This window comes from Phyllobates terribilis, unplaced genomic scaffold (assembly GCF_046119375.1).
Source record: "Phyllobates terribilis strain yellow unplaced genomic scaffold, ASM4611937v1 Scaffold_13__5_contigs__length_258822181, whole genome shotgun sequence".
NCBI lineage: Eukaryota > Metazoa > Chordata > Amphibia > Anura > Dendrobatidae > Phyllobates > Phyllobates terribilis.
In genome coordinates, this window is record NW_027362773.1 from 218,373,756 (window position 1) to 218,445,844 (window position 72,089).

At 44.7% G+C, this 72,089-nt stretch overlaps 5 non-coding genes across 5 annotated transcripts; all 5 read right to left on the reverse strand.

Annotated features, from left to right (window-relative positions):
- Positions 1 to 17,453: 17,453 nt before the first annotated feature.
- TRNAQ-CUG (transfer RNA glutamine (anticodon CUG)) lies at positions 17,454 to 17,525 on the reverse strand. Its single transcript has one exon. It is a non-coding gene; the product is annotated as a tRNA-Gln (tRNA).
- Positions 17,526 to 27,061: 9,536 nt separating this feature from the next.
- On the reverse strand, positions 27,062 to 27,143 carry TRNAS-AGA (transfer RNA serine (anticodon AGA)). Its single transcript has one exon. It is a non-coding gene; the product is annotated as a tRNA-Ser (tRNA).
- A 912-nt stretch (positions 27,144 to 28,055) lies between these two features.
- Positions 28,056 to 28,127, reverse strand: TRNAQ-CUG (transfer RNA glutamine (anticodon CUG)). The gene has a single exon. It is a non-coding gene; the product is annotated as a tRNA-Gln (tRNA).
- A 9,985-nt stretch (positions 28,128 to 38,112) lies between these two features.
- TRNAQ-CUG (transfer RNA glutamine (anticodon CUG)) lies at positions 38,113 to 38,184 on the reverse strand. Its single transcript has one exon. It is a non-coding gene; the product is annotated as a tRNA-Gln (tRNA).
- Positions 38,185 to 39,892: 1,708 nt separating this feature from the next.
- Positions 39,893 to 39,964, reverse strand: TRNAQ-UUG (transfer RNA glutamine (anticodon UUG)). Its single transcript has one exon. It is a non-coding gene; the product is annotated as a tRNA-Gln (tRNA).
- Positions 39,965 to 72,089: the final 32,125 nt, after the last annotated feature.

The window sequence follows — 72,089 nt, forward strand, 5'->3', positions numbered from 1 at the left end:
ATTGCACCAACAGTTGTTTCCTTCTCACCCAGCGTCTTCCTTATGGTTTTGTAGCCCATTCCAGCTTTGTGCATGTCTATGATCTTGTCCCTCACATCCTTAGAAAGCTCTTTGGTCTTGCCCATGTTGCAGAGGTTAGACTCTGACTGATTAACTGAGACTGTGGACAGGAGTCTTTTATACAGGTGACTATGTAAGACAGCTGTCTTTAGTGCAGGTAACTAGTTGATTATGAGCGTCTAACTGGTCTGTAGGAGCCAGAACTCATAATGGTTTGTAAGGGATCAAATACTTATTTCTCACTGCAAAATGCAAAAAAAAGATCTAATTTATACAATGTGATTTTCTTGATTTTTTTTTTGGGATATTCTCTTATTGTCAAAATTAACCTACCCTTAAAATTATAGACTGTTCATGTCTATTGTCAGTGGGCAAACCTACAAAAACAGCAAGGGATCAAATAATTATTTCCTTCTCTGTACCTCCAATTAGAAATTTAGTATAGTTTTTCTGATTCGCTTATGTCTCTTTCCTCATGTGCAGGCATTGCAAGACATTAGGTATCCATGGTTACGACCATTAGCAACTAGCCAACTGTCACTATATCAGTGGTCGTAACCATGGATACGTAACAACGTCCTGCAATGCCTGCACATGAGGAAAGAGACATAGACATTAGAAAAACTGTACTACATTTCTAATTGGAGGTATTTGCTAATATTATTATTACAACTAATACATATTAAGATAGGATCTTGGAGATGGGAATACCCCTTTTAAGGCAAAGTTGAATGAGAAAGTAAAAATTACTAGCGTTAATAAGACAAAATGGACCACACAATTTTATGCAATTCTCAATGTGGCAATATCAAATTTGTGGTCAAAAACTGCTGTTTAAGTAAATGACAACCTACAAGAACTTGGAAGTCACATCGCCATCAGAGAAAACATAGCTGTCATGCCATAAATGGCAAAACCGGGAAATGGCTGAGTGTTGGGACCCGCACCTGTCCCTGCCACAATAGGATGGCCCTGACTTTCCCTTATCTCAGGAGTACCTCTGATGGTGAAGAGGCCTGAGCCACTAGCATTTTCTTATCTCCTGCGCAAGCCCTGACAGTGACCCCCTTTTCCTTCCCAGGGAGGAAGACAGTACAAAAAGAATGATATTGATACAAGACAGGGAAATACATACAGGGTAAACAGAAATAGCAGTCACACGAAATGCTGACTCAGCCACAGAGGAAACACAAGGGAGTTAAGGAGGGGAGAATCTCAGGAAAACCTAGCAACCTAGATTAACTCCTACACTGCTGGCAAAAAAACAGTAAGTTAATAACCTTCGTCCCAGTGTGTGTGAACTATGCCCAGAATGCTGCAGTTCTCTGGAACCTCTGTCGTGGTAACCCGTGACACTATTAATCTTTTTTATCAAAGCATTTATAAAAACAAAAAATGGGAAATGGCTATCAGAATATAATTCACAAACCAGTCATAACAGGCTACTCCACTAGAGGGAGCTCAAGCTTCATCCTATAGTAGTACACATAGTCTCACCAAAAAAATGAAAATTATTCTATATATATGGCGAATATGTACAGTACAGACCAAAAGTTTGGACACATCTTCTCATTTAAAGATTTTTCTGTATTTTCATGACTATGAAAATTGTACATTCAAACTGGAGGCATCAAAACTATGAATTAACACATGTGGAATTATATACTTAACAAAAAAGTGTGAAACTACTGAAAATATGTCTTATATTCTAGGTACTTCAAAGTTGCCACCTTTTGCTTTGATGACTGCTTTGCACACTCTTGACATTCTCTTGATGAGCTTCAAGTGGTAGTCACCGGAAATGGTCTTCCAACAATCTTGAAGGAGTTCCCAGAGATACTTAGCACTTGTTGGCCCTTTTGCCTTCACTCTGCTGTCCAGCTCACCCCAAATCATCTCGATTGGGTTCAGGTCTGGTGACTGTGGAGGCCAGGTCATCTGGCGTAGCACCCCATCACTCTCCCTCTTGGTCAAATAGCCCTTACACAGCCTGGAGGTGTGTTTGGGGTCATTGTCCTGTTGAAAAATAAATGATGGTCCAACTAAACGCAAACCGGATGGAATAGCATGCCGCTGCAAGATGCTGTGGTAGCCATGCTGGTTCAGTATGTCTATAATTTTAAATAAATCCCCAACAGTGTCACCAGCAAAGCACGCCCACACCATCACACCTCCTCCTCCATGCTTCACGGTGGGAACCAGGCATGTAGAGTCCATCCGTTCCCCTTTTCTGCATCGCACAAAGACACGGTGGTTGGAACCAAAGATCTCAAATTTGGACTCATCAGACTAAAGCACAGATTTCCACTGGTCTAATGTCCATTCCTTGTGTTATTTAGCCCAAACAAGTCTCTTCTGCTTGTTGCCTGTCCTTAGCAGTGGTTTCCTAGCAGCTATTTTACCATGAAGGCCTGCTGCACAAAGTCTCCTCTTAACAGTTGTTGAAGAGATGTGTCTGCTGCTAGAACTCTGTGTGGCATTGACCTGGTCTCTAATCTCAGCTGCTGTTAACCTGCGATTTCTGAGGCTGGTGACTCGGATAAACTTATCCTCAGAAGCAGAGGTAACTCTTGGTCTTCCTTTCCTGGGGCGGTCCTCATGTGAGCCAGTTTCTTTGTAGCGCTTGATGGCACTTTCAAAGTTTTCCCAATTTTTCGGACTGACTGACCTTCATTTCTTAAAGTAATGATGGCCACTCTTTTTTCTTTACTTAGCTGCTTTTTTCTTGCCATAATACAAATTCTAACAGTCTATTCAGTAGGACTATCAGCTGTGTATCCACCTGACTTCTGCACAACACAACTGATGGTCCCAACCCCATTTATAAGGCAGGAAATCCCGCTTATTAAACCTGGCAGGGCACACCTGTGAAGTGAAAATCATTTCCGGTGACTACTTCTTGAAGCTCATCAAGAGAATGCCAAGAGTGTGCAAAGCAGTCATCAAAGCAAAAGGTGGCTACTTTGAAGAACCTAGAATATAAGACATATTTTCAGTTGTTTCACACTTTTTGTTAAGTATATAATTCCTCATGTGTTAATTCATAGTTTTGATGCCTTCAGTGTGAATGTACAATTTTCATAGTCATAAAAATACAGAAAAATCTTTAAATGAGAAGGTGTGTCCAAACTTTTGGTCTGTACTGTATCTAAATTGGCACAATTAATGGGCCCTCAATGGCACAATCTGTCCACAACTGTTCACCTCACACAATAATCCAAATCAGAAAATGGCAAAACAGCCCAATACAGTGTAGCAGAAAAATAGGGACAAAAGTACATAATCAAATAAAGTGCCTAATATAGTGCAAAGTGCACATAAATGCAAATCCCATAGGTAGGTATTAAGTAATAAAATAGATAAGACTAAGGTGCTCTACTCAACATGCAGAAAGGCATGTCAAATAAAGTGCCTGGTCTAGTGCAGGGTGCATGATAAATGCAAAATCTCAAATAGATATGAAAAATAAGAGGTCGATGAAAAAACAGTGCTAGTGGTAGCGAGTATGAGTAGCAAGTACGAACTGGTTATATGAACTGGTATGGGACTGACGATCCAGCAATATACCAATCCATCCTCCTAATAAATGGAGTTGCACGACAGACATGATTATATCGGATCTGGTAAAAATATTTCAAGACCCGTGTATCCTCCCAGTTAAAAGTGGGAAAATGGACTAATTGGAAATTAAGTCAGTGGAGCCATTATACCCAATAAGTATTTAGATTCAACTAAGTGGTGAGTTGGTTAAATATCCAGTCTGTGCGCTCCTGGAGTGATAAGACGCCAACTCTGTAATAAACCTATAAAGGAAGGCATCGATGGATTGGTTAAAATGTCCCCGTACCCATGAGACACCTGTGGTGAAGGAGAAGCATCTTTGCTAGTTAAGACTAATGCCTTCACACTGAGGTAAGACCGTTCTGATTATTACTCAAGCACTGGATGATACGTCCTTAAGGTACATGTTTAACGGGACAGAATGCTAATACCTTAGCTTAAGACCATCTGAGATTTGACCAATACTACAGTATATGAGGTCTATATCTATTTCTGATTAAATCACTTCCTCAGGGAAGGGGGGGGGCAGGAAGTGTATCAAAGGTGATGGTTATCACTCGGTTTTCTGAGATTCATTTTCAAGCAAAGAAGCTATTTTGCATTTGAACTAAATTTCAACTAACAATCTTCATGGATGGATTACATTAACATCCATTTAAGTTGCAAAATTGATACCATTATAGAAGATAGCATAAATACTATGATCCCTGTATGAATGGTGGATTGAGGCTTTTCTTTATTTGCAATATCTCAGATCTGGGTTTTGACCGTTCTAGTTGTATCAGCTCTTAGTACTTGGCTAGGAAGTGGTAACCAGAAACTCCCCAGGATGGAAATCTCGAACTATAAGTGTCCGTTTGGCTTAAATACATTTCTTGGGGGGACTTAATGTTGCACCCTAAGGGTTATAAAGTACTAAATATTTCTGCTGGTTTCTGGAACCCCATTTTGACAATCGTGGGATGCTCTATCTACACTAGAGAGCATAGAGTTGGGTAGATTTTGAACAATTAATTATCATTGACCCTAGAAGAGTTTCTTACAGTCCAGATCTTGGCCAATAAGGGGGGCCTTCAATGGAAAATGTCAACAATATTAGGGTAGAAACCCTAGTCAACGCTTGGTTAAGGTTAACAGGGTCTTTCAATCGATTAGCTTCTGCTTCCATTAACATGCTGTGTCTTAGTACCATTTCTTATATACTTTAGTTGTTGGTTAGGTGATTTAATGAGAGCAGAATATCTAATCAAAACTGAGGAAGATATTCAACCATACATATAAGTGAAGTCTCTAAATATAGACCGTGGGAGGAAAAGAGGAAAAAGTTGTAAACAGTACAAAATTCCCTTTTTACTCTTGTTGGCACTTTCTGTTAAAGCTCCAAATCCATAGAGACATTATCTTGATTGAATGATATCTAAGACTTTCACAATCTTCCATCCTGAAGCACTTCTGTTGAACTAGGATATTCTGGGGATATTTCTTCAGGTGTAAGATCCTACAGGGGGGCTCCTTCCCCATTAGAGCATTCCTTTATCATCGTCTCTCGTGTGCTGTCATGGGTGAGGGGAAAAATGATAATTACTTACCGGTAATTTGATTTCCTGAAACCCGTGACAGCCCCCTAATTTTCCCTCCCTCTGGCTTTTGGTGGATGGTTCTCAAACTTCTCTTCTCACAATGAAGAATGGACTTGAGTGAATATATGAATAATAAGAATGATGATAAATTGAGTGACTCTTACTTGACTCCTTGGAACCCACATTGAAGGAGGAAGTGGGAGTTGTCTTTTTATTTTGTGCTCAGGGCTTCCTGTCCAGTCATAGGGGCAGATCCTACTCTTGTGTGCTGTCATTGGATTCAGGAAAATCAAATTACCGGTAAGTAATTATAATTTTTCTGCTAAAACTTCATTTTAGCCCCAAATTTTAAATTTTCACAAAGTTTGAAACGAGATAATGGTATCCATATTTTGTTACGCAATTCTTCCCGAATGTGATGATACTTTGTGTGGTCAAAAGCTTAAGCACACTGCAGGACTTAGATTGGAAAGAGCACTATTTGATTTTTAAAACACAAATTTGGATGCCGTGTTGCATTTCCAAAACACCTGAGGTGGCAATAACGCAGAAACCTCTCACAAGTGACCCCATTTGGGAAACTAAACCCCACAAGTGAACATTTTTAACCCATAACTGCATCACACAATTTTATAAGATTGGGACTTAATTTTTTGTTTTCAAGGTTTTTCCACAAAAAAATTTATTTTAGCATCATATTTTCAATTCACACAAGGGGTAATAGGAAAGAATGGACAGGACAATTTGTTATGCAATTTTTACTGAATGTGGTAGTACCCCATATGATTTGTACACTACCGTTTGAGCACATGACAGGGACTGGATGGGAGTTCTAAGCTGAGTGCTTATTTTGGGGGTTTATTAGTAAATCCCCCCCAAAAGGTGATTCAGATGCAACTCCCATCAGAACTATGCACTGACTGGCCTCTGTTCCGGCGATGTCCTACATTTTAGCTCGCAAAAGGGTGGTTGACCATAGTTGCGTGCACGTCTAAAATGATAGAACACCACCAGAACTGAGGCCAGACAGTCTGCAAAGTGACTCAATCTGCTTCATTAGAGTGAATGTTTCTGTTGGATCTTTTGAATAATTTTCGTTTTTTGAGGAATTGAATAGAAACCCCTCAAAGTAAACGCTCAGCTTAAAGCATAGTGTCACGCCAGTGACTGACACTGGTGCTAAGCGCTGCCCTACTCACTGCATTCACTACTCTGCTCTCCCCAGTCTCAGGCTGCCTAAACTGCCTTTTGCAGCTTTTCCGCTGCATCCTCCTGCTGCTGGTGAGTCTCCACCTAGCTATAGAGAGGCACGTCCAGATTCTGCAGGAACTTAACCCCACTGTCTCCTGCAGAGATTAGCTTCCCTGGCCTTTCCCCAAGCAGTAGAGGGTTTATTAGGCAGCTCTTCTCACCATCCACCACTCTTTGCGTAATCTAAGGTTCTAGTTTAGTTCCTGTCTAGTTCCCTGAAAGGTGCTCTATGTATTGTCTCTTCTGTTTTCAGATACTGATTGACTAGCCGTTTATTCTGATTTCTCCGCTTCTGGCCTCAGCTACATATATTGAACCTGTGCTGCCTGCCCTGACCTCAGATTGTCTGACCCTCTTGTCAGCTGCTGCAGACCCGGGGTCTGCCCTGGAGTGGTACCTGGTGACCACCTGTGGCCAATCCTATCCTCACCATCAGAGGCTCTAGTCAACTCCAGGTAGTTACTTAGTTATGGCCCTCCAGGGTAAGCCTGGCATGTGGCGCAGTGGGTTCACACCCACTAGCATTACAGTTAGATTAGGCCATGGACCCCGCTGACAAATCGGGACCCAGAGATCCCAAGTCAAAAATACAAGTACTATATGAGGAGGTGAGCTCGAAAAGTGAGCGTCAGGACCAGATGATGCAGGCTATCAATATGGTGGCAGCCCAGTTGCAAGGTCGGTCCACCGCAATGTCCTCCCTGTCTTACGCCTGTACAATGTCTGGCCAACCCTCCCGATGACTGTCAGCCTCCCCGAAGGAACTGCCTGGGGCCCCAGTTTTGGTTTAAACTGCTAAGTTCCACTTTAATCCCGCTACTATGGAGACCCCAAGGTGAGCCATGGCTTCATTAATCAGTCACAAATCCACTTCACACTCCACACTCATCGGACCAGACCAAGGTAGCGTTTATGGTCTCTCTATTTTCTGGACATGCCCTGGCCTTGGCAAATCCCATTTGGGAGCTTGGTGGTCTGGAGACACGCAATACAGGGAAGTTCCTGGAGATGTTTTGAGCGGTATTTGAGGTTCCAGACCCCACCTCCTCAGCTGCTTCATCCCTTTTGTCCCTAAGGCAGAGCATAGACACCGTGGCCCAGTATGCCTTACACTTACGTACCTTGGCAGCTAAGTTGGCTTGGAATGTAGAAGCCCTGGTGGCAGCCTTCTTGCAGGATCTGCTTGTCGCATAAAAGATGAGTTGGCAGGCGGAGATCTACCATCCTCACTGGATGACTTTATACACCTGGCCACTAGAATAGATCTCCGCTTCCATGAGCAAGTCCAGCAACAAGCTTCGGTGTCTCCTCGTGCCAGAAAACCACCCAGACTAGTGTAACACGGGTACTTTAGATGTAGTGACACAGAAACACAGAGCAGCCAATGCAGGGTTAATAAACAGGGGAAGTTTATAATAACAGGGTAAATCTCCACGCAGGGAGTATCAGGGGAAAATATGGGGGAAAACAAGGGAAGTAGCAAGTAAAAGTCTTTAACTGACAGTTCACAGTTTAACCAGATATAGCAGAGTTGAACCGGTTGTAAACGACAGTTTTTACACTTAGTTGACTCTTTTCCTCCACAAGGCAGTTGCCAGCTGATGCCGGTGCTGATTTCTTCAGGCGTCCCCGCCCAAACAATGCTTCGTCTTCTGGCGGCAGCGGGCGGTCTCCAGTTTTACCCGCTGAGCCCCTAGTCCATAACACGGCACCTCACGTGCTCGGCTCCACAGACCCTGCGTCTCTTCTCCCTCTAGTCGGCTTGACACCTCCGGTCCACTGCACTCGGCTCTTGCTCCCAGTCCTGGAGCCAGGAGCCTGGACCCTCTCTCACTGCTCTGCTCAGCAGGACCCAGCTCCGCTTTCCTGAGCAAATGTCCTCGTCTCTTCCTCTCTCTACCCACGTCACAAGTCTCTCGGTCACCTGACCTCCCAGCTCTCACTCTGGACACGCCCCCAGCTTCCCAGTCACCTGACTCCTGTGCTCGCAGTCTGTCTTCCCCCTGCAACCAGAGGCATGGCCCCGGCAGTTCCGGATCCCTTGCTCTGAAAGTACTTACACCCCGGTCTTCCCCCTTACACTAGCTCCAAACTTCCATTTCCCCTTGCTACCGCAAGTCGTACCACCAGCCACTGAGCCAATGCAGGGTTAGCGGGCCAAACTTTCTGTACAGGAACAATAGTGGAGGTACAGAGAAGAATGTATGTTTTGTTGCCAGTGCCCTGTGAGACTGGGAAACTCCAGCGCCTAGGGTTGGCTGGAGGGATGACCCTAGGTGAGAGTAATTGCTCTCCAGAGCTACTGATGAAAGTTACCCTGGCTTGACAGGAGAGATCCCTCTCCTCGGCTGCCTATGTGGATTCCAGCTCCGCTGGAAACTTCATTCATCAGGATCTGGTCTGTTGACTTCAGCTCCCTACACAACAGCTGGATCATCCCCTGACTATTGCCTCCATTGACGGACAACTCATGGCAGAGCCTATTTGATTCCTCACGCTCCCAGTCATGCTGTGGCTTGGAGTCCTGGATTTTGAAAAAATTTCCTTCTACGTGCTACCCAGATCAATGAATTCTGTTCTGCTGGGTCTTCCATGGCTGCGTCTACACGCGCCGGTTGTTGACTGGTCCACAAGTCAAGTGCTTTCACCGGGGACCGTATTGTGCTTAGAAGTGCCTTGCCAAGACTCCTCCTTACGTGCCTTAGAACCTTGCTTCTCTGCCCGTCCATTATCATGCCCTTGCAAAAGTCTTCTGTGAAAAGAAGGCAGAGGTCCTGCCACCCCACAGACCTTTTGACTGTCTCATCAGCCTTCTACCTGGTACTTCACCATCCCGGGTCGTGTGTATCTCTGCCTAAGACTTGAGCCATGTCTGAATACGTTCAAGAAAGCTTGGACAAGTGGTTCATCTGTAAATCCTCTTCTCTGGCTGGTGCCGGCTTTTTCTTTGTGTCTAAGAAGAATTGTAACCTAAGTCACTGTATTAACTATCAAGGGATAAACAAAATCACCATTAAAAACAAGTATCCCCTGCCTTTGATTTCCAAACTGTTTGACAGAATACATGGAGCAAAGATCTTCTCAAAATTGGATCTGCGAGGGGCTTACAACTTGATTCTTATCTGCAAGGGTGACAAATGGAAAACGGCCTTTAATACCCGTGACGGTCACTACGAGTATCCGTTATGCCTTTTGGTCTGTGAAACGTTCCCTCCGTATTTCAGGGATTCGTTAAAGACATCTTCCAGGATCTCCTCTATGTTTCCGTGGTCATGTATTTGGATGACATTCTGATTTTCTCTCCTAAACGATCTACCCATAGAAGGCACGTTTGTCGGGTTCTGCTGCGTCTATGAGAGAACAATTTGTTTGCCAAGTTATCCAAATGTATCTTTGAGAAACCCTCCTTGCCTTTCCTTGGCTATATTGTTTCCAGTCTGGACCTCAAAATGGATCCTGAAAAGGTTTCTGCTGTTCTCTCTTGGCCTTGTCTCCAAGGCTTGCGGGCCATCCAGAGGTACATGGGCTTCGCCAACTTCTACAGACAGTTTATTCCACATTTCACATCCCTCATGGCACCCAATTCCATCTTAACCAAGAAGGGGGCTAATGCTAGAGTTGGCTGAGTCCGGCATTTGAAAGAGGACTTCGCATTAGTCCCGGTTACGCATCACCCCAATCTCAACAAGCAGTTTCTCTTGGAGATAGATGACTCTTCTATTGGTGCTCGTTGCTGCAAAAAACTTCTTTGGGAAAGTCTGTCTCTTGTGTTTTTTTCTCGAAACTGTTTTTGCTGGCCGAGCAAAACTATTTCATTGGGGATTGTGAGCTTCTGGCCATTCAGATGGCGATCGAGGAATGGGGATATCTACTGGAAGGCACCAGCTCTCGGGTAATAATATACACAGACCCGAAAAATATAACCTTCCTGCAGTCCACCCAGCTGTTTAATCCTAGTCAAGCCAGATTGGGCACTCTTCTTCGCTCGTTTTAACTTTGAATTGTATTTCCATCCTGCGGAGAAGAATGTCAAAGCAGACGCTTTCTTGATCTTTTGATATGACTGATTCCGTGGAAGTCTCAGCACATCATTGACACAGCCAGGATTATTGAAGCAGCCCCTGTCCTTTTTAAAAGACTTTTTAAAAGGACTTTAAAAGACTCCGGGCAAAATCTTTGCCCGTACTGCTAGGAGGAGGTGAATTTTGTCCTGGGGACACGAATCCAAGTTGGCTGGTCATATGGGCATATGTAAGTCCACTGAGCTGATTGCTCGCTGCTTCTGGTTGCCCTAAATTCTGGAGAGCGTTTTGCAAGCTGCTGAATATGCAGCTGGATTTTTCCTCTGTGTACCATCCGCAGACCAATACCGCAGATTCTCGAAAACTACCTTTGCCACTTTATCTCTGTCCGTCTTGATCACTGGATACAAGTACTCCCCTGGGCAGAGTTTTCCTACAACAACCACGATGGTGAGTTTTCCAGAGCATCTCCGTTCTTCATTGTCTACTAACGCAGGAAAAGGAATATGATGTCATTGGAATCACTGAAACTTGGTGGGACGATACGCATGATTGGAATAAAAGGCTAAAAGGATACAACTTATTTGCAAGAAACAGAATTGATAAACGAGGAGGAGGTGTCGCATTGTATGTTAGAAAAGCGTATATCTGCACAGAGATTGAAGCTTCAGAGACTGGGAGTTCTGTGGAAACTGTTTGGGTAAGAATACAAGGAGAGAACAACGGAAAGGACACCATTGTAGGCATTTACTACAGGCCACCTGGGCAAGCTGAAGATATGGATGAACTCTTTATGTATCAAATGACCAAGTTCTCCAAAAAATATGACGTAGTGGTCATGGGAGATTTCAACTATCCAGACATTTGTTGGGAATCTCTCTCAAGTAAAACTAACAGGTCAAGCAAATTCTTATCCTCTCTTGCTGACAACTTTATCTTCCAAAAGGTAGGGGAGAAAACAAGGGGATCTGCTACTTTGGATCTAATCCTTATAAACAGGGAGGAAATGGTTGAGGAGGTAAAGGTGGCTGGGACCCTAGGAGGCAGCGATCATGCTATTATAGAATTTTGGATAACTAGAGGAGGAAGACATGTGAAGACTCAAACTTCAAGGTTAGATTTTAGAAAGGCAGATTTTAAGAGACTCAGAAAGAGAATAGGAGGGATCCAATGGCTGGATGTCCTTAAGGACAAAAATGTCCAGGAAGGATGGGAAATTTTTAAAAATGAGATTCTCAAAGCACAATCGTTAACAATCCCGAAAAGTAGGAAGAATGGGAAGCATTTAAGGAAACCAGGATGGATGAACACAGAACTTAAACACATGCTAAAAAGAAAGAAAGAAATGTTTATTAAATGGAAAGAGGGAGGCATATCTAAAGAAGATTATAATGCAGTCTGCAGATCCTGCAGGGCACGTATCAGGTTAGCTAAAGCTGACAATGAATTAAGGCTTGCAAGAGATGTCAAAAGCAATAAAAAAGGATTTTGGGGGTATGTCAAAAGTAAAAGAAAAGTCAAAGATGCTATAGGATTTTTACAGGATGAAAATGGAGAAATGGTAAGAGAGGATGTTGAGAAGGCCGAACTTTTTAATTCCTATTTTGCATCTGTTTTCTCTCAGAAAGAAAATGTAACATCAACTGATTTTCACTGTCCTTTTAAAGGAATAGAAGAATCCAAGTTATCTGTAAACAGAAAGATTGTGAGGGAATATTTAGCTAACATAAATGAGTTCAAGTCTCCAGGTCCAGATGAATTACACCCCAGAGTACTGAAGGAGATCGTAGAAGAAATTTTAGAACCACTCTCCATAATCTTTGAAAATTCTTGGAGAACAGGAGAAGTCCCAGACGACTGGAGAAGAGCAAATGTTGTTCCTATCTTCAAAAAGGGGAAGAAGGTGGACCCAGGGAACTATAGGCCGGTGAGTCTGACTTCTATACCAGGAAAGATCTTTGAACAAATTATTAAACATCATGTATGTAAGTACCTGGATAAGAATGAAGTGATTAACCAGAGTCAGCATGGGTTTGTAACTAACAAGTCATGTCAGACTAACTTAATTTCCTTCTATGACAGAATCACTGACTGGGTGGATCAGGGAAATGCTGTAGATATAGTATATCTTGACTTCAGCAAAGCATTTGACAAAGTATCTCACACCATCCTTATTGAAAAAATGACCAAGTATGCAATGGACCAGGCAACTGTTAGGTGGATTCATAACTGGCTTAGTGATCGGACTCAAAGGGTGGTTGTAAATGGCTTCACATCCAGCTGGATGAATGTCTCAAGTGGGATACCACAGGGCTCTGTCCTGGGACCTGTATTGTTCAACATCTTCATCAATGATTTAGATGAAGGAATTGAGGGTAAACTGATTAAATTTGCTGATGACACAAAGCTAGGAGGGATAGCTAATACTAGAGAAGAGAGAGAGAGGATTCAAAAAGACCTAAATAAACTGGAGCAGTGGGCAGTAACCAACAGAATGGTTTTTAACAGGGAAAAATGCAAAGTACTACATCTGGGCAATAAAAATGAAAAAAGCATATACAGAATGGGAGGAATAGAGCTAAGCAACAGTACATGTGAAAAAGACTTAGGTATACTAATAGATCATAGACTGAACATGAGTCAACAGTGTGATGCAGCAGCAAAAAAGGCAAATACAATTCTGGGATGTATTAACAGAAGCATACAGTCTAGATCACGTGAAGTCATTATCGGTCTTTACTCCTCTTTGGTCAGACCTCATCTGGAATACTGTGTACAGTTTTGGGCACCACATTTTAAAAAAGACATAGACAAACTGGAACAAGTTCAGAGAAGAGCGACCAGAATGGTGACTGGTCTGCAAACCATGTCCTATGAGGAACGGTTGCAGGATTTGGGAATGTTTAGCTTGCAAAAAAGAAGACTGAGAGGAGACTTAATAGCTGTCTACAAATATGTCAAGGGCTGTCACATTGTAGAAGGATCATCTTTATTCTCATTTGCACAAGGAAAGACTAGAAGCAATGGGATGAAACTAAATGGGAGGAGACACAGATTAGATATTAGAAAAAACTTTTTGACAGTTAGGGTGATTAATGAGTGGAACAGGCTGCCACGAGAGGTGGTGAGTTCCCTTTCAATGGACGTCTTCAAACAGAGGCTGGACAGACATCTGTCTGAGATGATTTAGTGAATCCTGCTTTGAGCAGGGGGTTGGACCAGATGACCCAGGAGGTCCCTTCCAACTCTACCATTCTATGATTCTATGATTCTATTCCCAGCATTTTCAAGTGCCCTTACCAATGTCTGCTTCTTCCATGGCACAAGCGGCTGACTCCTCTTATTGCAACTTCCTTCTGATCTGATGGCATACTCAGTCCACCATCCTTAAGTCTGTGTCTCGAATGATGATCCAAACAGACAAGTTGAGAAGTTCGCCACCTCAGTATCATCCTGGGGATAATGTCTGGTTATCTTCCCGGAACTTGGCTTGAAGGTGCCTTTGTACAAGTTTGCCCCTCGGTACCCTGGGCCATTCAAGACTCTCAGGCAGGTCAACCCGTTGACCTATAAGCTTCAGCTGCAGCCCAATTTTTGGATCCAGAATTCTTTTCACTCCTCTTGAAGCCGGTAGTCCTAAATCGTTTCTCCAAGGCTCATACTCCTACCCCTACTTCCGTTCCTGAGGGTCCTTTGGTTGTGTTCATGGTTAAGGACATCTTGGACTCTAAGAAGGTCCAGGGGAAATTCTTCTATTTGGTTCATTGGAGGGGTTTTGGTCTCGAGGAAAAGTCTTGGAAGCCCGCTGGGAGCATCTGCGCCCCTGCCATTCTCAAAAGGTTTCTCTGACTGTCTGGCCAAAAAAGGAGGGAGCATAAAGGGGGGGTACTGTAATGTTGGTGACTCACACTGGTGGTAAGCGCCAACCTACTCACTGTGGTCACCGCTCTGCTCTCCTCAGTCTTGGGCTGTCTCGCTAAGCTGCCTCTTGCAGCATTTCCAACATTACTGCATCCTCCTGCTGCTAGTTAGTCTCCACCTGGTTATAGGAAGGCAAGGCCAGATTCTGCAGGAACTTAATCACCTTGTATCCTGCAGAGATTAGCTTCCCTGTCCTTTCCCCAAGCAGTAGAGCGTTTATTAGGCTACTCCTCCCACCACTCCTTGCCTGATTTAAGGTTCTAGTTTAGTTTCTGTCTAGTTCCCTTTAAGGTGCCATCTTGTATTGTCTCTCCTGTTTTCGGACCCGGCTTGCCTACCCGTTTATTCCTATTTCTCTGCTCCTGACCTCGGCTATGTATATTAATCCTGTGCGGCCTGCGCTGACCTCTGATTGTTTGACCATTGTCTGACTGTATGGATAAGACAGATTTATTTTTCATATCATTATGATTACAGCAATATAATTTTTTACGCGCTAAAAGTAATTTTTTCTAATTGCTTCCTGCTCCGGAGCTGCTGACGTCAGTTGGGAAGGCCTGGCGTTTGGAGGGCCTGGGAGCGGTGCCGGAGACCGAGGATTACCTGGTGGAGCTCGTGACGCCGTCACATCAATCCTGGTCCTGGCCTTAGAGTACATAGAGGTACCCAAGGCGGAACAGCTCTGTGGTGTCAGGGGAAGGCTGGGAGACGCATAGCCTCTGTGGGGTCCTGTTTGCCCTCTGGGGTCAGAACTGTCCCCTGCCCCCTATATTATAGGGAGATTAACTGATTATTGATGGCAGAAGTGTAAAAGGGGAAAAAAAAGTGAGCATTTATATTTTTAGTGGCTGCTACTTGCTTCTAATCCTTGAGCTCCATCTAGTGGACCCTTGAGAAACAGCAGTTACAAATTATTGCCAGCTCCAATCGCCATCTTGTGGACCACAAGGGAGTTGCAGCCCGAACTCATAAAAGATGTCGTTCCATCTTCACTATCCCTGGGGTCTCAACCAGGGTCTCTGCTGCCATCTAGTATCCAGCCCTGGCATTGCATCCAAAATTTATAACTGGACAATAGGCAGTTTGCTTTTGTGACTTTCCTTTCTCAAAGCATGAAATAAGAACAGTTTTCAAACTATGAATCTGTGAGACTTCTGGTTCAGGCGCCGACCATGTGAATTCTGATTAACCGCTTATGTTCACCCCCAGTACATTTCATCCAGCCACCTAACTCTCGATCTTTGCATCATCATGGTTTTTGAAGCTGATGCCAAGCTGAAGGCTATCTTTAAACAATAACACTTGCTTATATGGACCGCTACCTCCTTCGTAGTGGGCAAAAACAGCCTACTTCTTCCCGCCATATTGACATCTCTAATCTCCCCAAGATGGCTCCCACTCTTGACCAAGAGGAACAGCTTTCCCAAACTGAGGGTGGAGAAGAGTCGGGCCATCCCCTCAAACTACCCCTCACGTCTACTTCAAGGAAAGGGGAAACACAAATGGACCCTACAGAACTGGCAGCTGAAGTCACGGCTAAACTACTACCTGAAATTAAAACCATAATTCAATCCACGCTTAACACTGCCCTGATGGACTTACAGGTCAGGCAGGATGAGCAATCCAAACAGCTGACTGAATTAGAATCACGAGTATGAACTATTGAGAATGATGCAAAGGAGGACCACGCCAAGATGTCAGGTATCGATCGTGAAAACATGTTCTTGAGAGACCGCATTGATGACTTGAAAAATCACTCCCGTAGAAGCAATTTGCGTTTGGTGGGGTTACCGGAGTCATATCTACAGTACAAAATACCTTGAAGCTATTATGTGAAAATGAGGTTCCAAGGGCTCTAAAACTACCCGAGGGCAAAAAGGTGGAGAGAGTCCACAGGTTTGGCCCCCTGCCTTCTACCTCCATGAACCGGAATGCATCCAGGCCAAGACAGGTCATCATGAAATTTCTCAATTTTAACGATAAAGCGGACATTATACAGGCATACAAACAGCTGAACCACCCACTGATCATTCAAGGCCATAAAATCTTGCTTTTTGAAGATTACTCCAACGAGGTAACCAGAAAACACAAGGCCTTCAGCTCTATTTGCACCAGGCTTCATAAGGAAAAAATCCGCTTTCAACTCCGCTAACCAGCTACTCTACGGTTGAAAGACCCAGGTGGTTCCTTTCGCAAATTTGTATCACCCGGCAAGGCGGAGACTTTTGTCAACAACCTTCTGTGTCCAAGGCTCGGTCCTGATCGGACCCCCAGGCTGACAAGGAGTCTTCCTGTTCGCCATCCCCAGAGGGGTCTGCGAGTCGGGGAAGCAAAGGAGAACACAGAAAGACTTGCTGTTCATATGATCAGGTATTGAGCATCTTTTAACCTCATCAAGTTTCCCAAAACGCCAAGCGGTTAACAGAAGTGAGCATATCATTCTTCAGGTATTTTTTTGCTTGGTTGATACTTGCAATACAAGTCAATGAGAAGGTTAGAAAGACCCCTGGAAGTTTCCTGAGTTACGTTTGCAGCATCTTGTGAGCAAAAAAAAAAAAGCCACAAAAACACACTCAAACGATGCCCAAAACAATTCTTAGAAAAACATCACCAAACTATGTTTACAAAAATGCTGGAAAACACTAAAAAGGGTGATTCAGGAAAAGAATCGCTGTCGTTTCTTGAAGCCGTTTCGGCTTGAAATCCTTGTCGGTTTCAACCACCTGGAAATAGTGTCATGTGAACATTGGCACAAGTCATAGCGTACGGTTGCTTGGTGTGACATAGATGGTATGAGTTTTGCTTCATGAAGTCAAGTTTAACTTTCGCGTTAAACCTTCTTGATAGATAGATAAAATGTTGATGAAATCTAGCTAATAATTAGGGTGCTGGATCTATTAGCTGGAAAAGGGTGAGAAAAAAAGAAATTGCAAAACTTCTGCTCATCCAGAAGTCACTAAAAATTTTTCATGGTGTGCTAAAAGGTTCCATCGGAAAGATAATTCAAGTAGAGTTGGTGAGCAGAAAAGATAAACCCGCGGTGCTCAAAGAATTTCTCAGGGTCCACTGAGATTTGAACTCAGATCGCTGGATTCAGAGTCCAGAGTGCTAACCATTACACCATAGAACCATATGGATGATGGAGCTGGCTGGATTTTCTTTTAAAACGGTGAAAAGAGCATGTGTAAATTGTGGAAATGTGAGAAATTCACTCTGAATCCAGTGATCTGAGTTCAAATCTCAGTGGAACCTGGGAAATTCATGCATTATGGTGAAAACAGGTTCTAAAGCTGTTCTGCAAATGTATATCTAATACACAGTGGTAAATTAATATCTCCTCCCTTTTTATTCCACAAGTGTGGTTAAAGTTCCATGATATCACAACAAGGACAGTTTTAAAATGTTGATGAAATCTGGCTAATAATTAGCGTGCTGGATCTATTCGCTGGAAAAAGGGTGAGAAAAAAAGAAATTGCAAAACTTCTGCTCATCCAGAAGTCACTAAAGATTTTTCATGGTGTGCTTAAAGGTACCATCGGAAAGATAGTTCAAGTAGAGTTGGTGCAAATCAAAGTTCATATCCCAGTCCATCAGTCACGGCAGTGTCTGTGTTCGCTGGAAAAAAGCAGGAGTTGCACCACATACCTGATGGCACCCTCTGAGCTTTTTTTGATTAGTGGTGTGACGCACAAGTGACATCGCACCAGGCTGAATAATCAAAAGAAGATCTACAGATGCTGTTAAGCTGGTTCTACAAATCCCATCCAAAGATTACAGACCATTTCTGTGGGGGATAGACTTGGGAACGTGCAAATTGATCTACTCAGATAATCAGTCAAAATGTTATAGGAAGATAGACGTAGTCGGCAGGATTTGAACCTGCGTAGGGAGACCCCAAGGGATTTCTAGTCCATCGCCTAGACTCAGCCACAACTACTCAGATACTGTTTCTTCCTTGTGCATTTCACCACCTTTTCTTATACCACCATGATCAATATCAGTGATTATCCTTCTGGAAGACATCTCAGAAAATGGAAGATTTCAATTGGAAACAAAATTCCAGGCGTCACTAAAATTAAAAAATCTGATTTAAAGGTATCATCAATTGGAACCTTGTACAGTTCAAGGTTTTTTAAAATTCATAAGGCGGATTTCGAGTGACTTTGTTCCAAACACCTCCTGAAAAAGGCTTTGAAAATGCTCAAAAGACTGAACAGATTCATTTCCATGCAAAAAGACTTGCTGTTCATTTGATCAGTAGTTATGAGCGAGCATGTTCGCTACTTGTCGGTCAAGTGAGCATCTCACTGCTCGACATGCTCAGCGCTCGCCGAGTATTTCTGGGGTTGCTCAACGGGAGCTCGGATCTCCTCCCTGCATGTTTGGCGCTCTTTAGAGTGCCAATGAACATGCAGGGATTGCCTGCCACTTACTATAATGCCGTAGCCATGTTGGTTGTGGCATTACAGTGATTGGCTGGCCGCACAGCGTCATCAGGTCTATATCAGCCACCATGCTCGTCACAGTCACTCCAGAATCAGACAGTGTAGGGAGAGCTGCTGCTGAGCTAGGGAGAGATTTGGTTGTTTCTAGTTAGCGTAGGTATACCCAACTATATTAGAGGCACATATCCATCTCAACAAACAGTCCTTCTGAGGACTAATCTATCTGTAGAGATAGCAGGCAGGCAGTGTATATAGCACAAGAGGCTTCATTCCAGTTTTGTCTGCTGCTGCTGTTACATATCTCTATACAAAGGCCCAGGTCTCAGGGGCCAGGAATAATTTTTTTTTGGATCTTAATCCTCATTATTTGCTTAAAAGCAATCCAGAGAACACAGTTTTTCTGCGCCATTTGCTTGTTGTCACTGCAGAATACAGCCAGGTCCTTTCCATATTACAGCGCTAAAAATCCAGCTATTTAAAACTGTGTTTTCTCCGTCACATGGATCATATATACGTTTTCAGAAAATACTACCATTTCTGGCCTCCATTAAAAAAAAATTTCAGTGTGTCAGTGAAGCAATTGACACCAGATTGCTGTTCAAAATAGTTACCTACAGACCAGCTTTTTAAAACTGTGTTTTCTCCGTCACACGGATCACATATACATTTTCAGAAAATACTGCCATTTCTGGCCTTCATTAAAAATTTGTTGCAGTGTGTCAGTGAAGCAATTGACACCAGATTGCTGTTCAAAATAGTTACCTACAGGCCAGGTATTTAAAACTGTGTTTTCTCCGTCACATGGATCGCATATACGTTTTCAGAAAATACTGCCATTTCTGGCCTCCATTAAAAAAAAATTTCAGTGTGTCAGCAAAGTTTTTGACACCGGTTTGCTGTTCAAAATAGTTACCTACAGGCCAGGTATTTAAAACTGTGTTTTCTCCGTCACACGGATCACATAAACGTTTTCAGAAAATACTGCATTTCTGGCCTCCATGAAAAATTTGTTTCAGTGTGTCAGTGAAGCAATTAACACCATATTGCTGTTCAAAATAGTTACCTACAGGCCAGGTATTTAAAACTGTGGTTTGTCCGTCACACGGTTTCACATATAAGTTCGCTCCAAATTGAGTCATTTGTTGTGAGTGTGGAACATATTGTCCTCCAAAATGGGCAAGGCACTTGGCAAGGGACGTGATGGTGATGATGGCGCATGCAGAGGGCAAGCTGAAATTGTGCCACAGCAAACACCCACATCTTCTCTCTCGACCTTCCTGTCACAATTAATAGGGGACCGCAGAACACCACTATTGAACACAGAGCAGTGTGAAAAGGTTATTGGTTGGATAGCAGATAATGCTTCCAGTCACTTAGCCGCCACCACCACCACCACCTTGTCTTCCACATGGTCAAGTCTCAGTAGCTGTGAGTCTGGACGGCATATTCCTCACCCTGAACCTCCTTCCTCCCACCATGCCGAGTGTCCAGAGACAACTGATCCCACACTTGGACACTCCGAAGAGCTGTTCACTTTCCCACTTATAGATTCGGGCCTCTTGCTCGATCCACTTGAAGCGTGGCAAGAAGAAATCGCATGTAGCAGTACCCAAATATTTGAGCAGCCACGGTCACACGAAGGCGATGGTGGGAAAGTGTCACAAGAGGTGGACGATGATGAGACACAATTGCCAGAAAGTCAGGAGGAGGACCAGAGTGCGGAAGTGGAAGACGAGGTGGTGGATGATATAGTAACTGATCCAATCTGGCAGGAGAACATGCAGAGCAAGGACAGCAGCACACAGGGGGAGGGAGGCAGAGCACCCCAACTGGCAGGAAGAAGCAGTGTGGTGGCCGCAGAAAGAAGGCAGGCAACCGTTCCCCATAACACCAACATGAAGGAAGCTGCCAGTACAACTGTTAGGTCTTCCCTAGTCTTGTTGTTTTTTAAAGACTCTGCCGATAACTCCAAAAAGGCCATTTGTACCACCTGCCAGGTCAGCATCAGCAAGGGTGTCAAAACGACCAGCCTGACCACCACCAGCATGATCAGGCACATGGCAGCAAAGCACCCGACTTTGTGGGCCGAACCCCGGGGTCCAGGAACAGTGTCTGCGGGTGGCACCATTGCTTCTTCCGTTGTTGTGCATGCAAGCCAATCCCCTGTCCATGGTGCTTGCAAAGATGCCTCTTGCCCTGCACCTGTCGTTGCACACTCTCAAGTAGCAGCATCAGGATGCACGTCCACGTCCTTGTCCCAGCGCAGTGTTCAGTTATCCATACCCCAGTCCTTGGAACGCAAGCACAAATGCACAGCCAACGCCCCACAGGCCACAGTACTAAATTCCCACATTTCACGACTGCTTGTGCTCTAAATATTGCCCGTTAGGCTCATGGAGACGGAAACATTCTCTGCTCATAATCAGAGAGGATGCATTGCAGGCGGAGCACGATGAGATGGAGCAAGGAACCATACAGGGTGATTACACACAGCCCAGCCTCATCTCATCCCAACGTGGATTAGGTGACAATGAGGAGGAGGAGGAAGAACAGGAGCTAGTTTCATGCGCTATAGATGGTACTACCTGCACAACTGTCATACCGTCTGTTCAGCGTGGATGGCCAGAGGACAGAGAGGAGGAGGAGAGCATGGTCAGTCATCATCTTGGTGAGGTCACAGAAGTCTTGCCTGTTAGCTGTCTGGCACGCATGGCTGAGTTTATGTTACTCTGCCTTTCCCATGACCCTCGCGTTCTCAAAATTTTGGATGACAGTCATTACTGGTTAGTGACACTTCTAGACCCACGCTACAAGGAGAACTTAATATCTCTTATTCCTGAGGGGGACCGGTCTACAAAAATGGGGCAGTACCAGAAGGCCTTTGTTGGGGAACTATTAAAAAAATTCCCATCTGAACACGCTGGCGGCAGAGGTCACAGTTCGTTGGACAACCAAGGAGTACAGGCGAGAGAGACACAAATACAATCCAGCAGAGGCAGGGGAACACTGTCAAAGTTTTGGGAAAGTTTTCTCAGACCCCCCCCATCACGCAGGCCCTGAGGTGCGGGGTACTCTCACAAGGAGTGCAAAGTTTGGGAAGATGCTGAGAGAGTACCCTGCCAACCGTACCAACATCCTCCCTGATTCCTCTGTGCCTTTTAATTATTGGGTATCCAAGCTGGATACGTGGAATGAACTAGCTCTCTACGCCTTGGAGGTCCTGGGCTGCCCTGCCGCTAGCATTTTCTCAGAGCGGGTTTTTAGTGACGCCGGTGGAATTATAACTGATAAGCGCATCCGCCTGTCAACTGAAAATGCTGACAGGTTGACTCTTATAAAAATGAACAAGGGCTGGATTGGGCCAGACTTCTCAACACCACCGAATGATAACATAAACTCAAATCCAGTGTCTTTTTTTGGGAGGTGTATTCCCATGCACCTTTTCACACCAACACATGGGTATACGCTTCCTGATTTTGGCTATTTGCTCTTGTCCTCCTCCTTCTCCTCATCCTCCACCGCCATATCAATAGGGTGACCGTGGTCCATGATGCAACACCCACATAATTTTTTTAAAGATGTTTATGATGCTCATAAAAAAAAAAAATTATACAGTATGTTCATGTATCCCCCCAGGGGTAAATGTTTGTCAGCCCATACACTTAGTGCATGGGCATTACAAGTATAGGAGACCCGCTCCTTTCTAATGGGAACATTTTTTTATGAGGCCCTCTAAGTCTCTTCTAAGGGGCATTGGAGTGCCTCCCAATTTTTGGCAGCCCTTGCATTCACTGCATAAGCCAACACTATGGGAGACCCTCGCCTTTCTAATGGGAATTTGTCGTTACTGTGGCCCTGCTCTTTGTGTCTTTAAATTCTTAGTGGGGTTTTTCCTAAATTTGGTTAGCTGTTGGACTCACTGCATACCCTATAACTGTATAGCAGACTCTCTCCTTTCTAATGGAAATTTGTCTTTACTGTGGCCCTGCTCTATGTGCCTTTAAATTCTTAGTGGGGTTTTTCCTAAAATTGGTCAGCCGTTGGACTCACTGCATACCCTATAACTGTATAGCATACCCTCTCTTTTCTAATGGGAACATGTCGTACTTGTTACTGTGGCCCTGCTCTATGTGTCTTTAAATTCTTAGTGGGTTTTTTCCTAAATTTGGTCAGCCGGTTGGCCTCACTGCATACCCTATAACTGTATAGCAGACTCTCTCCTTTCTAATGGGAATTTGTTGTTACTGTGGCCCTGCTCTATGTGTCTTTAAATTTTTAGTGGGTTTTTTCCTAAATTTGGTCAGCCGTTGGACTCACTGCATACCCTATAACTGTATAGCAGACCATCTCCTTTCTAATAGGAACATGTCGTACTCGTTACTGTGGCCCTGCTCTATGTGTCTTTAAACTCCTAGTGGGGTTTTTCCTAAAATTGGTAAGCCGTTGGACTCACTACATACCCTATAACTGTATAGCAGACCCTCTCCTTTCTAATGGGAACATGTTGTACTTGTTACTGTGGCCCTGCTCTATGTGTCTTTAAATTCTTAGTGGGGTTTTTCCTAAAATTGGTAAGCCGTTGGACTCACTGCATAGTCTATAACTGTATAGCAGACCCTCTCCTTTCTAATTGGAATTTGTCATTACTGTGGCCCTGCTCTATGTGTCTTTAAATTCTTAATGGGGTTTTTCCCAAATTTTGGCAGCCCTTGCAGTCACAGCATGGGCATTACCACTATAGGAGACCCGCTCCTTTATAATGGTTACATTTGTTTTTAATGAGACCCTCCTCTATGTCTTTTCAAAGGGGTATTGGGTTGCGTCCAAATTTTTGGCAGCACTTACAGTCACTGCATACGCAATAACAGTATAGGAGACCCACTTGTTAATAATGGGAACAACAAAGCATAGCCGGCTGATGGCTCTCCAACAATAGTGAGGGTCGACTGCTGGTCTTTTAAGAATAGTAAGGGCCGTCTGTTGGCCCTATAAAAATAGGCTTTATGACTTTCAGAGTCCCTCCATCATGAATGAAACAGGATGTGTCTGATGATGTGTCACACACCACATTGCCAGATAAGGTTGTAAAATGTTAAAATGCCATTTCCCAGTGAATGTATTTGTCTTAAAAAAATAACGTAAAAAAACCCCTAAAACAATAGGATCTTTCTTTAGTATAAAAAACAGCGTCGCCAATTTAACCTCAATGTATTCACATTGTTCAGCTCCTGCACCTCCTCCTCCATCTCCGAAATGACCACATCAGTCACAAGCTGACAGCACTGCAGCACTGCCTTGGCCAAGCGGCAACAGGCTGTGCTGAAGATAACATGCTTAATGCTTAGATGACAAACCGCCCAGTACTGCAGAGTTGTTGAAAGCTGTAACACAGCAGCCTGATCTGTGGCTCTCACTGCTGAACAAACAGCCAGGCATGGTCGTGTGTGACAATGGGCGGAACCTGGTGACGGAGAAATGACAGCCGGAGTAGATACGGTTTCCCTCTATGCCAGTCCTTTCACCGAGCTAAAGAATATGGCTGTGGTGAAATACAACTCCCACTGAGAAGCTGTTTCAGATTGAAAAACATTGTGCCCACCAGAGGATTTGATTCTGAGGGCTCACCTTTCTCCCCCGCTCAAGAGCCCCATAGCAGCTGCAAAGTTAGCACTATCATGAACTCTCCTGAGGTGGAAGCCAGGGCACACCAGAGGATTCTCTGGTGGGACCGTCCAACCCTGCCGAGAAGCAGCCCTCACTAAGAAAAGTGTGGGGGAAGGTTCCCGGACACTCTATAACTGCTTTTTTAATGTGGATCAGACGTGCTTATGCATGTTATTTCCCAAACCGCATTGCAGATCAGGCCATTGCCCAACTCTGTAGTCATGAAATCAAATGCGCAAAGAAAGATGTTTGTGTGTGAAAGCACCACCGACAAGTGCGAGTTGATGTTGGACGGGCTGCCATTGCTTCTGCAACAAGCTGCATTAGAGGACTTCCTGGGAGAAATGACACCCAGAGTAGATACAGTTTCCCTCTATGCCAGTCCTTTCACCGAGCTAAATACAACTCAGCAAAAAAAGCTGTGGACTGGCTCTGTAATGTCCCTGGCCACGTTCACCTGTCCATGTGTTTGTGGTTAGGAGGTCCTTCCCAGTAAGTGCACTGGGGAGGGCACGGGTAATGTTGTGGGACCTGTGCTTTGGGAAGGCGGAGACGATACCGGGAGAAATAGTGGCGGCTGGGGACCAAGTATGGACACCCGGCTGCCGCCATGAGGTTGTGAAAAGCTTCCGCCTCCACGAGCCTAAAAGGCCACATTTCAAGTGAAAGCATCTTTAGAGGACTTCCTGGGAGAAATTACAGCTGGGTAGATATGGTTTCCCAAGTCCTTTCACCAAGCTAAAGAATATGGCTGTGGTGAAATACAACTCAGCAAAAAAAGCTGTGGACTGGCTCCGTACCGTCCCTGGCCACATTCACCTGTCCACCTGTTTGTGGTTAGGCAGTCCTTCCCAGTAAGTGCACTGGGGAGGGCACGGGTAATGTTGTGGGACCCGTGCTTGTGGAAGGCGGAGACGATACCAGGAAAAATAGTGGCGGCTGGGGACCGAGTATGGATAGTCGGTCGCCGCCATAAGATTGTGGACAGCTTCCGCCTCCACGAGCCTAAAAGGCCACATTTCAAGTGCAAGCAGCTGTCAAAAATTTGGCAGTATAGTATTGCATCGTGTGGGAGGGTGGGTGGCTGGCTGCATACTTGCTGCACTGGGACAAGGACGTGGACGGTGATTGTTGCCAGTCTGCAATGGCGGGAGGCATGTTCGCATGTGCCAAGGATCACTTATGATGGGCACACTTTTAGGCAGTGACCTGGGAGTCATAAATGCTTCCAGACGTCTTCCTCATGCTGTTCCCATGTCTTTTCAGCACTGTATGCATGTGTCTGATGATGTGTCACACACCACATGGCCAGATAAGGTTGTAAAATGTTAAAATGACATTTCCCAGTGAATGCATTTGTCTTGGTTGAAAGCAATGCAAAAGTGCAAAAATGCGTCAAAAACGCTACGTGTGAACATAGCCCAAGGTGTGGAGGAGCATTTTTTGTTTTGGTTGGTTATTTTGCCTTATATACAAGTCATTACCCTGGAAAGGATGATCCTTAACATATTTCCCAGGAAAATCCATTTTGGTTTAGTTTTTGTATGTTTTATTGTGAGTCCGTAAAAGTGGCGTAATACTCTGACAATGTTGTTGACAGCAGTGACCTGGGAGTCAGAAATGCTTCCAGGGGTCTTCCCCATGCTGTTCCCATGTCATTTGAGCACTGTTCCCGTCAATTTGGGCAATTTTTAGGCCCTCTGCAGACCCCCGGGGGGAGCCGCCTAAAAAATACTCGAGTTTCCCATAGACTTACTTTGGGCTCATTGCTAGGGTCGAGCAACCGAGTAGTCCAATTTGCTCGACTCGAGCAACGAGTACCCGCTGTTCATATGATCAGGTATTGAGAGTCTTTTAACCTCATTAAGTTTCCCAAAACGCCAAGCGGTTAACAGAAGTGAGCATATCACTCTTCAGGTATTTTTTGCTTGGTTCATACTTGCAATATGAGTCAATGAGCAGGTTAGAAAGACCCCTGGAAGGTTCCTGAGTGACATTTGCAGCATTTTGTGAGCAAAAACAAAAGCCACAAAAACACCCTCAATCAATGCCCAAAACAATTATTTGAAAAACATCACCAAACTATGTTTACAAAAATGCTGGAAAACACTAAAAAGGGTGATTCAGGAAAAGAATCGCTGTCGTTTCTTGAAGCCGTTTCGGCTTGAAATCCTTGTCAGTTTCAACCACCTGGAAAATGTGTCATGCGAACATTGGCACAAGTTATAGAGTACGGTTGCTTGGTGTGACATAGATGGTATGAGTTTTGCTTCATGAAGTCAAGTTTAACTTTCGCATTAAACTTTCTTGATAGAAAGATAGATAGAGGAGTTGCACCACATACCTGATGGCACCCTTTGAGCTATTTTTGATTGGTGGTGTGACACACAAGTGACATCGCACCAGGCTGAATAATCAAAAGAAGATCTACAGATGCTGTTAAGCTGGTTCTACAAATCAGATCCAAAGATTACACACAATTCCCGTGGGGGATAGACTTGGGAACGTGCAAATTGATCTACTCAGATAATAAGTCAAAATGTTATTGGAAGATAGACGTAGTCGGCAGGATTTGAACCTGCTCAAGTAGACCCCAATGGATTTCTAGTCCATCGCCTTAACCACTCGGCCACAACTACTCAGACACTGTTTCATTCTTATGAGTTTCACATCTTTTCTTATACCACCATGATCAATATCAGTGATTATCCTTCTGGAAGACATCTCAAAAAATGGAAGATTTCAATTCGAAAAAAAAAAATTCCAGGCCTCACTGAAATGTAAAAATCTGATTTAAAGGTATCATCAATTGGAACTTTGTACAGTTCAAGGTTTTTTAAAATACATAAGGCGGATTTCGAGTGACTTTGTTCCAAACACCTCCTGAAAAAGGCTTTGAAAATGCTCAAAAGACTGAACAGATTCATTTCCATGCAAAAAGACTTGCTGTTCATATGATCAGGTATTGAGCGTCTTTTAACCTCATCAGGTTTCACAAACCGCCAAGTGGTTAACAGAAGTGAGCATATCATTCTTCAGGTATATTTTGCTTGCTTCTTACTTGCAATGCAAGTCAATGAGAAGGTTAGAAAGACCCCTGGAAGGTTCCTGAGTGACGTTCGCATCATTTTGTGAGCAAAAAAAAAAAAAGCCACAAAAACACTCAAACGATGCCCAAAACAATTCTTTGAAAAACATCACCGAACTATGTTTACAAAAATGCTGGAAAACACGAAAAAGGGTGATTCAGGAAAAGAATCGCTGTTGTTTCTTGAAGCCGTTTCGGCTAGAAATCCTCGTCCGTTTCAACCACCTGGAAAAAGTGACATGCGAACATTGGCACAAGTCATAGAGTACAGTTGCTTGGTGTGACATAGATGGTATGAGTTTTGCTTCATGAAGTCAAGTTTAACTTTCGCGTTAGACCTTCTTGATAGATAGATCTTTTTTGCCATGTGGATTTTAACTTTCTCTTTTTATGTTAAACCATGTGCATTGGCAAATTGAGTGTGAGCAGAAAAGATGAAACTGCTGTGCACAAAGAATTTCTCAGGTTTCACTGAGACTTGAACTCAGATCACTGGATTCAGAGTCCAGAGTGCTAACCATTACACCATGGAACCATATGACCAATGGAGCTGTCTGGATTTTCTTTTGAAAACGGTAAAAGAGCATGTGTAAATTGTGGAAATGTGAGAAATTCACACTGAATCCAGCGATCTGAGTTCAAATCTCAGTGGAACCTGGGAAATTCATGCATTATGGTGAAAACAGGTTTTAAAACTGTTCTGCAAATGTATATCTAATACACAGTGGTAAATTAATATCTCCTCCCTTTTCATTCCACAAGTGTCCTTAAAGTTCCATGATATCACAACAAGGACAGTTTTAAAATGTTGATGAAATCTGGCTAATAATTAGCGTGCTGGATCTATTAGCTGGAAAAAGGTTAGAAAAAAAGAAATTGCAAAACTTATGCTCATCCAGAAGTCACTAAAGATTTTTCATGGTGTGCTAAAAGGTTCCTTCAGAAAGATAATTCAAGTAGAGTTGGTGCAAATCAAAGTTCATATCCCAGTCCATCAGTCACGGCAGTGTCTGTGTTCACTGTAAAAAAGCAGATGTTGCACCACATACCTGATGGCACCCTCTGAGCTTTTTTCGATTGGTGGTGTGACTCACAAGTGACATCGCACCAGGCTGAATAATCAAAAGAAGTTCTACAGATGCTGTTAAGCTGGTTCTACAAATCTGGTCCAAAGATTACACACCATTTCTGAGGGGGATAGACTTGGGAATGTGAAAATTGATCTACTCAGATAATAAGTCAAAGTGTTATAGGAAGATAGACTTAGTTGTCAGGATTTGAACCTGCCCAGGGAGACCCCAATGGACTTCTAGTCCATCGCCTTAACCACTCGGCCACAACTACTCAGACGCTGTTTTATCCTTATGAGTTTCACATCTTTTCTTATACCACCATGATCAATATCATTGATTATCCTTCTGGAAGACATCTCAGAAAATGGAAAATTTCAATTGGAAGCAAAATTCCAGGCCTCACTGAAATGTAAAAATCTGATTTAAAGGTATCATCAATTGGAACCTTGTACAGTTCAAGGTTTTTTAAAATTCATAAGGCGGATTTCGAGTGACTTTGTTCCAAACACCTCCTGAAAAAGGCTTTGAAAATGCTCAAATGACTGAACAGATTCATTTCCATGCAAAAAGACTTGCTGTTCATATGATCAGATATTGAGCGTCTGTTAACCTCATCAAGTTTCCCAAAACGCCAAGCGGTTAACAGAAGTGAGCATATCATTCGTCAGGTATTTTTTGCTTAGTTCATACTTGCAATACAAGTCAATGAGAAGGTTAGAAAGACCCCTGGAAGGTTCCTGAGTGACGTTTAAAGCATTTTGTGAGCAAAAAAAAAAAAGCCACAAAAACACACTCAAACGATGCTAAAAACAATTCTTAGAAAAACATCACCAAACTATCTTTATAAAAATGCTGGAAAACACAAAAAAGGGTGATTCAGGAAAAGAGTTGCTGTCGTTTCTTGAAGCCGTTTCGGCTTGAAATCCTCGTCTGTTTCAACCACCTGGAAAAAGTGTCATGTGAACATTGGCACAAGTCATAGAGTACGGTTGCTTGGTGTTGTGGCGCCCTGCTGTGCACTTGTGCCACAGAACCCAGAAGGGTGCATGGATGGACTTCTCCACAAGAGGCCCTGACACATTCACACACATCCACCCTACCTCCTCAGACCAGCAGAGGGAGCCCAATTAGGGATATATAGATGGAGGGTGGAGCCAGGCAGCTCAATTAGTTGAGTTTTTAGTCTGAAGTTAGTTCAGAGAGTTCCTACTCAGACACAGAGAGGGACAGAGCTCAGAGTTGAGCAGAGAGCGTGCTGACGCTCAGAGAGCAGCGAAGAGGCAGCACGCTGGCTGCTGTGCTTAGGCGAGCCAAGGCCTACAGCACGAGTGAAGGCCTAGTAAGGGCCCTGAGTGTGGCCGAAGGCGAGAGGAGAAGGAAGAAGTAGCGAGGGGGCAGAGGAGCATACCAGGCTCACCCCAAGATATATACCGGACACCGGTCCGCGCCTACAGGGACCCTTTACACCCAGTAGGGACCACCGGAACCACTGGAGGACTACAGGTCCCAGGTTTACCAAACGTTGACTACAGTACCAGGGCTAGGAGTCACGGAGGCCCCAGCGTCCAGGGAGAGTGATCTCCAAGAAAAGGCCCTACCACCAGGTCAGCAGGTGCAAGGGAGAGAGAGACCGTAACCAAGCTAAGCCTAGTCCCAGGCAGGCCAGAAGCTTAGCGAGTAAAGCCACGGATCGTGCCTGCATCATCACCAGTAAAGGTACTGAAGCTTACCCCCGTGTGAGTGTCCGTCTTTCCTCCGGGACTGTCATGCCATCTCTCCCCAGCATCCACCATCTACCCCTACACTGCCCTGAGGCCTGCTACACCTGTGGGGATCCATTCTAACCAAGCTGCCCAAACACCTGCCTCAGAGGACTGTCGCAGTGCTGGTAATCCTTACCAGACACCACAGGTGGCGTCACGAACTTATTACAAACACCTTAAATCCCCTATAAATATCCCCCTTTTACTGACCGCCCTGGGTCATGGACTGGGTCTCTGCCACTGTGACATCACCCCCCAGCATCCACCGGCCCGGCACCGGGTGCCTCACGGTCCAGGGGGCGTATCAGCTTTGGTGTCACGAACAGGATTGCGTGCCTGTTGCCACCGGGTACTGTGCGCTTTAAAAGACTGTAATACTCACTGTTGTGAAGGTTTCCCGCCATTCCCGAGATTTCCCGCCATTTTCCTGTCGCCGCGCGGGAAGAAGAGGGGTGTAACCGCGGGAACCCGAGAGGCGTAACCGCTGGAAGCACGCGAAGCCTAGGACACGCCCCGCCCCTGACGTCGAACCAGGAAGCGCCAGGTCCTGGAAGGAGCCCAGAGGACGCTCTGACGTCAGACGCGAGCGACGCAAGGTCCTGGAAGAAGACCATCGCTCGCAGAGCTGCGGCCTACCTGATAAGAGGTGAAGAAGGTAGGCTCCGGTTCACTAAGGGGGCGCAACCATGGCCGACGACCAGCAAGCCGCCGGAGCACCGGTTAACGCTCCCGATGCCCAACCTGCGCCCGGCGCTACACAGGCCGGAGCGGCCGCTCCACCAGCAGGGGTCATGACTCCGTTGATACCCATGGCCATGCCGTATATCCCTGGAGCGAAATGGCTTCCCCAGTATAATGGCAAACCAGACACCCTGTCCAGATTCAAGAGAAAAATATGCGGTGTGCTAGACATGTATTCTATGACTGGTAGGCAGAGAGCTGCTATTGTGCTGGGACAATTGACTGGTGCCGCAGAGCGGGAAGTTGAAACCTGGCCAGCCGCAGACCAGGAATCGGTATCCATCATCTTTAAAAGACTGCAAACTGTGTTTGAAAACCGAACTGAGACGGATCTCTGGATGAGGTTCTACCACTGTGTCCAGAAACCTGAGGACAGTGTCCGGGACTACGCCTGGCGCATACAGGAAGCCCTGCAGGCCCTGAAACAGGTCAGTCCAGCCAGCATACAAAATGAAAATAAAATGCTGACGGAACAGTTCATCCGGGGGTTGATGTCCCAGGAGGAGAGCAGAACTGTACGGTGGTGGGCCTTAGATCATCCAGATGCCACCTTCGACACCCTTAAGGACATGGCTATAAAGGGCTGCAGCCTCTGGAAATAACAGACACTGCTATCCAGCGTTACCAGGGTGGGGCCACCCCAGTGCCTGCAGCACCCGCTGCTCCTTCATTAACGGCTGAAACAAAGATGCAAACAGTGTTTCCTAGCGAGCTGGACAGCCTACTCTCTGAAGTGCGCCAGTTAAGTAAAACCGTGGCCACTGTCCTGAGCACCCTGCAGCTACAGACGGAGCCTGAGCCAGAAGGAAGGATGCTACTGGCCGACAGCCCTGAGGACGTCTCCTGGATGAGGAGAAAAAGGAGGACAACGCCACCCCGGAGGAGGACACCGCCACCCCGTGGGAGGACCAACGACCAACGTCACCCTCCAGGAGAATTCATCTGCTACCGCTGCCACAAGGCAGGCCACGCAGTATGGAACTGTCCTTTAAACGAGCAAACCCTGGGGCCGAGGGCCGACACCCACAAGTAGATCAAGCGGGCTCATCAGGCTGGTACCATCGGTTCGTGGGAGGAAGACCTTTCCTGTCCATCGTGCTGGATGGCATCGCGACACCTGCCCTGCTGGACACTGGATCTCAGGTAACCATCATACCTGATGTCCTCTACAAAAGGTACTGGTCCGTAGATGAACTCAAGCTGCCAGCCCCGAACCTCTCCATCTATGCCTCTAGCGGCCTTCCTCTTAACCTAGTAGGGGTTAAGGATGTGACAGTGAAGGTGGGGAGAGCGGAACTAAAGGACCAAGGACTGATTGTAGTGGAGTCTAATCCTGGTGATACAGACTTGTATATGATACTTGGTACAAATATTGTCGGTAACTGTTTGGGAGAAGTGTTGTTTTTGCTCCAACAGATTGCTGACACCGCCAAACCAGGGCAGAGGAAGGTGCTCCAGAGAGAGATACGAGCCCTCCTGTACCAACAGCAGGTAAAGCTAACAGGTGGTGAAATTGGTAATGTACGGGTGACTGACCCGATACCCATTGTGATTCCCCCAATGAGTGAAATGCTGATTTGGTGTAGGGCAGCAATAGGTCTCAAAGGACAGTGGAGCCCATTAGCTCAGAGCACAGACCTACACTCTTAACTGCCAGAGGGGTGGTAGATGTACGCAATGGGAGGGTACCCGTACGTCTCCTAAATTGTGGGGAGGATGAAGTTAAATTACCAAGATACGCCACTGTTGCCAGGTTGTATACTGTGAATGATGATGCCATACACACAGTGGAATCCTTGACCCCGCCAAATACAGTGGAGGACAATGACTCCGAAGCTCAGCTGGAGTATTGGTGTCAACAGCTCCATGTTGGGACTGACGCCACTCCTGTCCATCAAAAACAAGGTGTATACAGGGTGGTCCAGTAATACGAACAGGTATTCAGCAAACACCCACTTGATTTTGGGAGGATTAAAGGGGTACAACACCATATACCCACAGGTGACCATCCACCCATCAAAGAACGTTACAGGCCCATACCACCAGCACACTACCAGAAATCAAAGGATATGTTGCATGATATGAAGAAAGCAGGGGTAATAAGAGATAGCTGTAGCCCCTGGGCAGCTCCCCTGGTCCTGGTCAGGAAAAAGGATGGAAGCATGAGGATGTGTATAGATTACAGACAGGTAAATCGCATAACACACAAGGATGCATACCCTTTGCCCGTATAGAGGAATCCCTGGCTGCACTAAAGTCTGCAAATTACTTTTCTATCCTTGACCTCACTAGTGGGTACTGGCAAGTAGCAGTTGCGGAAGAGGACCGGGAGAAAACGGCCTTCACTACCCCGATGGGACTCTGCGAGTTCAACAGTATGCCGTTCGGACTCTGCAACCCCCCTGGAACGTCCCAGAGATTGATGGAGTGCTGTTTGGGACACCGTAACTTCGAGACCGTGCTGCTATACCTGGATGACGTGATAGTGTACTCCAAGACGTATGAGGACCATTTGAAGCACCTGGCGGAAGTATTTGAGTCGTTGTCCTGGTATGAGATGAAATTGAAACCTTCCAAGTGCCATCTGCTTAAACAGAAGGTTCAGTACTTGGGGCACATCATCAGTCCAGAAAGAGTAGCACCAGACCCGGAGAAGGTCACTGCCATCCAGAAATGGACGGAACCGAAGAATCTCAAGGAGGTACATCAGTTCCTGGGACTGGTCGGGTATTACCGGAGATTTGTAAGGGACTACACCAAGAAGGCAGCACCTTTGCAAGATCTCCTGGTGGGACAGTCCAGCAGAGGCAAAACCCCCCCTTCCAGTGGGGTAAAGAGCAGGCTGAGTCCTTTGCAGTGATGAAAGAGATCCTGACCGGCGAAGAAATCCTGGCCTACCCCGACTACAGCCAACCTTTCCTGCTGTACACTGATGCCAGCAACGAGGGATTAGGAGCTGTGTTGAGTCAGAAGCAGTATGGCAAAGAGATGGTGATTGCCTATGCTAGCAGGAAGCTTCGTCCAACCGAGAGAAATCCGGAAAACTATAGCTCCTTCAAGTTGGAGTTCCTGGCCTTGGTCTGGGCCATCACTGAATGATTCAAGCACTACTTGGCCTCCAGTAAGTTCACGGCTTACACTGACAACAACCCCTTGACATATCTAGAGACAGCCAAGTTGGGAGCCATGGAACAACGGTGGATGGCCCGGCTGTCAAACTATCAGTTCACCATCAAGTACCGGGCAGGCCACAAGAACGCTAACGCCAATGCCCTATCCAGAATGCCTCACCAGTCGGACACTGAAGAAGAAGTGGATGACCTGGCGGAGATTGCGCTACCTGCCTTCCACAGAAATGGGATGGTCCACGAGCAGCGCATCTCCAGGAGGTATCGTGGTAAGACATTAAACCCCTTACCTCATCACAGTTGGAAGGAGACCCAGGACAGCGATCCGGTTGTCAGCCGTATCAAAGAACTGATAACCCAGGAAGGTTCCTCCCTGGAGAAGGACTGTGCCGAAGGTATGTCAACCGTAGGACCCATGAGATGGTATAGCAGATCGTAGTGCCCAGGACAGACATCCAGATGGTATTAGAGGCCTACCACGATCAAGCAGGGCACTTTGGCTGGAAGAAGCTGGAAACCCTCCTGAAGAATCTGTTTTATTGGGTTGGAATGCGGAGTTCCATAGAGAGGTGGTGCCGGGATTGTGGACCCTATAGTCTCAGAAGAAAAGACTACAGTAGTCAGAAGGTACCCCTGCAGTCCATCAAGACAACCCAGCCCCTGGAAATCGTCGCTCTGGACCAAGTCAAGCTGTCACCCAGCAGGTCAGGTTACTCGTATGCCCTGACCATGGTTGATCAGTACTCCCGGTTCCTGGTGGTAGCCCCCGTCAAGGATCTGATGGCAGAAACCGCAGCAAGGACATTTCAAGCATACTTCTGCAGTCCCCATGGATACCCGGATAAGGTGCTGACGGATCAAGGCCCTCCCTTTGAAGCCGAGCTGTTCAAAGAGTTTTGCCATCTGTACGGGTGTAAGAAGATCCGGACTACACCGTACCACCCCCAAACCAATGGGTTATGTGAAAAGATGAATAACATAGTCATCGACCTGTTGAAGACCTTACCTTTAGAAGAAAGAAACCAGTGGCCGGACAAACTACCTGACCTGGTAGATCTGTACAATCACATACCTGTGAGTTCCACCAATTGTACTCCAGCGTACCTCATGAGAGCAAGACCCGGAAAGTTACCCATGGACCTGGAGCTTGGAGTGGTAGAGCCAGAAGCAGATATGTCCACTGAAGACTGGGATATGACTCGACAGGAGCAGTACAAGAGAGTACAGGCCTGTGTCGAAGACAGTCTAAGTAGGGTGAGAGATAAACAGGAAGCACAGTACAACAAGAATGCTCCAGCCGAACCCTTGACACCTGGAGAAGTTGTGCTGAAACGAAAGAGAAGAAACCACAAGCTTGACGACCAGTGGGAAAGGGAACCTTACACTGTGTTGAATTCCAGATTCGACAATAGGAAAACCTGTCTAATTAGCAAATACCGGGAAAGAACAACTGCAACGGTATCAAGAGACCATCTGAAGTTGTGCCCAAGTCCGCTGAAGCCCCAGGAGGAAGTGCCTCTCACCGTACCGGAGGAGCCTAAAGAAGAAGTACTCCATACTGTCTTAGGAGATTTCCCGGCAGATTAGCCTCAACTGGATGGAGCGGTAATAATACCTGTGATACACTTGTACCAACAGCCAGAAGACTCTCCACTGCAAGTAAGACCTGTAAGTGCCCCGGAAGAGCCTGCTCAGGAAGAATCCCCGGAAGAAGGATCACCGGTAGAAGCAGAGCCAGTAGGCCCAGTAACCAGTGTACTTGCCAGTCCCGTAGAGAGGTTAAGGCAGTCTTGCAGTCCACCAACACATAGAGTTGATAGAGCGGAAAATAGCGCAAGCATCCACACTACACGCATCCCAGTACTACGTAGGTCATCGCGTAGCACAAAAGGCCATACCCCTGTCAGGTATAGGGAGTAAATAGATAAACACTGACAGTATAAATAGTTACCCCGTAGGGTATGTTCTTGTAATAATTTCATGTATTTATTTATTGATTTATTTTTCCTTGCTAATGGACAATTTATGTGACATGGACACTTCTCATTGCATTTAGTTACCCATAAGGCTACTGTATATATAAAAAGGACTCGGTGGCTGAGGACTGTGAGCAGCCCAAAAGCTGTCATGTACATAGTTACACTCCCTGGAGTGCCTTTTAAGCAACTTCAGAACAAAAACCTGTTTGGCGTGGCAGAAGTCGTGGTCTGACCCCGGATCGCCTGAGCCCTGCAGCCACGCCCAGGGCCTACGTGGAGGGTTTACGGACAGGTCCCTCAAGCTACCTTTGCACTTTAACCAGTGAGAGGGATACCCTGTTGGGATCTCACTGGAACTGATTTGAGAAACTCTGAAGATACTTTATATTATTGTACTATAATGTTACCTGTAACGTTCAAGAAAAGTGCCTCCCATAAAGGGAATAAATGTTATTGTTTAACCTGTTTTGAGAAAAATGCTTCAGTCCAGGAGTGCTGAATTTTACTAGGGGGGGATGTGGCGCCCTGCTGTGCACTGGTGCCACAGAACCCAGAAGGGTGCATGGATGGACTTCTCCACAAGAGGCCCTCACACATTCACACACCTCCACCCTACCACCTCAGACCAGCAGAGGGAGACCGTTAGGGATATATATATGGAGGGTGGAGCCAGGCAGCTCAATTAGTTGAGTGGTTAGTCTGAAGTTAGTTCAGAGAGTTCCTACTCAGACACAGAGAGGGACAGAGCTCAGAGTTGAGCAGAGAGCATGCTGACACTCAGAGAGCAGCGAAAAGGCAGCACGCTGGCTGCTGTTCTTAGGCGAGCCAAGGCCTACAGCACGCGTGAAGGCCTAGTGAGGGCCCTGAGTGTGGCCGAAGGCGAGAGGAGAAGGAAGAAGTAGCGAGGGGGCAGAGGAGCATACCAGGCTCACCCCAAGATATATATCGGACACTGGGTCCGCACCTACAGGGACCCTTTACACCCAGTAGGGACCACCGGAACCCCTGGAGGACTACAGGTCCCAAGTTTACCAAACGCTGACTACAGTACCAGGGCTAGGAGTCACGGAGGCCCCAGCGTCCAGGGAGAGTGATCTCCAAGAAAAGGCCCTACCACCAGGTCAGCAGGTGCAAGGGAGAGAGAGACAGTAACCAAGCTAGGCCTAGTCCCAGGCCGGCCAGAAGCTTAGCGAGTAAAGCCACAGATCAGGAGGCCCTATACCCGCTCACTGGGGCGAGTCCAAAAGTGCGCCCTTCGTCTGGAGTACCCTGGACCGTGCCTGCGTCATCACCAGTAAAGGTACTGAAGCTTATCCCCGTGTGAGTGTTCGTCTTTCCTCCGGGACCGTCCTGCCGTCTCTCCCCAGCATCCACCATCTACCCCTACACTGCTCTGAGGCCTGCTCCACCTGTGGCGAGCCGTCCTAACCAAGCTGCCCAAACACCTGCCTCAGAGGACTGTCGCAGCGCTGGTAATCCTTACCAGACACCACAGGTGGCGTCACGAACTTACTACAAACACCTTAAATCCCCTATAAATATCCCCCTTTTACTGACCTCCCTGGGTCACGGACCGGGTCACTGCCACTGTGACATCACACCCCAGCATCCACCGGCCCGGCACCGGGTGCCCCACGGCCCAGGGGGCGCGTCAGCTTGACATAGATGGTATGAGTTTTGCTTCATGAAGTCAAGTTTAACTTTTACGTTAGATCTTCTTGATATATAGATCTTTTTTGGCATGTGGATTTTAACTTTCTCTTTTTATGTTAAACCATGTGCATGCAAATTGAGGGGAGCAGAAAAGATAAAACTGCTATGCACAAATAATTTCTCAGGTTCCACTGAGATTTGAACTCAGATCGCTGGATTCAGAGTCCAGAGTGCTAACCATTACACCATGGAACCATACAAATGATGGAGCTGGCTGGATTTTATTTTGAAAACGGTAAAAGAGCATGTGTAAATTGTGAAAATGTGAGAAATTCAAATCAGTGGAACCTGGGAAATTCATGCATTATGGTGAAAACAGGTTCTAAAGCTGTTCTGCAAATGTATATCTAATACACAGTGGTAAATTAATATCTCCTCCCTTTTTATTCCACAAGTATGCCTAGAGTTCCATGATATCACAACAAGGACAGTTTTAAAATGTTGATGAAATCTGGCTAATAATTAGTGTGCTGGATCTATTAGCTGGAAAAAGGGTGAGAAAAAAAGAAATTGCAAAACTTATACTGTTAGAAAGCCGCTCATCCAGAAGTCACTAAAGATTTTTCATGGTGTGCTAAAACGTTACCTCGTAAAGATAATTCAAGTAGAGTTGGTGCAAATCAAAGTTCATATCGCAGTCCATCAGTCACAGCAGTGGTCTGTGTTCGCTGGAAAAAAGAAGGAGTTGCACCAGCATACCTGACGGCACCCTCTGAGCTTTTTTTGATTGGTGGTGTGACGCACAAGTGACATCGCACCAGGCTGAATAATCAGAAGAAGTTCTACAGATGCTGTTAAGCTGGTTCTACAAATCTGGTCCAAAGATTACACACCATTCCCGTGGGGGAAAGACTTGGGAACATGCAAATTGATCTACTCAGATAATAAGTCAAAATGTTATTGGAAGATAGACATAGTCGGCAGGATTTGAACCTGTGCAAGGAGACCCCAATGGATTTCTAGTCCATCTCCTTAACCACTCAGCCACAACTACTCGGACACTGTGCCATCCTTATGAGTTTCACATCTTTTCTTATACCACCATGATCAATATCATTGATTATCCTTCTGGAAGACATCTCAGAAAATGGAAAATTTCAATTGGAAACGAAATTCCAGGTGGCACTAAAATGTAAAAATCTGATTTAAAGGTATCATCAATTGGAACCTTGTACAGTTCAAGGTTTTTTAAAATTCATAAGGTGGATTTCGAGTGACTTTGTTCCAAACACCTCCTGAAAAAGACTTTGAAAATGCTCAAAAGTCTGAACAGATTCATTTCCATGCAAAAAGACTTGCTGTTCATATGATCAGGTATTGAGCATCTTTTAACCTCATCAAGTTTCCCAAACCGCCAAGTGGTTAACAGAAGTGAGCATATCATTCTTCAGCTATTTTTTGCTTGCTTCATACTTGCAATAAAAGTCAATGAGCAGGTTAGAAAGACCCCTGGAAGGTTCCTGAGTGATGTTTGCAGCATTTTGTGAGCAAAAAAAAAAAGCCACAAAAACACACTCAATCGATGCCCAAAACAATTCTTTGAAAAACATCACCAAACTATGTTTACAAAAATGCTGGAAAACACTAAAAAGGGTGATTCAGGAAAAGAGTTGCTGTCGTTTCTTGAAGCCGTTTCGGCTTGAAATCCTCATCGGTTTCAACCACCTGGAAAAAGTGTCATGTGAACATTGGCACAAGTCATAGGGTACAGTTGCTTGGTGTGACATAGTTGGTATGAGTTTTGCTTCATGAAGTCAAGTTTAACTTTCATGTTAGATCTTCTTGATAGATAGATCTTTTTTGGCATGTGGATTTTAACTTTCTCTTTTTATGTTAAACCATGTGCATTGGCAAATTGAGTGTGAGCAGAAAAGATGAAACTGCTGTGCACAAAGAATTTCTCAGGTTCCACTGAAATTTGAACTCAGATCACTTGATTCAAAGTCCAGAGTGCTAACCATTACACCATGGAACCATAGGTATGACAAAGCTGGCTGGATTTTCTTTTGAAACCGGTGAAAAGTGCATGCATAAATTGTGGAAATGTGAGAAATTCACACTGAATCCAGGATCTAAGTTCAAATCTCAGTGGAACCTGGGAAATTCATGCATTTTTATGGTGAAAACAGGTTGTAAAGCTGCTCTACAAATGTACACTCACTGCTCAAAAAAATAAAGGGAACACCTAAACAACATAATATAACTCCAAGTAAATCAAACTTTTGTGAAATCAAACTGTCCATTTAGGAAGCAGCACTGATTGACAATTAATTTCACATGCTGTTGTGCAAATGTAATAGTCGATAGATGGAAATTATTGGCAATTATCAAGACCCACTCAATAAAGGAGTGGTTATGCAGGTGGGGACCACAGACCACATCTCAGTACCAATGCTTTCTGGCTGATGTTTTGGTCACTTTTGAATGTTGGTTGTGCTTTCACACTCGTGGTAGCATGAGACGGACTCTACAACCCACAGAAGTTGCTCAGGTAATGCTGCTCATCCAGGATGGCACATCAATGCGAGCTGTGGCAAGAAGATTTGCTGTGTCGTTCAGCGTAGTGTTCAGATGCTGGAGGCGCTACCAGGAGACAGGCCAGTACACCAGGAGACGTGGAGGGGGCCGTAGGAGGGCAACAACCCAGCAGCCAGGACCGCTACCTCTGCCTTTGTGCAAGAAGGAACAGGTAGAGCACTGCCAGAGCCCTGCAAAATGACCTACAGCAGGCCACAAATGTGTATGTGTCTGCACAAACGGTTAGAAACCGACTCCATGAGGGTGGTATGAGGGCCCAACGTCCACAGATGGGGGTTGTGCTCACAGCCCAACACAGTGCAGGATGCTTGACATTTGCCACAGAACACCAGGATTGGCAAAGTCGCCACTGGCGCCCTGTGCTCTTCACAGATGAAAGCAGGTTCACATAGAGCACATGTGACAGACGTGACAGAGTCTGGAGACGCCGTGGAGAGCGATCTGCTGCCTGCAACATCCTTCAGCATGACCGGTTTGGCAGTGGGTAAGTAATGGTGTGGGGTGGCATTTCTTTGGAGGGCCCCACAGCCCTCCATGTGCTCGCCAGAGGTAGCCTGACTGCCATTAGGTACCGAGATGAGATCCTCAGACCCTTTGTGAGACCATATGCTGGTCCGGTTGGCCCTGGGTTCCTCCTAATGCAGGACAATGCCAGACCTCATGTGGCTGGAGTGTGTCAGCTGTACCCTCAAGATGAAGGCATTGAAGCTATGGACTGGTCCGCCCGTTCCCCGTGACCTTAATCCAATTGAGCACATCTGGGACATCATGTTTTGCTCCATCCACCGTCATGTTGCACCAAAGACTGTCCAGGAGTTAGCGGATTCAATGAGAATATTTCATTCATTCAGATCTAGGATGTGTTATTTGAGTGTTCCCTTTATTTTTTGAGCAGTGTATATCTAATACACAGTGGTAAATTAATATATCCTCCCTTTTTATTCCACAAGTGTGCCTAGAGTTCCATGATATCACAACAAGGACAGTTTTAAAATGTTGATGAAAACTGGCTAATAATTAGCGTGCTGGATCTATTAGCTTGAAAAAGGGTGAGAAAAAAAGAAATTGCAAAACTTATACTGTTAGAAAGCTGCTCATCCAGAAGTCACTAAAGATTGTTCATGGTGTGCTAAAAGGTTCCATCGGAAAGATAATTCAATTAGAGTTGGTGCAAATCAAAGTTCATATCCCAGTCCATCAGTCACGACAGGGTCTGTGTTCGCTGGAAAAAAGGAGGAGTTGCACCACATACCTGATGTCACCCTCTGAGCTTTTTTTGATTGGTGGTGTGACGCACAAGTGACATCGCACCAGGCTGAATAATCAAAAGAAGATCTACAGATGCTGTTAAGCTGGCTCTACAAATCCGATCCAAAGATTACAGACCATTTCCGTGGGGGATAGACTTGGGAAGGTGCAAATTGATCTACTCAGATAATTAGTCAAAACATTACATGAAAATAGACATAGTAGGCAGGATTTGAACCTGTGCAGGGAGAACCTGATGTATTTTTAGTCCATCGCATTAACCACTCGGCCACAACTACTCAGACACTGTTTCATCCTTATGAGTTTCACATCTTTTCTTATACCAGTATGATCAATATCATTGATTATTCTTCTGGAAGACATCTCAGAAAATGGAAGATTTCAATTGGAAACAAAATTCCAGGCCTCACTGAAATGTAAACATCTGATTTAAAGGTATCATCAATTGGAACCTTCTACAGTTCAAGGTTTTTTAAAATTCATAAGGTGGATTTCGAGAGACTTTGTTCCAAACACCTCCGGAAGAAGGCTTTGAAAATGCTCAAAAGACTGAACTAATTCATTTCCATGCAAAAAGACTTGCTGTTCATATGATCAGGTTTTGAGCGTCTTTTAACCTCATCAAGTTTGCCAAAATGCCAAGCGGTTAACAGAAGTGAGCATATCATTCTTTAGGTATTTTTTGCTTGGTTCATACTTGCAATACAAGTCAATGAGAAGGTTAGAAAGACCCCTAATCTTCCATTTTCTGAGATGTCTTCCAGAAGGATAATCGCTGTTATTGATCATGGTGCTATAAGAAAAGGTGTGAAACTCATAAGGATGAAGCAGCGTCTGAGCAGCTGTCCCCGAGTGGTTAAGGCGATGGACTAGAAATCCAGTGGGGTCAAGCATACCACCGATGAGGAGGGAGTTTGTCTGCATTTTTCTTGTCACATACATCATCAAATTCTTTATATATAGATGAATCAAAAACATATTAACAGAGCTCCCATAGTGTCTCTATTAAAATGAGGAATAAATTAATTGTTAAAAAATTTTAACTTTATTATGAATAAATATAAAACATACATGAAATAAGCAAAGGTATCAGAACATGTAGCAATCAAATATCAAAGTATATGACATTAGATTTTTTATATTAAATATTTTTTAATCCTCCCTAAATAAAATTCAATTATAAAAATTTAAATATGCTAATAGATGTAGATGAGCGAGATGCTATAAAAATGTTGAAGGTGCTAGTGCTTTTATATCATAAATATCAATACTCCCCATATCTAATAGCAGCAATAAGTAATTAAAAAAGTGCAAAGTGCCAATATGTGTCAGAGCATAAATAAGTAAGATGCAAGTGCCTAAGTTTATTTACATTTTAACACATTATTTCAGCTGTTCAGGGTATTGGACATAGAGGAATTTGAATATAAATGTAAATTGTCAAAGATCAAACATGATTCCTACTTACAAATTGTAGTTGAGGAGCTTTTCTAACCGGCCACCACCCCGACGACGTCGTTTCGCCCTGGCTTTTTCAAAAGCGGCATATCTGTCATATGCTTTGCTATTTGATTGCTACATGTTCTGATACCTTTGCTTATTTTATGTATTGTAAGGTAGTGCTATTCATCACGCTAAGGGCACTCGCTTCACCAGGTCAATTAAAGCACACATGCAACGTTTTCCAGTAATATGTAGTCCAGCAGTTTATTACACCTCATAAACTGTTTATAACATAGTCCATCTCAGTGGCTCGCAGGACTGTTACACATGTATCCTAGAGCCTTTTCAGTGGCAGCTATGCCCGCTTGGCTTCAAATACAGACTTTAGCAAGGTACAGCAACAATATTCACTTAAAGCGCCGACTTACCTTTGCCGGGTCTCAGCTGCTTCTATCAGCTCAGTGGCTCGCAGGACCTGTGATGATGTCACAGTCATGTGATCAGTCACCTGAGGGGGGAGGTAAATGGTCAGCCAAAACACACCCCCTGGAAATTTTAGCAATGCAGCAAGCCGCTGCATTACATATCCCCCCCCATATTCAAACTTGGGTTGAACACACAATATACACAATCACATTATAACCCACGGTTCACACGGAGACCATGTACTTGACAAATGCGCTGCTCAGCCCGTGGAACATTAGTCATCAACATTATCCCATTCCTTAGGAACCTACCATCTGTCATTGTCACTAACTTCGTCAAGTCACATTTCCGAGTCGTAACCTTGTCTGACCTCCTCCGCTCCCAGCGGTCAATACAGCAGTGTGACTCACTTGCCCTTGTGTCTAAGGTCAGGTCTGACTTTGTGCTGTCCCGTACTCTATTGGGTCGTTTGTATGGGCCTCTCAGACCTGAGTTACTGGAGGTCTCACTACCTCTAAACCCACGCCCACTATCCTCAGGAAATCTTGAAAGGTCTCTAACTTCTACTGTAGCCGTCCTATTATTTGAAGGACCCTTTCTCTGGTCTCACAATTTATAGATGGCTGCCATCTTCTGCTGCTCAGACGATGCTGTCTTTCCATTCGCAGTCTAGCGAGATTCAACTGTTCTACTTCTCGCAGGTAGGTCACTTGGTACTCCTTCAGCATGCGGATATATGCAATATTTTCTTCGGTTCCGACAGCGGAGAATGACACCATGCCGTCTTCATCTGGTATCCAGTCCTGACGATCACGTGGACTGCTTACTTTCATCACACCAGACTTCTTTACCATCATTTACTTGGTTCGGCCATTTCTCCCAATGAGCTTTCTTACCAAAGCATGAGGCACCCGGATGACTTCTTCCCGCAGACTTTGAGCTTTTCTCATAAGCTTCAGTTGTCTAATGGCTTGTTCCGTCTTCAACCGGACAAACCGCTTTGTGCGAACACATCGCCAGTGCATGTCAGTTAGGATAGCCACCCTCTTCACTGTGACTTCGGTTGCGGACAGGACCACCAGCTGTTTAGCTTCTGAGGTCGAGTACACCTTACAGGCTCCCACAACCTTCTTAAACTCTTCATGCACTGACTCTCTGGTGCATTCTTCTCTCAAATCTTTGGGTACATCTATGAGACACTTGTATTGAGACGTTTCTGTCTCACCAGTGGTCTCCAAATGATCATCTGGCTCAGGTTTCAGGGACAACTGACTTTCAGCTTCTTCACCCTGTATGCTTCCCCTGAGCTTACTCACAGCTATGAACTCAAGAATTCTCGTCTTGACCACTTCCATTTCATACTTATCTTCTTTTAACACTCTCTCAGCTCTCCTCAAGTCCACCTTCTCATGGTTTAAAGGATTAAGCGCCATTTGTTTGCCTTTCTCCTTCTCCAAGGAGGCCTCGTTCACTGATTGGTACTTTGCCAGGTGACCTTTGAGCTCGACAACTTCTTCTTCTAGCTCAGCTACTCGCCTCTCAGCAACCCAACTCTGAAGCTCTTCCTGCTTCAACTGCTCCTTTATCAGCAGAATTCTCTCAGACCTCTCTGTCTCCAATGCGCCCACTCGGCTCTCGGCAGCCAGTCTCTCAAGCTTCTCTTGCTTCAAATGGGCTTGTAACGTCTCCTTGAGCTCCTTGATCTGGGCTCTTACATCCACCGAATCATCCAAGCTCGCATTATTCGAGGAGGCCTTTGCTTCATACCTCCCTTCTCCGATAGACTCCTCCATCCTGCAGATTCTATCCTTAAGGCATGTCTCTGCCCTCTGGAGATTATCACAGAACGTCTGCAGCTCCTTCCCCTGAGCTTCCAATCCTGGGATCTTTCTGCAGAGATCGTCATTCTCATCCCGGTGTCCTGTAGAGTGGTCTCAATCACTCGGCGCATGTGTTCTGCATCCGCCTTATCATCCTCTAGTTTTTCCTTAATCTTGAGGAGATCCTCATAGTCTCTCTTAATTTTTTGCAGATCCTTACTGAGTTCACCACACTCCTTCTTCGATTCACACAGCTCCCGGTTGAACTGTTCACGCAGTCTTTCTAGGTTTTGATCACGTCCAGAAACTTCATCCTGCAGCGCCTCTTTTAAGGCAGACAGCTCCCTATCCCTCTGGTGTAGCCCCTCATCCAGCTTTTGCTTCACCTGCATCAGCTCTAACTGTAACAGGGAGAAACGATCTTTCATCTCGCACAGCTCATCTTCAAACTCCGCTTTGTCAAGCTCCAACTGAAAAACCTCCTCTTTATTTTTCTGGAACTTTTCATTCCAATTGTTGTCTGATACTGTACCGGAGGTTGCTACTGGCAACGTCACCTCCTCTTCTGCTTCTAAAGGAGGATCCACACTCGGAATAAAGGCACACAACATTGCATTTTCTTTATCTGCCCTTTCAGCAAAGACTACTGGAGCAACTTTTTTGTGGCCCTTGCGCCGTCGACTACGAGAGGGGAACTTTCTCACCTCGTCTAGCTCCTCCTGACTGAACTCTCTTTCTACTTTCGTAATGTCACCGTCAGCTATGGGGTCTGTGTCACTCCCCATGGTGCTGTGGACCAACAAGTCACCTCCCACTTTGACGTCAACCCCTTCTACTGGAGCTACCCCGTTATCAACGGTCAAATTGTAATTTTTAGGTGGTACCAACACACAACCAGTAACCAATTTTGGTTTTCTATACTCCACGCTCTTTTGAAACCCTGCCCCCTTTTGAGACTCCGCCCCCTTTTGGACACCCACACCTGTAGGGGAATTTTTTTTAAAAAAACACGCGATAGTCTTAGGACCCAGTTCACAACATCTCTTACCACCTTCCCGGCCACTCTGGGACACTACCGGCTCCCCAGGAGAACTCACAGAATGGTCTGCTGCCGCCATTCTATACAGTGCCAACAGCTCCTGCCGTTCCTGCACCATGTCCTGTTGCTGTAACTTTAACAGGTACCTTATCCGCTCAGCAGCTTCAGTCTCATCAGCTGCTCCCTTCACGGCCATCTTTATCTGCTCCTGCATTTCTTCAGAAAACTCTATTTTGCTGAAGAGCATTTGCAGCCGGTCATCTAACCACTTCTCCCTTCCGTCTGGGGATACTGCTCCATTCATAGCCATCGCGGTACACTGTTCACACTAGACACTTCACACCGCTCTTCCCGGAAAATTTTCGTGGCCCCACCAAGCCACAGCAAGCCAGGTTTGAGTGCGACAACAATTTTCGTAACCCCGCCGAGTTACAGCCAGATGCTTTAATCTTCGTGACACCGCCGAGCCACAGCAAACCAGGTTTGAGTGCGACGACGATTTTCATAACCCCGCCCAGTTACAGCCAGATGCTTTAATCTTCGCGACCCCGCCGAGCCACAGCAAGATGCTTGCATCCACAATCGTTGTCCTGTGCCTTTACCCCTAGCAACAAGGCTGCAGTTGCCCGCATTCTCCAACCACATGTAAGGTAGCGCTATTCATCACGCTGAGAGCACTCGCTTCACTGGGTCAATTAAAGCACACATGCAACGTTTTCCGGTAATATGTAGTCCAGCAGTTTATTACACCTCATAAACTGTTTATAACATAGTCCATCTCAGTGGCTCGCAGGACTGTTACACATGTATCCTAGAGCCTTTTCAGTGGCAGCTATGCCCGCTTGGCTTCAAATACAGACTTCAGCAAGGTACAGCAACAATATTCACTTAAAGCGCTGATTTACCTTTGCCGGGTCTCAGCTGCTTCTGTCAGCTCAGTGGCTGACAGGACCTGTGATGATGTCACAGTCATGTGATCTGTCACCTGAGGGCGAGGAAAATGGTCAGCCAGAACACACCCCCTGGACATTTTAGCAATGCAGCAAGCCGCTGCATTACAGTATGTTTTATATTTATTCATAATAAAATTACAAATTTTTAACAATTAATTTATGCCTCATTTTAATATAGACACTATGGGAGCTCTGTTAATGTGTTTTTGATTATTACTGTAGAGGCTAACCATTTTGGTGACACTGTGCATTAATTACTTAAATATAGATGGTAGTTTAGAAGATTGTTCAGGATCCTCTACAACCTCTTCATTTGGTGAAGCCTGTGTGCAGTGAACAGTTACCTTAACCCCTTTACCCCCGAGGGTGGTTTGCACGTTAATGACCAGGCCAATTTTTACAATTCTGACCACTGTCACTTTATGAGGTAATTACTCTGGAACGCTTCAACGGATCCCACTGATTCTGAGATTGTTTTTTCGTGACATATTGTACTTCATGATTGTGGTAAAATTTCTTCGATATCACTTGCGTATATTTGTGAAAAAAATGAAAATTTGGCGAAAATTTTGAACATTTTGCAATTTTCAAAATTTGAATTTTTATGCCCTTAAATCAGAGGGATATGTCACACAAAATAGTTAATAAATAACATTTCCCACATGTTTACTTTACATCAGCACAATTTTGGAACCAAAATTTTTTTTTATTAGGGAGCTATAAGGGTTAAAAATTGACCAGCGATTTCTCATTTTTCCAGCAAAATTTACAAAACCATTTTTTTAGGGACCACATCACATTTGAAGTCACTTTGAGAGGTCTTTATGACAGAAAATACCCAAAAGTGACACCATTCTAAAAACTGCACCCCTCAAGGTGCTCAAAACCACATTCAAGAACTTTATTAACCCTTCAGGTGCTTCACAGGAATTTTTGGAATGTGGAAGAAAAAAATGAACATTTAACTTTTTTCACAAAAATGTTATTTTAGACCCAATTTTTTTTATTTTCACAGGGGTAACAGGAAAAAATGGACCCCAAAATTTGTTGTGTAATTTCCCCTGGGCACACAGATACCCCATATGTGGGGAAAAAACACTGTTTGGGCGCATGGCAGGGCTCGGAAGGGAAGGAGCGCCATTTGACTTTTTGATTGTAAAATTTGCTTGAATAATTAGCGGATGCCATGTTGCGTTTGGAGAGCCCCTGTGTGCCTAAACATTGGAGCTCCCCCACAAGTGACCTCATAAACCTCATAAACATGTATAAATACATCAGGGGGCAGTACAGAGATCTCTCCCATGACCTGTTTATACCAAAGATGGTGACAAAGACGAGTGGGCACACTATGCGTCTAGAGGAAAGGAGGTTCCTGCACCAGCATAGAAGGGGATTCTTTACGGTCAGAGCCGTGAGACTCTGGAACTCTCTGGGAGAGGAAGTGGTGATGTCCAACTCACTTAATGAGTTCAAGATAGGCCTGGACGCCTTTCTTGAGAACAATAAAATTACATCTTATGCTTAGTGATAGTTAATTAATCCAGGGATTTAATCTGACTGCCAGATTGGAGTCGGGAAGTGAGTTTTTCCTCAGTGATGTAGATTGGCCTATACCGCATGGGTTTTTTTTTGCCTTCCCCTGGATCAACGCTGCGGAATAGCTGCAGTGCACAAGAAATAGGCTGAACTGGATGGATGCTTGTCTTTTTTCGGCCTTATAAACTATGTAACTATGTGACCCCATTTTGGAAACTAGACCCCCCAAGGCACCTATCTAGATGCATAGTGAGCACTTGGAGCCCCCAAGTGCTTCACAAATTAATCCGTAAAAATGAAAAAGTGGAAAAAAAAACACTTTTTAATTTTTATGAATCAATTTGTGAAGCATCTGGGGGTTCCAAGTGCTCACTATGCATCTAGATAGGTGCCTTGGGGGATCTAGTTTCCAAAATGGGGTCACTTGTGTGGGAGCTCCAATGTTTAGGCTCAAAGGTGCTCTCCAAACGCGACATGGTGTCAGCTAACAAATTGAATTGGAAAATCGTCTCAAATTGTTAGCGGACACCATGTCGCGTTTGGAGAGCCCCTGGGTGCCTAAATATTGGAGCTCCCCCACAAGTGACCCCATTTGGAAACTAGACCCCCCAAGGCACCTATCTAGATGCATAGTGAGCACTTGGAACCCCCAGGTGCTTCACAAATTGATTCATAAAAATTAAAAAGTGTTTTTTTTTCCACTTTTTCATTTTTACTGATTAATTTGTGAAGCACCTGGGGGTTCCAAGTGCTCACTATGCATCTAGATAGGTGCCTTGGGGGGTCTAGTTTCCAAAATGGGGTCACTTATGGAGGAGCTCCAATGTTTAGGCTCACAGGGGCTCTCCAAATGCGACATGGTGTCCGCTAACAAATTGAATGGAAAATCGGCTCAAATTGTTAGCGGACACCATGTCACGTTTGGAGAGCCCCTGTGTGCCTAAACATTGAAGCTCCCCCACAAGTGACACCATTTTGGAAACTAGACCCCCCAAGGCACCTATCTAGATGCATAGTGAGCACTTGGAACCCCCAGGTGCTTCACAAATTGATTCATAAAAATTAAAAAGTGTTTTTTTTTCCACTTTTTCATTTTTACGGATTCATTTGTGAAGCACCTGGGGGTTCCAAGTGCTCACTATGCATCTAGATAGGTTCCTTGGGGGGTCTAGTTTCCAAAATGGGGTCACTTATGGAGGAGCTCCAATGTTTAGGCTCACAGGGGTTCTCCAAACGCGACATGGTGTCCGCTAACAAATTGAATGGAAAATTGGCTCAAATTGTTAGCGGACACCATGTCGCGTTTGGAGAGCCCCTGTGTGCCTAAACATTGGAGCTCCCCCACAAGTGACCCCATTTTGGAAACTAGACCCCCCAAGGCACTTATCTAGATGCATAGTGAGCACTTGGAACCCCCAGATGCTTCACAAATTGATTCGTAAAAATGAAAAAGTGGAAAAAAAAAACACTTTTTTATTTTTACGGATTAATTTGTGAAGCACCTGGGGGTTCCAAGTGCTCATTATGGCATCTAGATGGATGCCTTGGGGGGTCTAGTTTCCAAAATGGGGTCAATTGTGGGGGAGCTCCAACGTTTAGGCACACAGGGGCTCTACAAACGCGACAGGGTTCCAATTTGTTAGCGGACACCATGTCACGTTTGGAGAGCCCCTGTGTGCCTAAACATTGGAGCTCCTCCACAACTGACCCCATTTTGGAAACTAGACCCCCCAAGGCATCTATCTAGATGCATAGTGAGCACTTGGAACTCCCAGGTGCTTCACAAATTGATTCGTAAAAATGAAAAAGTGGAAAAAAAACACTTTTTTATTTTAACGGATTAATTTGTGAAGCACCTGGGGCTTCCAAGTGCTCACTATGCATCTAGATAGGTGCCTTGGGGGGTCTAGTTTCCAAAATGGGGCCAATTGTGGGGGAGCCCCAACGTTTAGGCACACAGGGGCTCTCCAAACGCGACATGGTGTCCGCTAACAAATTGGAACCATGTCGCGTTTGGAGAGTCCCTGTGTGCCTAAACATTGGAGCTCCCCCACAAGTGCCCCCTTTTTGGAACGGATTCCTGATTTGTCAATTTTATAATGTAGTGTTATATGCCAGTTGCGTATTACAACCTGACAAACACTACACAACTGAAGTATGACAACCTGACGAACACTACGTCAGCTGTGTAGTGTTCGTCGGGTTCTCATACGTCAGAAATTAATTCAATAGTCCATGGAGGTAAGGTATCTTCTGAAGCAGTCTTTCATGCAGAGGCCAGGTTTGTCGGGGCAGGTGTCACATTGGTAAATGGTGTCCTTGCGTATTCCTCTTCGGTAGCACACTCAGCACTTCTTTTGCGACTTACCCTTTTTTCCGCTGTGAGGGATCAGCCCCAGGAAATGCTGGCCCGGTACAATTTGAGGTCCTTCAGTTCCAGAAGTAGTGGGACCCGCTCCGCCACCACTACCAAATATCAGGGCCTTGATAACTGTCTCCTGAAAGTGAAGATACGACGCAGAAGTCTGGTCTGCACATTGAGACAGAAGGAAAGCGTTGTGCATTGCCATCTGAACAATGTGCACGGCCAGCTTCTTATACCATACCTTGGCCTTTCTCAAAGCACTGTACGGCTGGAGGACTTGATCGGAGAGATCAACTCCCCCCATGTACTTGTTGTACCCCACTACACAGTCTGGTTTGGCGACCTGTGTAGTGGAACCTCTTACAGTGCTGAGGGTGCTGCCATCACCATGTATGGTGGTCAAGAGAAGGACATCCCTCTTGTCCTTGTACTTGACCACCAACAGGTGGTCGCTACATTGGGCTCTGCTCTCACCCCTTCTGAGCAGCTGCCCAATTAGCGTCTTTGGGAGGCCTTTCTGATTTTTGCGGACAGTACCGCAAGCTGCGGTATGTCGCGCAGAGAGGGACTTGAAGAGTGGGATACTTGTATAAAAGTTATCCACGTACAGGTGATAACCTTTATCCAGCAGTGGGTGCACCAAGTCCCACACAATTTTGCCACGCACTCCCAGAACAGGGGGGCATTCAGGGGGTTCAATCCGGGAGTCCTTCCCTTCATAAACTCTAAACTTGTGAGTGTACCCTGAGGTACTCTCACAAAGTTTATACAGCTTTATCCCATACCTGGACCTTTTACTGGGCAGGTACTGCCGGAATCCAAGCCGCCCCTTGAAAGCAATTAAGGACTCATCCATGCAGATGTCCCTTTGGGGCACGTACACTTCACCAAACTTGTTGTTGAAGTGCTCGATGACCGGCCGAACTTTGAAAAGACGATCAAAGTTCGGGTCATCACGTGCAGGACACCTTGCATTATCTTGGTAATGCAAGAACTTGTGGATGGCCTCAAAACGTTTCCGGATCATCACCATTCGGAACACTGGAGTGTTATACAAACCGTCAACACTCCAGTATTGCCGAATCTCTGTTTTTTTCAGGATCCCCATATGAAGGACCAGGCCCCAAAACTTCATCATTTCTTCTGCGTCTACAGGAGACCAGTAAGAAAATGATGAAGAGGGGTTTTGTTCCAAAAATTAATGAGCATACAAATTAGTTTGGCCCACCATGAGGTTTATAAAATGCTCAGAGAAAAAGACTTTGAAAAAGTCTATTTCTGTGAGGCCGGTGGTGTCAAACTTGATTCCTGATTCCGCCACGAAATCAGGAATCAATGGCTCAAAATTTTCGGGGGGCGAGGTCCATATGGGGTCAGTATTGGGGGGCGCTGGAACATCTTCTCTCCTGCGACGACTGCGGGGCGGTCCAGGAGAACCTGAGGAAGAAGAGGAGGAAGAAGAGTAGGAAGAGGAGGACGATGAGGCGTCAGAAAAGCAAAAAAATGTGAGATCCTCACCCTCGCTATCGGTCTCAGTGTCGGAGGCAACAAAAGAGTATGCCTCCTCCGCTGAATAGCGAGTTTGGGATGAGCCGGACATTTTTTTTTTCCCGTGTATGTGGTGCGGGTGTGTCTGTTCTTTATTTAGAGTGTGTGTGTGTGTCAGTGTGCTTGGTGTGAACTTTTTTTTCCTGAAAAAAAAAAGAACTACCGTAGGTGGTTCAAACAGCGAGCACGAGTGCGGATCGGTAAACTATGTCACCAATCAACTCTCGGCAGCTGCTGGGTGTGTGCGCGGATGCGGTGCAAAGGTGGGGGGGGGAGAATTGACAGGGACAAGAAAAAGAAGAGAAAGAAAGAAAAAAAAAAGAAAAAAAAAAGAAATGTCGTGAAAACAGCGAACACGAAAAAGAAAAAAAGAAAAGTCGTGAAAACAGGGAACACAGAAAAGAAAAAAAGAAAAGTCGTGAAAACAGGGAACACAGAAAAGAAAAAAAGAAAAGTCGTGAAAACAGCGAACACAGAAAAGAAAAAAGAAAAGTCATGAAAACAGCGAACACAGAAAAGTAAAAAAGAAAAGTCGTGAAAACAGCGAACACAGAAAAGAAAAAAGAAAAGTCGTGAAAAGCTGCGAGCACGGACGTTGATCAGTGACGTAGACACTGCTCAGCGCTCGGCCGCTGCAGGACGCACGAAAAAAAAAAATTGGTAAAAGTAGGGGGGGGGGGAGAGGAGGAGGAGGGGTGGATGAGGGGAGAACAGAGATGCACTTACCAAATTCTTCTCTGTCCTTCTTTCAGCAGGATCAGCAGCAGGTTCTGGAAGTGGCTCAGGAGCAGGATCCGCAGGATACGGAGCTGGAGACCGACGACCCAGGAGACAGGAGCCGGAGATCCAGGACCCTGGACAGCAGCCGGACGCCGAAGCTGAAGATCCAGCAACCTGAAGAGCTCAGCAGGATGCCGGAGCAGCAGCAGCGACTGGAGCTGGTAGGAGAAAGGTCTTGTAGTGTCACAGAAGATTGTGGAACTACAACGCCCAGCACAGAGTGATCAGACGTGACCGCTCTGTAGAAATCCTCACCAAGTGTGAGGATCTGCAGGGCGGTCACAGGTGGGTGACAGGGTGGTGACAGGCAGGTCACAGGCCGGTCACCACCCGGTCACCTCCCGGTCAGGTACTCTGATTGGTGTGATTGATGATGACATCGATCGCACCAATCAGAGATGGCTGGGGCCTGGATACGCACCACAGGGGGTTACAGGGAGGTGACAGGTAGGTCACAAGCCGGTCACCGCCCTGTGACCGCCCTGTCACCTGTGTTCAGGTACTCTGATTAGAGCGATCGATGTCATCATCGATCGCTCCAATCAGAACTGGCTGGGGGCTGGCTGGGGGCTTGTATGACTTCACAGGGGGTTATGGGGAGGTGACAGGCAGGTCACAAGCCGGTCACCGCCCCGTGACCGCCCTGTTACCGCGCGGTCCCGCTGTGATCGGTGCGATCGATTTGATCGGCGATCGCACCGATCCTAGCAGTTTGGGGAGAGGGCTGGGGTTACTAGGCAACAGCCTAGGATCGGTGCTCTTAGGAGCACCGATCCTAGGCTGCACAGCACTGTTTCTGGCAATCTGATTGCCGGAAACAGTGAGAAATGCTGTGATTGGCTATTCAGAATTGAACAGCCAATCACAGCGATTGTGGGTGCGGGGGGGCGGCGCCACCCCCCGAGATGCCGGTGCCATCTACCCTAAGGTAAGATGGCACCGGAACTTTAATTTTATCACCGCGACTTCCGTCGCGGTGCCGCTTTAAAGATAGGGCGTACTAATACGTATCAGGTTCATAAGTCCCAGGGCACAGATACGTATTAGTACGCCTTGGGTCGGAAAGGGGTTAAAGTCTCTGGGACAGGTGGTCGAAGCAGGTGGATAACGATTACTGTTGCAGGACCAGTTTGAATTCCACTTTTCTAATCTCTCTGATAATCGGTTGTCTATACAAATACAGTGGTGAATGAAGTCATCAAAATTTGTGGGAGAATCGGCCCGGGCTAGTTCTTCTTTGAGTATGCTGGAGAGTCCGTTCTTAAAAAAAGATAATTTTTCAATATTATTCATTCGGTATAAATCACCCTCCATCTGAATTCTGTGGCGTACTCTGCAACAGAGCGTTTACCCTGATGTAGCGCCATCAGTGTAGCTGAAGCTGTTGCACAACAATTAGGGTCATAAAACACCTGGCTCATGGCTGCTAGGAAAGTCTGCTGATCATTAAGTCAATCATCATGAGTTTCAATAAGGGAGCTGTCCTAAGCTAATGCTTTATGTGTCAGTAGCATAATGATACACAATACTTTTGATCTGTCAGTATGGAAGTGAGCAGGGTGTGCACCAAAGTACAATCTGCACTGGTTGATGAATCCACAAAATGTGTCACAGTCTCCACCAAACCTGAAAGGTGGGAGTGGAAGGGTGGGTGGAGGGGTTGGAGAAATATGCTAATTTTGTAATTGAAGGATCTGTTCAAACTGCAGTGCAATCTTATTGCTTAGATCTTGCACAATATTCTGTAGATCCTGTGTAGCTTGTCCAAAAATTTGAACATCATGAGATGTCTGAGTTTCAAATGCCATGTATTTTGTTTTTAGTGTTCGCTTACCAACATCTATGCAGATATGCAAATAGTTCATCTTATTTAAACTAACCTCCAAATTTCCCTCGACGGCATCCATGATGAAGGCTTGAGTATCCTGTTATGATACTGGCGTAATACTGCTGGAAACCAGTGGCCAAAGGCACACGAGCAGGAACAGCAAGCGGTAGTAGAAGTTCATGGATAAAGCAAAGGAGTTGTAGGACAAAATCCGTAGATGAATGAGAGCAGTTTGGGTAAGAATGTTCAGGAGCTGAAGACTGAAACTGGGCTAACAGCTAGACACAATACTTGAGCAATAAGTGAGATGTGGTTTTAAGTAGACCTAAACAGGAAACAAGATGGATTCAGCAGGTTCAGAATCTGCCATATTAGTAAAGGGCAATTACAGAACACAACAGCAGCCTCCAGTGGAAAGGATTGGAATTGCAGCACAAGAATTAAGGTGAACAATAGCAGCCACTAGTGGTTAAACTGTAGAAGGACAACAGGAATTCTGACACTAGCACAAATATGGCTTTCATGGAAAAGTCATCAGAAGAAAACCTCTCCTGTGTCCTCACCATAAAATTCAGCATCAGAAGTATAAAAGAACATCTAAACAAGCTCGATGCATTCTGGAAACAAGTCTAGTGGACCGATGAGGTTAAAATAGAGCTCTTTGGCCACAATAATCAAAGGTATGTAGAAAAAAGGGCACAGAATTTCAGAAAATAACATCTCCCCAACCATTAAACATGGGGGTGGATCAATCATGCTTTGGGGTTGTGTTGCGGCCAATGGCACGGGGAATATTTCACAGATAGACGGAAGAATGTATTCAATGAAATTTCAACAAATTCTCGATGCAAACATAACACCATCTTTAAAAAACTGAAGTTGAAAAGAGGATGGCTTACTCAAATGGATAATGATCCTAAACACACATCAAAATCCACAATAGACTACCTCAAAAGGCGCAAGCTGAAGGTTTTACTATGGCCCTCACAGTCACCTTCAAAATCTGTGGCTAGACCTCAAAATAACAGTGCATGTGACTCAACCCCTGGGCCGTGGGGCACCCGGAACCAGGCTTTAGTGCGATGATGGGGGTAGTAGTGGCAACCCGATCCCGTGGCTCAGGGTGGTCAGACCAAATGCTGTGGCAGTCTATTTGTAGAGTTATGAATGTCCGACTATGCCACCCGTGGATTGCGGTCAGGGATGACCGCTGCTGCAAGGCAGACCGCTGAGGCTGGTGTTAGTGTGCAGCACAGGGATAGGATAACTCCCCACGGGAAGAGTATAGCCTCAGTGCAGTGTAAGAGGATGCTGGGGGTGATAGTGCAGGCGCAGCATCAATCACACAGAGTCCAATGGTGCAGTTCAGGCCTTTTACTCACAGTTGAAATCCAAGTCACTTCTGTCAGCAATGACTGCCCAAGCCGTGCTGCGTCCACCAGGTGAGGGGCTCGGTCAACCCCCAGGCAGTTCAGGAGTATGGCACAGGACTCCCTTCTATCCTTTCTCTGGCCTCTCGTGCCCCACCAGTGACCACGCTTCTGTCCAGCTGCCTCGGGCCTTCTCTTGGTAAAACTTGGCGCCAGTTTCCCTGACCCTATGTGGTGCCTTCCTAGCGGGTGTAGCAGGGGGTCGCACCAATAGATGATCACGACCTCCGGTTTTTGGCTGAGGGATAATTTACCTCCACCAACTTGGAAATCCGGTACCCTTCCACTGCCTGACCCTTCACCCGATATAACGCGGGTTGCAACGGTTGCTGTCCGTTCTGCTCTCTCTTAGGGTCCCTTCTGCCTTCTTGTTTCTGGAGCCTTCCTACTCTGTCCCTCCTTCCTTCCTTCTTCTTCTTCTCTTCTCCTCTCTGGCTCCGGCCTTCTCCCCAGGCCTGTCTCGTGGAGCTGAGCTCAGGCTGAGCCACAGCTCCCTGTCAGCTCTCTCTGGCTGAACTACTTCTCTGAACGAACTCCCTCCTAAGATGGCCGCCACCTTTTATCTGCTTCTCTGTGTCTGAGCTCAGGTGACCTGCACCCAATGAGCTCCTTCCTATGCTCCAGAAACCGTCCCCTACTGCTCCTACATCACTGGGTTTTCACCCCCCTCCAGCCAGTGACATGGTCAGTTGTGCCTGCATAAATGGGAGCACCGTCGAGCTGTCCCCCGGAAATGGGAAGTGTGTGTATGTGTGTGTATGCTGCTAACTGAGCCCTGGTCCATACTCCATCCTTACCTGGGAATGGAATATCACACCTCTGGTTGAGGTGCAATACCCCTGTAGCAACTGAACCCTCGGGGCGCTACACATGCAAGATGACTCAGGAATCTCACAGAACTGGAAGAATTTCCCAAAGAAGAATGGATGAAAATCCCTCAAACAAGAATTGAAAGACTCTTGTCTGGCTACAAAAAGCATTTACAAGCTGTGATACTTTCAAAAGGGGGTGCTACTAGGGGTTTTCCTTTTTGTAATTTTTTAAATGTAAAAGATGAAAACATATATATATTTTTTTACCTAAAATGCAAAGGAAATGTGTCAGCTTTATTTTTAGGCCTTTTAGCAATAATTTCATATTCAACTTGCTTAACTGTTCACAATAACAGTAATTTTGATCAGGGGTGCCCAAATGTTGGCAGTGGATCATTCAGGATACTCTCAAAGCGTGTTGATAACAGAACAAAGCTTTTATTAGCTATAAACAGGTACAGATATCATAGGCTTTGTGAAATCAGGAATATACATATCTTAAGTGTCTCTGTGCAGCATCAGCAGGCTGCTCCTCCTCTCATGCACAGACACAGAAAACTGAACACAGTCACATGGTCTTTTCTGTGTTTGAGCCTCTGGGAGTTTTTTTTTTTTTTTTACTTTATAGACAATACACAAACCTAGCAATAGAACAGTTACATACACATGAATGGAGTTGTTGCACTAAACATATTCCAACACCCCCACTCAACAACTACTTATCCTGTTAGTCCCATTGCAGTTCTGAAGTCCTCAAACTTGGCTCTTGGCAATTGTTTTGTCATACCATCAGCTAACATCTTGTCAGACTCGCAATAAATAAACTCTAGTACACCACGTTCTATTAAGTCACGTAAGTGGTGATGTTTAACGTCGATGTGTTTAGTCCTTGCACTAATCTTCTCACTGCTGGCAAGTTTAATACATCCTTGGTTGTCCTCATAGATAACTGTTGGCTGAGCTAGTGGCTTGCCGAAATCTTCCAAAAGTTGTTTCAGCCAAATAACTTCTTGACTTGCATAAGCAGCTGACACATATTCTGCTTCTGTAGAAGACAATGCGACTGACACTTGTTTTCTGCTGGACCAAGAAATTGAATTTTCTCCTAACTTGAACAAGTAACCACTTGTTGATTTCCGATCACTTGTATCTCCAGCCCAATCTGCATCCACATAACCTCTGAGAGTGAGATCTCCTGATGCAGATATCTTAAGATTTAGCCTTTGAGTTTCCTTAAGATATTGTAGAATTCTCTTAGTTGCGTTCCAGTCTCTTTGGCGTAACTTGCTTACACGTCAGCAGAGAATTCCAACTGCGGCTGTAATATCTGGGCGAGTTGTGGTTGCTATATACAGAAGGGCCCCCACTGCTTGTCTGTAACTCTCACTGGTGGGTAGCAGATCTTCTTCTACTTCCAACTTTAAGTAGGATGGATGGATCCATTGGTGTTGACGCACCTTTGGCTTCTGACAGTCCAAATTGGTTCAGGAAGTGTTCTGACCATATAAGAAAGGCATCTAGGTGGGATACCTTTGTTTGGTCTTTCTGATCTCCTGACTGGAGGTTGACTTGGTTCTTCTGTTTCTTTCTTGCTGGCTTCAGAGCTTATCCAGACTTCAGTGTTTTCTTTTTCAGTGTCTGGGTTTGGTGATTGAGATTCTTGTTCTTGTTTCTTGGCTTGAATGACTGGTGTAGCTTCATGGAATTTGAGCAAAACTGAGTTCTCATCAATCACTACGCCTCTGCTGATTGTTACTGTGTTGGTCTCTGGATGCAAGATTCTGTATCCCTTTTGAGTTTCGCTATAGCCCACCAGGACTCCTTGCTTTGCATGTAATTCCCACTTGGAACATTTTTCTTTGGAAACATACACAAACGTTTTGCTTCCAAATAGCCTTATTTGCTTCAGGTTAGGCTTCTCACAGTTCCATAGCTCATATGGAGTTTTATTTGTAGCTTTACCTGGCAGTCTGTTTTAAAGATAGCAAGCTGCCGTGATGGCTTCTCCCCAATACTTTGTAGGTAGATTCGCATCAAACAACATACTTCTTCCACTTTCACAGAGAGTGCAGTTCTTTCTCTCTGCAGTGCCATTCTGTTCTGGGTTGTATGGGATGGTAGTCTGGAACACGATTCCATTCTTTTTCAAAATGGTTTGCACCTTACCACTTGTATATTCAGTCCCATTATCTGCACGCAGGGCTTTTGGCATTCTTCCAAATTTGTTAAATACTACGGAAAGATATTCAAGTTTCTGTGGAACTTCATCCTTACTGTGAAGCAGGTAGGCAACTGTATATCTGGAGTAGTCATCAATAAATGTGAGAAAATATCTCTTCTTGCTTGGAGTTTGAACACTCATTGGATCGCAAACATCTGTGTGTATGAAATCCAGTGGCTGTGCAGATCTAGTGGTGCTTACTTTAGTAAAGGATTTTCTGGACATTTTCCCTTTAAGACCGCTAGTGCACTTCATCATTTGACTACATTGCTTGATTTCCACACCATTTGAAAGTTGACCTAGCTTTCTTATTGCTTCTGGGTCTCTGTGCCTAAGACGTCTGTGCCATATATGGATGCAGTTCTTATGCAGATCTTGTCTAGCATTGTACACTTTTCTTTGCATTTTAGCTGATAAAGTTCACTTTGGATTTTTCCTTCTGCAAGAATGTGACCCTTCTTTGATGTAATGCAGCTGTTGTCTTTAAAAGTAACTACATTCCCTTTTTGCGTAAGCTTCTTTACTGACAGAAGATTGCTTTCAAGACTGGGAACATAGAGAACATCCTTTACTGGGATGCTTTGTGCTGAGGAAACTGGACAGTGGAGGTAGCCGTCTCCTACTCCTTCTGAAGTCATATATTGACCATTAGCTAAGAAGACCTTTTCTGACTTGCTTTCATCAAGGTCAATGAAGAAATCCTTGTTATTCGTCATATGGCTGCTAGCACCAGAGTCTATACACCACATATGCTTTGCAGATGAACCTGTACTGGTATTAAATGCAGTTTCAACACATGCAGACTTTTCCTCTACAGTTGTTTTCACCTTTTGATCACTGTTCTGCTTTTTAAGCTGACTCATTCTTGCTTTCCAAATTCTGCAGTCTGCTTTAAGGTGGCCGGGCTTTCTACAGACAAAACATTCACGAGTTTCCCTTAGATTGCTCTTATTTTTAGGAAAGTCCTGTGTCTTTAATGCTGTTTCTCCTCTAGATTCATTACTGCAGCTTACATTGTGTGTTTTTTGCTTGAATTCATCTACAAGCTTGCCTTTGACATATTCTAGTGTGAGCTCATCATCTGGCTGTGCATCTAGTGCAGTGACAAGTGTGTCATAATTTTCTGGAAGACCACTTAATAGTAGTGCAGCAACATGAAAGTCTTTAATTTCTTCTCCAATGCCCCTGAGACGCTCCACAATCTCTAGGGTGTTTCTTATATAGTCCTGCATATTCTGCCCATCTTAGACTGCTTAGACTGCTTAGACTGATACAGTTTTCTCGTGAGATAAAGCTTATTGCTGAGATTTGATCTTTCATGCACTTTCTGTAATTCATCCCACATCTCTTTTGCAGTTGCATATTTGCATATATGCACAATCTGATCATCATCTACACTGAGAGAGATAGTGCTTTGTGCTTTCTGATCCTTCTCTAGGCAATCATCTGGTAATGGATGAGGCACTTGTTCCTGCGTATATTTCCACATACCTTCTCTTATGAGCAGCATTTGCATCTTAAATTTCCAAGATTGATAATTCTGATTGGTGAGACTTTGCACTGAGAACTTGCAGTGATCCCTGCTTGTGGCCATCTTCTCTGTTGCTCTGTGCTGCTTTTGCTTTGGACTTCTGTCGCTGTATTACTCTTCTGTGTCACTCCTGGGGTTCTTTGTCACGCTGGAGTTCTGTGTCACGCTACTTCATAGCTGGCACACAGAGGAGCCGCGCGGCGGCTCCTGCTGCTGCCGGCTATCTCCTGTGCCCGCTCATTAAAGAGCATGAATATTCACCCCCTCCCCACGCATGGGCGTGGGGAGCACTGAATATTCATGCTCCTTAATAGCAGTATACAGTGTAGCCGCACTGCGGCTCCTGCTGCTGCCGGCTATCTCCTGTGCCCGCTGTTAAAGGGCATGAATATTCAACCTCTCTCCACGCCCATGGGCGTGGGGAGGGGGTGAATATTCATGCCCTTTAATGAGCAGGCACAGGAGATAGCCGGCAGCAGCAGGAGCCGCCGCGCAGCTCCTCTGTGTGCCAGCTATGAAGTAGAGTGAAGTCACTGCTCCCCGCGCACACAGACCCGGCGTGGGGAGCAGTGACTTCCAGCAGCTGATCTCTCCTTGTGAGCCGTGCATGACGTCACTGCCACTCACATGAAGAGATCAGTGCAGGCAGACCGGACGCAGCGCTGGAGGAGAGAAGAAAGGTGAGTAGGAGTGTTTATTTTTTTTAATGTGCAGCATGATGGGGATTAGGAGGACCATGCATACTAGAATAGGGATTAGGGGTGCCATGCATACCAGGACAGGGATTAGGGGTGCCAAGCATACCAGGACAGGGATTAGGGGTGCCATGCATACCAGGACAGGGATGAGGGGTGCCATGCATACCAGGACAGGGATGTGGGGTGCCATGCATACCAGGATAGGAATGAGGGGTGCCATGCATACCAGGACAGGGATGAGGGGTGCCATGCATACCAGGAGAGGGATGAGGGGTGCCATGCATACCAGGAGAGGGATGAGGGGTGCCATGCATACCAGGACAGGGATGAGGGGTGCCATGCATACCAGGACAGGGATGAGGGGTGCCATGCATTCCAGGATAGGGATGAGGGGTGCCATGCATACCAGGATAGGGATGATGGGTGCCATGCATACCAGGATAGGGATGAGGGGTGCCATGCATACCAGGACAGGGATGAGGGGTGCCATGCATACCAATACTGGGATTAGGGGTGCCATGCATACCAGGGTAGGAATGAGGGGTGCCATGCATACCAGGATAGGGATGATGGGTGCCATGCATACCAGGATAGGGATGAGGGGTGCCATGCATACCAGGACAGGGATGAGGTGTGCCATGCATACCAGGACAGGGTTGAGGGGTGCCATGCATACCAGGATAGGGATTAGAGGTGCCATGCATACCAGGACAGGGATGAGGGGTAGCATGCATACTAGGACAGGGATGAGGGGTGCCATGCATATCAGGATAGGTATGAGGGGTGCCATGCATACCAGGATAAGGATGAGGGGTGCCATGCATACCAGGATGGAGGGATGCCAGGCATACCAGGATGGGGATGGGGACCACGTATAAAAGGAAGGGGTGCGGCATACAGTTATATGAAAAAGTTTGGGCACCCCTATAAATCTTAAGCTTAATGTTTTATAAAAATTGGTGTTTTTACAACAGCTATTTCAGTTTGATATATGTAATAACTATTGGACACAGTAATGTTTCTGCCTTTAAATGAGGTTTATTGTACTAACAGAAAATGTGCAATCTGCATTCAAACAAAATTTGACAGGTGCATAAGTATGGGCACCTCACCAGAAAAGTGACATTAATATTTAGTAGATCCTCCTTTTGCAAAAATAACAGCCTCTTGTCGCTTTCTGTAGCTTTTAATGATTTCCTTGATCCTGGATGAAGGTATTTTTGACCATTCCTCTTTACAAAGCAATTCCAGTTCAGTTAAGTTTGATGGTCGCCGAGCATGGACAGCCCTTTTCAAATGATCCCACAGATTTTCAATGATATTCAGGTCTGGGGACTGGGATGGCCATTCCAGAACATTGTAATTGTTCCTCTGCATGAATGCCTGAGTAGATTTGGAGCGGTGTTTTGGATCATTGTCTTGCTGAAAGATCCATCCCCTGCGTAACTTCAACTTTGTCACTGATTCTTGAACATTATTGTCAAGAATCTGCTGATACTGAGTGGAATCCATGCGTCCCTCAACTTTAACAAGATTCTTGGTGCCAGCATTGGCCACACAGCCCCAAAGCATGATGGAACCTCCACCAAATTTTACTGTGGGTAGCAAGTGTTTTTCTTGGAATGCTGTGTTTTTTTGCCGCCATGCATAACGCCTTTTTGTATGACCAAACAACTCAATCTTGGTTTCATCAGTCCACAGGACCTTCTTCCAAAAAGAAATTGGCTTCTCCAAATGTGCTTTTGCATACCTCAGCCGACTCTGTTTGTTGCGTGCTTGCAGAAACGGCTTCTTTCACATCACTCTCCCATACAGCTTCTCCTTGTGCAAAGTGCGTTGTATAGTTGACCGATGCACAGTGACACCATCTGCAGCAAGTTGATGCTGCAGCTCTCTGGAGGTGGTCTGAGGATTGTCCTTGACTGATCTCACAATTCTTCTTCTCTGCCTTTCTGATGTTTTTCTTGGCCTGCCACTTCTGGCCTTAACAAGAACTGTCCCTATGTTCTTCCATTTCCTTACTATGTTCCTCACAGTGGAAACTGACAGGTTAAATCGCTGAGACAGCTTTTTGTATCCTTCCCCTGAACAACTATGTTGAATAATCTTTGTTTTCAGATCATTTGACAGTTGTTTTGATGAGCCCATGATGCCACTCTTCAGAGGAGATTCAAACAGGAGAACAACTTGCAAGTGGCCACTTTAAGTAGCTTTTCTCATGATTGCATACACCTGGCTATGAAGTTCAAAGCTCAATGAGGTTACAAAACCAAAAAAAGTGCTTTAGTAAGTCAGTAAAAAGTAGGTAGGAGTATTTAAAACAAGAAAATGATAAGGGTGCCCATACTTATGCACCTGTCAAATTTTGTTTGAATGCAGATTGCACATTTTCTGTTAGTACAATAAACCTCATTTCAAGGCAGAAACATTACTGTGTCCAACAGTTATTACATATATCAAACTGAAATAGCTGTTGCAAAAACACCAATTTTTAAAAAACATTAAGCTTAAGATTAATAGGGGTGCCCAAACTTTTTCATATAACTGTATATACCAGGATGGGGGATATTGTCAGAATTGGGGGACATTACCCCTATACCAGTGTCAGCAGAAGACCCCCTCCCCCTTAAAAGTGCATCATGACCACATTTTTTGCTTACATTTTTATTTTTTTATTTTCCTCCTCTAAAACCTAGATGCGTCTTATGGTCCAGTGCGTCTTATAGTCCGAAAAATACGGTAATCTCTACACATTATCTAATAGATCAGCTAGCCCTGATAAGGAGTACTTATTTTGCAAATTAATTATAGAATGAATCTATTAAAAATCTGGCAGCTGTAAATGCTACTTCTTCCAACAAGCTTGATTGACAGGTTCTTGTCAGTGTCCTCCTCCCCACGACTGCTGATTAAATCTCGCAGATGCTCAATAGAAGCTGCAGTCTGCATAACTCTGCCATAAGAAAGCGCCCGTCTTGTAATAGCACTATTAATGAGGAATAGAAATTTGTAGGTCAGTAGCAGGGAGAAATAAAGTGGAAGAACAAACTAAAACACTTAGTGATCTGATATTCAGATCTGGAGTTACTCTTCTTGGTTGGACGTCTTATAAAGACACTTGAAAGGGTTGGTCTTGACTTTTAGGATACTACTTCCAAATTCCAATAGGTGGCGAGAGCTATTAGAACAAGCGCACAAAGAACTATATAAAATGAATAATCTTTATTTCATTATTAAAATACAACCATTAAAGTGTGGGCCAGTAATGTATGGTGATAAGCCAGGAAAAAATAGTGGCACCACGGATTGGCAGCTCATCATAATTGTAACAGCATAAATGGATCTAATCATAATAGCCTATGCAAAACATATACAGCAATATACTGTTAGCTTTAATCTAATACTAAATTGCTCAGTGCATATATTATAGAAGTAAAAAGACAGATGATGCTGTAGTGGATGGTTGATAAATGCATAATACGCTGTAGGGATAAACCCATTAGTGTTACCTAAACCAAGCAATGATGGCACTTTCCCAACACGCGTTTCGGCGGCGTGTCTTCGTCTGTGGGAGTCCAATAGGTGGCACTAGAGTTCCCTTCCTCTTCCTTTCTGAAGATACTATGTACAGTACATATATAACAGTAGTGTCACGGGTTTACCGTGACAGAGAGGAGCCAGAAGACCCCAGCGTCTGAGTTCACACACTCCTGCATTGAATAGAAGCACTTCTCCCTCTTATTAAATGGTACTGGTTTCTTTCAGCAGTGCAAAAGTTAAACTGCTCAGCTTGGAGTCTCTGTAGCTTCCTTCTTGGAAGTTCTCAGCTGTGCAGTATCAGTAACTCCGCTCTCCCATAAGTGTTAAGTCTTGTACTGCCTGGTGAGGAGAGGAGTGTTCGGTAGAGGCATTTAAGGAGAGTTGTTCTGTGACTGTTGCTTGGTGCTTTGGCTGTGTGCATAGTACCATCCTCTTCTAGTTTTGTTTACCTTCTAATCCCTTCGGTGTTTTCCTTCTGTTGTCTGTTAGTGCATATTTTGTATGTTTTGGTATTTTCATTTATCCCTGTACATCCTTTACTTGTTTGTCTGGTTTGTGTATTTACATACACTATTCCTCCTCACTTCCCTGAGTGGCGGAGGGGACATTTAAGGACTGATTCAGGAGAACAGCAAGGTATGTGACTCCAGCATCTTCACCATCAGAAGTAACCTGGGGAGCAGGAATAGCTAAGGCATCCCTTGCGTTAGGGACAGGGTAAGAGCCCCTGGTCCTGGGTTATCAGATAAAAGTATCGTGACAAGTAGTGTGCATGTGTGGTACTTGCAGAGACTTCATTCAGGTTCCAGTTGTCAATCACAAAGCTGAGGGCAAGAAGGAGGAGATGGAGCTGAATATTGATGAAATGGCAGCCTGCCACTAAAATTAAAATACAAGTTTTTGAAAGGACACAGAGTCTATAAACATTGCAACAAGTGCCATGAGTTTTGTATAATGTACTTGACTTTGTGGTGACCTTAGTTGGAAATGTTTTTTCTGGTGACTGATTCACTTTAATTCACAGTAGACGGTGGAACATAGAACTGCACACCGCAAGGGTTCAACGATGACAAATGGGAAACCTGTAAAACATTCAAAAACATTAATAAAACACTGGTATATATATTAAAGTGGCGTTTATACTTATATGAGGAAGCTTTTTCTTGAGATGCAGCTTCTAAATATACAGCTTTATCCAGAACTTGACGCAGGGGGCTAATAGGGACATATGTGGTGGTGGAAGATACAGTACATGGTGGACATCAGCACTAGTCCATCTTAGAGTTCATAGTGTCTCAATACACTGTGCAAAGGATAGTCTGGTGGCTATTTTACATACTTGGAGAGGGGACTGGGAATAGGAAGAACTGGGACAACAACAATGAAAAGCAGGACATGTATGAGCACTATTTATTCTGCATGTTTAGTGCCTTGACTGATGCAGTAATCACTTTTTTTCAATGTATCAGTGAATGTATCATCTAAAAAAATCACTTTTAGGGGTTGTATGCTTGTAAAAACCTGACACTAAAATGATTCTGGGCTGGCCTGAATTAGGTAGCCGCTAATGTGTGGGGGAATCTTGAGGTGCGACTGTGCATTATTATTTCATGGCATGATCATGTTTAGGTCACTGCCATGTAGTAAATTGGAATACAAAATATCAGTTGTACAGTGTTTGTTGCCTAATCTTCACTTCAGTTTCGCCTAAGATTCCTTGCTTGCAGATCGCTGGGGCTCCGACCACCAAGACCCCCACTAATCTTGAGAAAGAGGCTCTGAAATGTACCAGTCCAATACTACATGGCCACTCATGAGTGGCAATAATCCAGTCATACTGACAAGAAATGAAAACACATCACTTACAGTAGTTGAATCAAGTCACTCACAATTAATCCATATGTTACACGCACGCCGCTAGGGGAACCGTTACTCAGAGCAACCAAAGGTTGCAGCTTCTCTCAGGCACACGATAGATTCAATTGCTGACCAGAAACATCTGACAAGAGTCTTTTTCAACAGTTTAACAGTGGGATTTAATCTGAAGCATGGCCAGTGCAATTCAGGGATATTACAGCAACAATCTTCATTACAGTACAGTCTGAGTTTCTTGAGCAACTGGCTCCAGTAACAATACAGTAGTTTCTTCACAAAGCACAGTATTACAGTATCTTCAGTAGCACAATTCAGCATAGATTAGATCTCTTAGCAGCACACTTATATGCATACACAACCACAGGATTTTCCTACACAAGGACACAATAGTACACAGCATTCTTTATCCTGCATGGAGATGGAGGGGGGGGGGTTTGATGAGGGAGATGATCCCTGTGACACAACTCCTTACAGTCCTTATCTTCCTGCCTGATAATACTCTGCACTGTTAGCTCAGGGGGTCTATCTGACCTGTGTTTAGCTTCTCTCCTGATCTGAATCCTGTTCCCTTGCCTTCTGTGGTATACAGATCACACACCACCTTTCTCTTTGGCTCCAGCCAGACAGTAAACAACTTCCCCACAATCCCCCTGGGGCTCTGCTAAAACACTCCCTGTCTCCGGTGACTGTGTTAACCCCTCTAGTTGCTGGATGCTTCTGGAGCACAACACTTCCTGTCTCCTGTGCTTGTGTTACTTCTAATAGTTGCTGGATGCTTTTGAAGCAACAGCATTACTTCTGCATGTCACACCTACCGCAAGACAAATGATAAAAGTCAGCATAGAGTCAATGATAGACCAGTCCACAAGATTGGCTTGTGTCCGACATAAGTTTCACCATTTTGGCTTTGTCTATGGCTAGACATTCGCGCAGCCTCATTCTAATGGGTGTATGCTGATCGTAAAAATTCCTCAAATTACACACTGACATAATCTGACAAGGTTAGTAAAGTTAGTATAAGCAAAACTCCCCATCCCACATGCCACAATACTCTTGTGACCGAGCCAATCAAATCAGGCACAATGCCCTCACTTTAGCTCATGAAAAAAAGTAGCCCCATTTATAAAATGACTATATGGCGCAGACCGATCAATCATCTTGTACTAAAGCCTGAGCAAGTTCATTGAAAAAAACCCACATGACTCAAATGGACCAATCATCCTATGCTTCAGCCTAATTGAAATGTCCTCATGTAAAATCTACTAATAAAGGGGAATCTTTTGAAGCAAAGAAAAAAACTAACTCAGAAGAAACAAAAAGAGAGTAAATCCAATCTTTCACAAACACTGCAAAAAGGATGATCAAAAGAAGGAGAGGAAAAAATAGCGTCCAAACAAAACACAGATTCCAAGAAAATAAAGACAACATAACTAGTTGTGAGGAGCTGGCCACTTATTAAAGACTATCAGACTTTTCCAGCATGGAGCTCCGTTTCTGTCAATGTTATTATTGTGTTTTATTTGAGATTTGTATGTTGTGTTTTATTAATGTTCTGCTTGTTTATGTATACTAATTTTACTTGTAAAGTGTCCAGCTATCCAGTAATCTCATCAGTATCTCAGGAGCCTTGAGCCATTGTTCAAACAGTGACTAGGCCCATTGCGTGGATGGTGAAAGTAGTTCCAGAGGAGCCGTCACCACAGGTAGTCGCTTATGCAGTCCCAGGTGATGAGTTTGGCCTGAGAAAAATACCTCCACTAATGCACACTTAGCTTTGAGGGGGCTGTTCCCAGTGAAGGAAAAAAGAAACTACATGTTTAGTCAGCAGTTGATGGAATGATGTTGAAGGGAGAGGATCTAGTTTGAGGACCTGGACCATAGATGGATTGGTGGCATATGGAGTAGAGATCAGCTGCCAACTAGGATGGATAAACGTGCTTCAGTTGTGGGATCTGTCATCTGGATTTGATAAACTTTCTTAAAGGACTGTTGCTACTGGATACCTGTGCTTTTATCTGTTGTCTGGAGGATCGTGGAATGTGACTACAGACTATACTGGCTGGAGATACAAAATCTGTGGGCCAACCAAAAGTTGGGAGACAGTGAGTATCGCCTGATTCAAAGGTAGTGGAACTACTGATCCCGGGTTGGCAACTTGGGGACTGAGAGTACTGTATTTTGGCCATTTACGTGAAATTGTTATAAAACTTTGATGTAAGGAATAAAATATTGTTGCATCGTTAACCTACCTAGGTGATTATTAAAACCGACAACCTCAGATCTTCACACTAGTTTTCTCAGTATAATTCAGAATGACTGAAGTCAAGCAGAAAAATCTCTATTAGAGAAAGGCCTGAAATTATCTCCTCCACAAATGATTTTTGGTGTTTTGTAGTGAAGATCCATGGAAGGCTGTGGCTAGACGAGATTTACTTATAGTAGCCTTGCAACCTTCTTATCAGTTAGTTTGGTCTAAAATGTAAAAAGTAATTATAAAGGGATTAAGCATTTTTTTTTATATTTTTTTATGAATGTTCGTCTATATTAAATGTGGATATTATATTAGTGTTTGATTATCATATTATGTTGTAAGATTGAAGAATTGGCATAATTAACGTAGGGCTTTAAGAATGAGGCTATACACATCTAGCCAAGCCCCAGATAAAGCCAGAATATTGAGACTCAAGTTGACAAAGGGGCAGTCTTGTGGATTTGTCTATCATTGACTTTATGCTGATGTTTATCATCCATCTTATGAGTACAATAAAAGCTGCACAGATTAATCCTGACATTGTGGTGTTTCACAATGGTGGGCCTTCGGGTTCTGTTCTTTGTTTCATCTTATAAGAGAGAAAGAGGACACAAGAGATGCAAGCTCATTTGAGTTAGTGATGCGTTGAGTAACCACTTTTCGTTATAAACAATGAAAGAGCAAACTTCTGTTGCTGGTACCCGCCGATAAGTGTGAAGCCCAATCTATGGAAAACCGGTATATGTATTTCATAATGCACCAGTCATTTTCAATGGAATACCATTAATTAAAACCAGTGATTGGAGTATATCAGAGGAAAGCTTGTAGATGAGAATAAGCAAAAGGCAAAGTGTAAGCAGCAGTGGGGTATCCAAAAACCCAAGATCTATCCAAAAATAAATCATTGGAAGGAAACACCTGAGTGTTTTGTCTGCGAGAAATCAGGGCACCTAAAGGCTGACTACAGAGTCTGGAAAGCTAGAATGAATCAGCTAAAAAAGCAAAATAATCATCAAAAGGTTAAAAGTGCCATTACTGAAGATTATGGCACTTCAAGTACTGAAGCTTTGTTTGCAAGTACATCAAAGCATGCATGGTATATAGATTTTGGGGCAAATAGTCATATAACTAATGACAGAAGCTTCTTCTCTAACCTTGACCAAAGTAAGTCGGAGAAAGTGATCTTGGCTAATGGTCAATATATGAATTCAGAGGGAATAGGAGATGGTTACATTAATTGTCAAGTCTCCCTAAACAAAGCAGAAAGAGCACGCCCAATACTGGGATCTATGTCCCTAGTCTTGAAAGCAATCTGTTATCTGTGAAGAAAATCACAAGACGAAGAAATGAAGTTACATTTAAAGATGGCAGCTGTATCATCTCAAAAGAAGGTCACACACTAGCAGAAGGAAAAATGAAAGATGAGTTGTACCAGCTAAAATACAAGGAAAGTGTATACACTGCTAAGCATGAAGAGCACAAGAATTGCATCCATGTGTGGCACAGGCGTCTTGCACATAGAGACCCAGAAGCAATAAAAAGGTTAGTTAGCAAACAACTTGCCGATGATATTACAGTCGATCTGTGTAATCAGACAATGAAATGTAAGGGCAATGGCGTGACTCATCTGCATTGCGTCAGCATATGGGTAAGACACTTATCACTTGAGTAATACCTTGTACCTTCTCAGGCTTTATACACAGCACATGACACTTTATCTCCCTAATACAGTACTAACTATCTCAGCCTACACTACTTAAAGATATTAGGCACAGTCCTTGGGGTTTTACCTTTCTGCTTTATACTGGTGACTACTCAGACTGCGGCTGTTGGGGTTTAATGATTGTATACCATTCTTACTCCACTGGGTGCTGCACATATAATTATAACATTGCTGATGTGACCGCCTATTTTTTGTGTTGTTGCCCACCTGTTTATCATATGTACTTTTTTTTGGATAATATATTCATACTAAAACCTGTTTTTAATGATTTAAAATAAAGATTGTATTTTTTAGAATTAACAGGCCCATGTGATCTATTATACCTTTTATGGGTGTCATGCTCCCTAGGTTCTTATGTATGCACAATGAAATGTACTAGCTCTCTTAAAGTGATAATGTCAAGAAAATCCTTTCCTATGAATAGTGCTAAAAAATTAAAACAGCGTTAGGACTAATACACACACAGATGATTGT